General features: G+C 46.1%; 3 protein-coding genes across 5 annotated transcripts; 2 read left to right on the top strand and 1 right to left on the bottom strand.

Annotated features, from left to right (window-relative positions):
* Positions 1-2,038: 2,038 nt before the first annotated feature.
* On the bottom strand, positions 2,039-8,125 carry LOC123179904 (probable serine/threonine-protein kinase WNK2). 2 transcript variants are annotated; one of them, XM_044591812.1, is made up of 9 exons: positions 7,836-8,125; positions 7,669-7,706; positions 5,544-5,771; positions 5,000-5,235; positions 4,769-4,926; positions 3,622-3,802; positions 3,455-3,526; positions 3,235-3,375; positions 2,039-3,147 (listed from the first exon to the last, which is right to left on the bottom strand). In XM_044591812.1, the coding sequence occupies exons 1-9, from the start codon at positions 7,911-7,913 to the stop codon at positions 2,432-2,434; spliced, it is 1,848 nt and encodes a 615-aa protein (XP_044447747.1). In that variant the 5' UTR covers positions 7,914-8,125; the 3' UTR covers positions 2,039-2,431. The 2 variants fall into 2 exon arrangements, with proteins under 2 accessions (XP_044447747.1, XP_044447748.1); XM_044591813.1 differs by having other exon boundaries at positions 5,012-5,235; positions 7,836-8,124.
* A 41,828-nt stretch (positions 8,126-49,953) lies between these two features.
* LOC123179903 (uncharacterized) lies at positions 49,954-55,515 on the top strand. Its single transcript, XM_044591811.1, has 8 exons — positions 49,954-50,382; positions 50,462-50,595; positions 50,887-51,091; positions 51,941-52,207; positions 52,800-52,934; positions 53,351-53,995; positions 54,578-54,763; positions 54,866-55,515. Exons 1-8 carry the CDS (start codon positions 50,245-50,247, stop codon positions 55,037-55,039), a joined length of 1,884 nt encoding a protein of 627 aa, XP_044447746.1. The 5' UTR covers positions 49,954-50,244; the 3' UTR covers positions 55,040-55,515.
* Positions 55,516-56,973: 1,458 nt separating this feature from the next.
* On the top strand, positions 56,974-61,605 carry LOC123179902 (disease resistance protein RPM1). Of its 2 annotated transcripts, XM_044591809.1 has the most exons (3): positions 56,974-57,307; positions 57,498-57,597; positions 58,552-61,605. In XM_044591809.1, exon 3 carries the CDS (start codon positions 58,558-58,560, stop codon positions 61,309-61,311), a length of 2,754 nt encoding a protein of 917 aa, XP_044447744.1. In that variant the 5' UTR covers positions 56,974-57,307; positions 57,498-57,597; positions 58,552-58,557; the 3' UTR covers positions 61,312-61,605. The 2 variants fall into 2 exon arrangements, with proteins under 2 accessions (XP_044447744.1, XP_044447743.1); XM_044591808.1 differs by lacking the exon at positions 57,498-57,597 and having other exon boundaries at positions 56,975-57,307.
* The last annotated feature ends 10,484 nt before the right edge of the window (positions 61,606-72,089 follow it).

Genomic DNA, 72,089 nt, shown 5'->3' with positions numbered 1-72,089 from the left:
TCCCAGTACACCTCCACCTTGGCCCGGCCGAAGGTGACCGACTGGTTGCCCCGGAACTTCCACTGCAGGTGCTTGACGGCGACCGCCTCCTCGCCGTCGATGGCGATGGCCATCTCCATGTCGTCCTCGCCGCCGACGTCGATGGCCACGTCGTGGACGGCGCCCTGGTCGTGGAACCGCGCCTTGGCCGCGAACCGCCGCCGGCCGAACACGTGCTCCCTGCGCGCCACGGGGACCGCCGCGAGCGCGGGCGGGGCGCTGGGCGACGCGCGCCGGAGCGCCGCCTTGCGGAGGTCGCCGAGCACCAGCGCCACCTCGCCGCCGGCCTCCACGGCGACGTAGTACCCGCCGCGCGGGTCCGGGAGGCCCGCGCCGGCGCCGTGCCAGCGCGCGCGGCGCAGGTCCCAGAGCACGCGCACCGTGGCCCCGCCGAGCTCCACGCGCCGGGACCCCGCGCGCCGCCAGAACTGCCACGGCCGCAGGTCCACCCGGCACTCCGCCGACGCGCCGTCCGCGCCGGAGATGGCCACCGCGAAGGCGTGCGACAGCAGGTCCCGCGACCATGACACCGTCACCACCCGCGAGTGGCCCGCCACCTTGGCCCGGTACACCGACGCCGTCACCGCCTTGCCCGGCCTGTAGTGCCCGTTCCTCGCCGCCGGCATGTCGTCCGCCGCGATCTCGCACGGCAGCGCCGGCCCCGCCTGCTCGCCGCTCACCCTCTGCGTATGCATGGCCAATGGAAACCACTACGCCGTCATGCACGCCTCACCGCCGTAGCTCGGTCGCTGCTGCCGGAGCTGGGGAAGAAAAGGAAACGGAGGAGAGGAGGCGCAGGTGGAGGAAGAGAGGGATATATAGCGCGGGGGAGGGGAGGACGCCGTGGTGGTTGCGGATGATAAGGTGGGTGATGAGCTCCCCGCTGGGCGAGGTGGGACTAATGTGCGTGTCTTCCGGGGGATCAGCTCAGCTGGCTGGAGACAGACGAACGCATACATACATAATTGGCATCCATGGCTGGAGTGGACTACCAATCCCTTCCATTTTATTTCAATTCATTCATGGGCTGGACACTGGTGTGTGTATGCATACAGAGCTTAATAATACTACTACTACTAATAATAATAATAATAATTCATGGGCTGGACACTGGTGTGTGTATGCATGCACATACAGCTTATAGTAATAATATTGTCTCAAAAAAAAGAGCTCATAGTAATGATAATAAAATTGTCTTGGCTAGGATACATTCATGCATGCATCCATGGACCATTTTATGTACTTTGGGACAAATCTGATGTGTTGTCTCTCTTGTTTGTATCTTCTGGCAGCTGGTTTGGGGGTTTCTCCTGCTGCTGTGTGAAAATGGGGCATTTGACATCTTGGGGGGTTTGTTTCTTAGCCATGATGCATTGGATCCACAAAACAATCTCAAGATCTCAAGTGCTGCATTTCCTTCCTCTGACTGAAAGTGACCAACATTTGCCTCTGAGAGTGACCAGCAAAAATATCATCCTGCTGGTGTTGGTGATGATGGCTGCATGGATGCATCCCCTGAACATGGTGACAGGGTGACATTGGAGGGTGGACAGTGTCACTGCCCACTGTAACACAGATCCGAATTCTGGGTGCAGCTGACTGACTGACTAATCAACCGGCTGGGTTGGAGAGCCCTCAGGTTTCCAGCACCAGTACACAGATTCAGATGCAGGAGAGGAATTTGGGAAAGGGAAAAGAGGAGCAGGAAGGGGACACAGAGATCTGGGGCATGTGATGGAAGCTACTGGAAGCATGTGTTGCTGCTGCTGCACATAGAGATACTGCTCATCAATCATCATTGGGCACTCCAGATCTGCTGATGGGACTGAGTGGGCCAGTGGAGAGTTCCATGCTCCTTGCCACACTTGCACTTAACAAATGGATAAATGTGTATCAGTGTGTGTGTGTGTGTGCATGCTCATGGTCATGGAGATGAGTGACATGAAATGTACACACATTGTACAGCTCTAAGGCTCTGGAAGAGCATGTGAGCCAAGCATGATGGGGAGGAATAATTGAACATTACGGTTTGTGATGAATGCAGGTGAGCAACAGCTCAAACACCGTCATGTAGTAGCTAAGAAAGTTGACAATACAAAAAAGGGGAGAAATAGAAAGAAAATATGCACTTCTTATGAACAATTTCTTTGGCATGATGGTATCTGGGGATTTGACTTTGCTGAGCGCAGAAACCTTCCGTTGTTGACTTCAAAAACCTCCAGACAACTTGCACTGGTGGGAGTATCATATGTAATCCACAAGCACCTGCAGCAGCTTCTCCATTGAAAAAAGAAGAGGAAACGGCGAGGCCAATTTTGCACAACATCGATTCTAAGAAACTCCCTGCTGCCGGTACCTAAAACAAGACGCAACGAAGATGTACATAAAGGAGTCATAACTTTTTCTGATCTGCCTTCAAGCGGCACCTGGTTAAGGTCTCCTCGCGATGTTGTGCAGGCACCCCATTTAAGACCACCTCTATGTCAGCCTTGTGTTTTCTTCGCAGCGCACTGAGCTCCTCTTTCTGATTGGCTAACAAATCTGCCAACTTTTCATTAAGATCTGCTGTGAGATAACCGCCATCTGAAAGACGAGAGCTAGTGCCAGCAGAAGCTCCTCCCGAGTTCCTGTTGACCACATCCGGGTTCGACAAGTGCACTGATGATGACATTCGCTCACACATACCGTCTACATTATTGTTTTTCAATATCCCATTTGGCATATTATCATCAGTCTGTTGGTCCTCCACCGAGTGAGAGATTTCAATATCTCTTCTGGGTGAGTCTGACCAGTATTTCCGGCCAGAAGGAAGCTGCTCTTGTGTAAAACCATTGTTTGTTGCATCAACCTCGTTACGAAGCTCAGAAGTCTCACCGTTATCGGATTCTGAATTATCAGTCTCAGAATGAGCTCCTTCATCCCCTTGGTTGTCAACTGATTCATCAAACGCCCATTCAGGAATATGTGCCTGTATTTCAGAATCTATCATTTCTGCAATCGCAGTAACATCTTGGTCCGTGAGATCCAGCTGTACAACCATCTCCGTAGCAACACTAATTGAAGTGTCAGCTTCAATATCAAATGGAAAATGGATGTTTTGGGCATGACCTGCACATTGCAATTGAAAATATGTATAAAGTGCAAGCACCAGACTAGCTATATAACGATAATTATAATCGGTCCCACCATAAATACCTGTTGAATCGGCAATCCGCAGTTTCAAAAATATTGTATTTAGGTCCTTCCGCTGACTCTCAACGGTGATCATTCGACTAGTCCCAGCATGTCGATCCCTATTGCTGTGCATATCACTTGGATGTGATCCCCCCGTGCTACCTGCATCCCACCATAAAACTGAAATGTGAGGAGGAAACCTGCTTATGTTTGCACTACTGTGAGGTCATTGAGTTTCTACCCGTTCGTCCCCGGGAGCCAACAGATGATGCTGTTCTGTAATTCGCACTTGGGTTCGAACTGCCACCAGCATCTGGTATGTTTATTGTAAGGTTAGATGGGGAAGATAACAACTTTACTAAATCATGCATCAGTAGTTTGAGATATGTCTCCAGTTCAGTCATTTACCTGATGCATTCGTATTTGACTGTACTGGATAGAAGATTCTTTCATCATCAACATCTAGGAGAAAAGGATCCACTAACAGTTCTTCTGCTGAGAGCCTTTGGGAAGCTTGGGCTATGCATTTCTCTATAAAGAATTTAACTTCAGGATCCTCAATCTTAGCCAGTGAACCGGGCCTTTCACCCTGTAATATAAGAATCAAGAGATTAAGGCAGTTAGACTCTAGCGTATTTGATAAGATATTCCACAGTAACAAACAGCCAGAAAGTGCCTAGTAAGTAGCCTATGATATATGTGCGTACCATAAATAATGAAACAGACACTTATAAGTTATGGTAGAGAAGAGAAATTATCATTCCAAAACTCCTGCATCTACATCTGACCAGCATGCTTTAACACAAATTATTATGTACTCTTACTCTTAGAAGTTGGATATTTTTAGTACTAACATTTGTCAGATCTAATCTGACAGATTGTATAAAAGCTTAACTGTATAGATTACAATCCTATGCAAAAAGCGATGAATGGAAAAACAGATCATAGGCCTACGCTTGCAAACACGTTTACTGCCAAATACTTCACAGCTAAAGAACCACACGTCACAGATTAAATGATACTTGTTCTTAAGAGTTTCTACCCTTTTTATATTATGCAAGACAATTCTTGCGACTATGCCAATAATCTGGAAGACAAATGATAGCCTGCCAACGTAATATTTTAAGACGCTGTCAACCCTAAAAACATTTTAATTTTATGCTTCTGAAAAAAAAAATCAACCTGAAAAATATAAGAGCAAAACATAACTGTAACACTTAGGATATTATGATTGTTATGCCATTTGATGGTATTATACTGAAATATTCCCTCCGTCCCATAATATAAGAGCGTTTTTAGCACTAGTGCTAAAAACGCTCTTATATTATGGGACGGAGGAGCACTACACTAGTGCCAAAAACGCTCTTATATTATGGGACGGAGGGAGTAGAAAGAATGTTAGCACTGTCCAGATGATGAATTTGTAACTATCAAGATAAATGGGTCAGTGAGAGCAGCAATAATCATGCAGCAACAGTACTTTTTATGTCACTTTATTGACTAAAATTATCAGAAAAGAAAAATGAAATATAACACAAAGCATAAGCAGACTAACATCAGAAACTTTCTTGTATATCTGTGCTGCATTGGAGCATTCACAATATGGGTACTCAAATGTAACAAGCTCCAGTAAACACATCCCAAATGCATAAATGTCTACAAGCTCATTGTATTCTTCATCATAGAGTTCTGGCGCCATGAATTCCGGTGTGCCTATGAAAAGACAGAGACAACATTAGAAAGGCCCAACTACAAATTCAGAAGAACAAACATAGATATACGCAACTGAATCGGTTACCAATGATGCTATGAGCTGAGCGTGCATTGTCTAGGATGGTTGCTAATCCCAGGTCTCCAATCTTTACTTCACCCTGGTTTCCATTCACAAATATGTTATCACATTTCAAATCTCTATGGATTATTGGTGGATCATGGCCGTGGAGGTACACTAGACCACTCAAGATTTGCCTTGACCATTTCTTCAAAGCTCTAATGTCTACCTTCTTGTGCTTAATACGGTACCTAAAAAGATAAGGCGGTGTGAAAAATATTCAGTGACAGCTTAGGCATATGGAAAGACGTAAGGTATATGATATATCCGGCATATTGATTTAGTTTCTGCGAATACTGCTTCCTTATTGGCGCGACCATGCTAGAATCAAATATGTGTTTGAGAACACGCAACAAACTAATTTTTAATTTATGTCCTAAGAATGACATATATATCTAGATGATGACAGTAGTGTTAAAGAAGGTGGCATCAGCAACTAATTACACGTGTTCAACTTTATTAAAAAGCTGCAGCCAAGAGGGAGCATGAGAGCACGGACTGGCGCAATGTTCCTGATGTGAAGACTTCTGTGATGAAGTTTATGTTGTTGTTTTTCTTGTCGAGCCATGAATTGTAGAACTTGATTATGTTCTTGTGCTTGAGCGTCTTAAGCAACCGCACTTCTGATCTCAGCCTCTCCAAATCATCATTGTTCCGTAATATATCACCCACTTTGATTTGGTTCCAGGCAACTTCTAGCCCTTCCAGTTGATCAAAAGCCTTGTAGCTATCGACAGAATCTGAATTAAGGATTCCAAATCCATAGAAAGATCTGTAATAAAATTAGGAAGTAGAAGTTGCCAAAGGTACATGATTAAGATAGAACATTTTAATGGGGCTAGTATGTTCTGGTTCTGAAAATAGCGTGCAAGTTGAAACATCTAAAATACTTGTCTTGCTTTTGCATGAGGAATGCACGGTGCGAAACCAAATGAACTGCTCACATGAAAACTACTTAACCTTGACAACAACAACAGAAATATGCAGTGAAAAAATAATCTGGTTATACAAGTATGTCGACAGTTACCATTAGAAACAGGATTGAGGTATAGCTGAAAACTTGCACTAAAATGGCATTATTTACTTTTGAGCATCCCAATTTCTCAAAGAGTGGCAACAGCTACGCATATACACTCATAAACCTTCCACACAAGCAACAACGCAGCCAAGTAATGAAAGCTCGAATTCAGCCAAAATTAGGCATATATAATTGACATATCATTCCTGAAGGACAGGCAGCAAGTGTATGCCAACCAATGCGCAGCAGGAAACGGAAAACTTTGAAATGACAAATGCATCCAAAAATTGCAGCTGGGTCGTGTGCAGACTGTAGGGCGCAGAGGCTGGGACATTATTCTTCCTTACCAAAAAAGGGAATCACAGCAGGTGAATGGCAGCTAAAATCTCATTCAAATGAAAAAGAAAGGACAGGTTCTCCACAGAGGAATAGCACCACCGAGATAGCAGGAATAAATACCAAAACTACAGCAGAAATCAATGCATCACTAGGCATATGAGACCGTTGCAGATTGCAAAAGGCTGTGTGGACTGTGTAAAAATCGAATCTTAACCAACGAGGACAAGTCAAACGACCCTAGACACAACCAAATCGGAAATATGACAAAAAGGCGAATAATCACAGCAGGTTAATGCCAGCTAAACTCACACAAAGAAGAAGAAGAAAGGACAGGTTTCCACAGAGGAGACAGATAGCAGAATTCAAGGCATCACAAGGCATATGGTACCGTTTCAAATTGTGAAAGCCTGCGTGGACTGATTAAATATCAAATCATAATGGCGTAGACGATTAGGATAGAACATTTTAACATGGTTACTATGCTCTGGACACGACACACAAGTCAAAATTAACAGTTGAACCGCTAACATGAAACTTGAAAACTACATAACCTTGACAACTGTAGAAATAGGCAATGATGAAATGTGGTTATACAAGGTATGTCTTGACAGTTAGCATCGGATCCAGGATTCAAGTATAACTAAAAACGTTCACTAAAACGGCACGATTCACTTTCGAGCATCTCGATTTCTCATAAAGTCAGCAGACCACCCCCACAAGTGACACCACAGCAAAGTAATAAAAACAGTTCCGTATCTCCCCGATCGCTCGTTGAATCCAGTCAAAATTTGACATGTATGATTGCCATATGGTTCATACAGGGACGGCAGCAAGTGTATGCCAACCAATGCACAGCAGGAAATGGAAACTTTCAGATGAAAAATGCATCCAGGAACCACAGCTGGGTCGTGCGCACTGCAGAGGTCGGGCGATTATTCTTCAATTTTATAAAAAAAAATCCAGCAACCACAGCAGGTCAATGACAGCTAAACTCCCATTTAACTGAAGAAGAAATAACGGGGTTTTCCACATAGGAGACAGATACTAGTATCATTCAAACCCTGGGATATACTAGGCATAAATAACAGAAGTTAAGCAGAAAACAACGCATGGCGGGCATACGGGGTCGTTTCAAACAGCGAAAGGCTCCGTGGATCGGGTAAAAATCGAATCTTAGCCAATCGGGAGGAGTCAAACGACCCCGGAAACGAATCGAACGGGAACCGGCGCGTCAATGGCCGGAGGAACCCCGCCGGCGAAAGGATACACCGTCTTGAACGCGCCCTTGCCAAGAACCTCCGTGTACTGCATCAAAGAAAACAAACAGGGGACGCCGCCGGCCGCCGAATCAGCAGATGTTGAGACGAGCACGGGCAGAGGGAGGAGGAGGGGGAGAGGGATGAACAGGGTGAATGGCGGCGGTCGGATCGTTACCCGTCCGTAGCGGCCGGTGGGGTCGATCTCGGCGAACTCCGGCTCGGCGTCCGTCTCCGGCGGCGGCGTGGGAGGCATGTCCCCGTCGGTCCGCGGGTGGGGGCTGGCGGTTGGGGCGGGGCGGGGCGGCGTGGGGGTTAATTGGGATCACAGGAGTCTCGCGGCGGGAGCAGGCTTTGTGGCGCCCATGGCGGCTGAGTCACGGCGATCTGAATGGCCGTGGGGGAGAGAAGAGAGAGAGCTGACAGGAAAATGGTGGTGGTCGGAGTGATGGGGAACTCTGGGCGTGGGCGAGGCCGGAAGTGGAGATTTGTTTTGTTTGTCCGAGGCTGGCTGAAAAGCCTGCTCGCTTTTAGCCCAATTACCTACATGGGCCAGGACGTGTCCAAGACCGACAAAGCCATTTTCTCTGCCCTTAAAACAAGTTTTATCCTTGGAGTTACACACGTTTCTGACCGGATCTACTTTATACAAGAGGATTTTTTTTTTTACTCCATTTGATGTAAATGTTGTTTCTATTCATTTTGAGTCCTGGCGAGACAGCCCACATATCGGCGCCCGTATTTGTTTATAGATAGGCTGGATAGGCTCCCCCGACGTACTATTTGAAAGTTTGACCAAGATTATAAGGCGTATCGGTTTCCGTGCAAGCCAATCATTCGGAAGTTTAACCAAGGTTATAGAACGAAATAGAAACGTCTGCAATATCTAATAGATAAAAGATGAAGCCGCCTTTCATGATCGATCAAACGATGTAAATTTCATATTGTGGATACTGCTATATTTTTTCTAAAAACCTGGTCAAACATGCATTGGTTTGACTTTTGAAAAACCAAATACACCTTGTATAAAGGGATGGATGGAGTTGAATAGACATAAAAAAAAGCATTACCAAAGGCTCATTCAACGGAAATCAGAATCATGCACCCAAGAAAATAAAAACGGATTCCCATCAAATCAAATCAAATCAATAGAAGAAAGAATCATTTTCCTGATTTGTATCCCGTCCTCCTCCAAATAGGATATCTCTAGGTTTTCCTATAATAAGTGCAATGATTTTATCCATATGGCGTCTCGGGTCACTAACTGATATAGTGATGGCGCACGAAAAGTGTATGGGTGCTAATTTTTTTTAACGCAGTACAGATGCAAACACTTGTATGTACGCACATACACTCATCCCGCATGCGCGCACACCCTATCCTATGAGCACCTTCGAAAAATTAAGCTGGCACGTCATCTTGAGATTGACGAAGTCGTCATGGACGCATGTATACATAACCATGTACATTCTTTTTCTCCCTTTTTCATATCACGTTACGCAACCAGTGTAAATTTTGTAACTTTCCAATTAGATGAAAAAGATCGTTCCTTTCTTCCTGTGGGAGAAATGAAAGGCAATCTATATCTCACCTAGTGGACTTATGTCCTCAGGCTCCTGCATTGGGGAGACGTGAGGGACCAGGTGCTTTTGTCAGTGTCCTCTTTTGGCACGCGCCGCAATCGATGCAAAGCACGCCAGGATCCTCATTGTCTAACAAGTATTTAGGATATGTTAACACATGTAGAAAAATGAGTTCAAAGCTCGTTCATTAAAAAAACCCGGAATTTCCAAGATTTTCCAGAAACCAGTTATTTCGGACCCAACGAAAGAAATGGAATTGAGAAAACAAAAAAATCTTGCTTGCACCGCCAAACCATAGCCATACTACCCAAAATAATTCTACTGCCTCACACTAGTCCATGCACTCAAACACTACAGCAAACTAAGCAATTCAATCATGACAAATGAACTAGCATAAGCAATATTTATTAAATGATTAAATGCATGAAATAACCCATATTCAAGTTGGAAAATCATAGTTATTGAAATGACACCATGCAAATATTTATGTGGCTTGCCTTAGCACAGAGGAGGGTCGAACTCCTCCTGGTTCTCCTCTAGGCAAGCTTCTCCTTCTGAAAATAAATAAAACAGCAAAAAGAAAATATCAAGAACAATTCTGAAATTCACCAAAAATTCTAGACAGCAGAGAAAAATCTCAAATTTGGTGTGCTTATAGAATATTTCAATACAAACACAATGCAAAAAGAATCAACTCATTTGGATTTATGGTTTAGGAGTTATGGCTGGTCAAAGTTTCTGGTCAAAATGAGCTAAATTTAATTAAAAAGAAAAACCGGGGGGGTGACGTCGAAGGCGTAAACCCGAGGGGCGCCACCACTTATATCGCTTCGGGGGCGGCTGAGTGGCTAACAACGGGCCCCACCTGTCGGGTTTTGAGGGGAGGGAGAGAGAAACAGAGGACGGCGGCGCTTCGCCGGGGCTCTCTCCGGCGATGAGGGCTCGGCTGCCCGTTTGAGAGGGAGGGATGGGTAGAGGAGGCTCTGGCGCACCTGCCTGTACCTGTAGCTTGGCGAGGGGTGGCCGGAGTAGCTCGAAAACGACGTCTCCAGCGGCGGCTGCAAACGGAGTTCGTCGGAGATGAAGAAGACGACGAGGTAGGGCGGTTCCTGTTGGGGAACGTAGTAATTTCAAAAAAATTCCTACGCACACACAGGATCATGGTGATGCATAGCAATGAGAGGGGAGAGTGTTGTCCACGTACCCTCGTAGACCGAAAGCGGAAGCGTTAGCACAACGCGGTTGATGTAGTCGTACGTCTTCACGATCCGACCGATCAAGTACCGAACGCACGGCACCTCCGAGTTCTGCACACGTTCAACTCGATGACGTCCCTCGAACTCCGATCCAGTCGAGCTTTGAGGGAGAGTTCCGTCAGCACGACGGCGTGGTGACGATGATGATGTTCTACCGACGCAGGGCTTCGCCTAAGCACCGCTACGATATGACCGAGGTAGATTATGGTGGAGGGGGGCACCGCACACGGCTAAAAGACCAATGATCAATTGTTGTGTCTCCAAGGGGTGCCCCCCTCCCCGTATATAAAGGAGTGGAGGAGGGGGGGAGGGCCGGCCCTCTCTATGGCACGCCCTAGGAGGAGTCCTACTCCCACCGGGAGTAGGATTCCCCCCTTCCAAGTAGTAGGAGTAGGAGTCAAGGAAAGGGGAGAGAGAAGAGAAGGAAGGAGGGGGCGCAGCCCCTCCCCCTAGTCCAATTCGGACTAGGCCTTGGGGGGCGCCCAGCCTCTCCTCTCTCTTTCCCCTAAAGCCCAATAAGGCCCATATACTCCCCGGCGAATTCCCGTAACTCTCCGGTACTCCAAAAAATACCCGAGTCACTCGGAACCTTTCCGATGTCCGAATATAGTCGTCCAATATATCGATCTTTACGACTCGACCATTTTGAGACTCCTCGTCATGTCCCCGATCTCATCTGGGACTACGAACTACCTTCGGTACATCAAAACACATAAACTCACAATATAACCGTCATCGAACTTTAAGCGTGCAGACCCTACGGGTTCGAGAACAATGTAGACATGACCGAGACACGTCTCCGGTCAATAACCAATAGCGGAACCTGGATGCTCATATTGGCTCCCACATATTCTAAGAAAATCTTTATCGGTCAAACCGCATAAGAACATACGTTGTTCCCTTTGTCATCGGTATGTTACTTGCCCGAGATTCGATCGTCGGTATCTCAATACCTAGTTCAATCTCGTTACCGGCAAGTCTCTTTACTCGTTCCGTAATACATCATCCCGCAACTTGTTGGGAATCGTAGCATAATTTTAAAATTTTTCCTACGTTCACCAAGATGCATCTATGGAATATACTAGCAACGAGGGGAAGGGAGTGCATCTACATACCCTTGTAGATCGCGAGCGGAAGCGTTCCAATGAACGTGGATGATGGAGTCGTACTCGCCGTGATCCAAATCACCGATGACCGAGTGCCGAACGGACGGCACCTCCGCGTTCAACACACGTACGGTGCAGCGATGTCTCCTCCTTCTTGGTCCAGCAAGGGGGAAGGAGAGGTTGATGGAGATCCAGCAGCACGACGGCGTGGTGGTGGATGTAGCGGGTCTCCGCAGGGCTATGCCGAGCTTCTGCGAGAGAGAGAGGTGTTGCAGGGGAGGAGGGAGGCGCCCAAGGCTGTTATGTGCTGCCCTTCCTCCCCCCCCCCCCCTTTATATAGGCCCCCTGGGGGGGGGCGCCGGCCCTGGAGATCAGATCCAAAGGGGCGGGCGGCGGCCAAGTGGGGGGTGTTGGGGAACGTAGCAGAAATTCAAAATTTTCTACGCATCACCAAGATCAATCTATGGAGTAATCTAGCAACGAGGGGAAGGGGAGTGAATCTACATACCCTTGTAGATCGCGATGCGGAAGCGTTGCAAGAACGCGGATGAGGGAGTCGTACTCGTAGCGATTCAGATCGCGGTTGATTCCGATCTAAGCACCGAAAGTACGGTGCCTCCGCGTTCAACACACGTGCAGCCCGGTGACGTCTCCCACGCCTTGATCCAGCAAGGAGAGAGGGAGAGGTTGGGGAAGACTCCATCCAGCAGCAACACGACGGCATGGTGGTGGTGGAGGAGCGTGGCAATCCCGCAGGGCTTCGCCAAGCACCACGGGAGAGGAGGAGGAGGAAGAGGGGTAGGGCAGCACCAAAAGGAGACTTTCTCGTGTGTGTATGGCAGCCCAAACCTCAAGTATATATAGGGGGGAAGGGGGCTGCGCCCCCCTTAGGGTTTCCACCCCCAAGAGGAGGCGGCCAGCCCTAGATCCCATCAAGGGGGGGCGGCCAAGGGGAGGAGAGGGGGGGCGCCCCACTAGATGGGCCCTAAGGCCCATCTGGACCTAGGGTTTGCCCCCTCCCACTCTCCCATGCGCCTGGGTCTTGGTGGGGGGGCGCACCAGCCCACCTGGGGCTGGTCCCCTCCCACACTTGGCCCACGCAGCCTTCTGGGGCTGGTGGCCCCACTTGGTGGACCCCCGGGACCCTTCCGGTGGTCCCGGTACATTACCGATTTCACCCGAAACTTTTCCGGTGACCAAAACAGGACTTCCCATATATAAATCTTTACCTCCGGACCATTTCGGAACTCCTCATGACGTCCGGGATCTCATCCGGGACTCCGAACAACATTCGGTAACCACGTACATGCTTTCCCTATAACCCTAGCGTCATCGAACCTTAAGCGTGTAGACCCTACGGGTTCGGGAACCATGCAGACATGACCGAGACGTTCTCCGGTCAATAACCAACAGCGGGATCTGGATACCCATGTTGGCTCCCACATGTTCCACGATGATCTCATCGGATGAACCACGATGTCGGGGATTCAATCAATCCCGTATTCAATTCCCTTTGTCCATCGGTATGTTACTTGCCCGAGATTCGATCGTCGGTATCCCTATACCTTGTTCAATCTCGTTACCGGCAAGTCTCTTTACTCGTTCCGTAACTCACATCATCCCGTGATCAACTCCTTGGTCACACTGTGCACATTATGATGATGTCCTACCGAGTGGGCCCAGAGATACCTCTCCGTTTACACGGAGTGACAAATCCCAGTCTCGATTCGTGCCAACCCAACAGACACTTTCGGAGATACCCGTAGTGCACCTTTATAGCCACCCAGTTACGTTGTGACGTTTGGCACACCCAAAGCATTCCTACGGTATCCGGGAGTTGCACAATCTCATGGTCTAAGGAAGTGATACTTGACATTAGAAAAGCTCTGAGCAAACGAACTACACGATCTTGTGCTAGGCTTAGGATTGGGTCTTGTCCATCACATCATTCTCCTAATGATGTGATCCCGTTATCAACGACATCCAATGTCCATGGTCAGGAAACCGTAACCATCTATTGATCAACGAGCTAGTCAACTAGAGGCTTACCAGGGACATGGTGTTGTCTATGTATCCACACATGTATCTGAGTTTCCTATCAATACAATTCTAGCATGGATAATAAACGATTATCATGAACAAGGAAATATAATAATAACCTATTTATTATTGCCTCTAGGGCATATTTCCAACAGTCTCCCACTTGCACTAGAGTCAATAATCTAGTTCACATCACCATGTGATTAACACTGACAGGTCACATCACCATGTGACCAACACCCAAGAGTTTACTAGAGTCAACAATCTAGTTCACATCTCTATGTGATTAACACTCAATGAGTTCTGGTTTGATCATGTTATGCTTGTGAGAGAGGTTATTAGTCAACGGGTCTGAAGCTTTCAGATCCGTGTGTGCTTTACGAATATCTATGTCATCTTTGTGGATGCTACCACGCGCTACTTGGAGCCATTTCAAGTAATTGCTCTACTATACGAATCCGGTTTACTACTCAGAGTCATCCGGATTAGTGTCAAAGTTCGCATCGACGTAACCCTTTACGACGAACTCCTTTTCACCTCCATAATCGAGAAAATTCCCTAGTCCACTAGGTACTAAGGATAAGTTCGACCGCTGTCATGTGATCCATTCCCGGATCACTATTGTACCCCTTGACCAACTCATGGCAAGGCACACTTCATGTGCGGTACACAGCATAGCATACTGTAGAGCCTACGTCTAAAGCATAGGGGACGACCTTCGTCCTTTCTCTCTCTTATGCTGTGGTCAGGTCTTGAGTCTTACTCAATACTCACACCTTGTAACACAGCCAAGAACTTCTTCTTTGCTGATCTATTTTGAACTCTTTCAAAATCATGTCAAGGTGTGCGTTCTTTGAAAGTATCATCGGGCATCTTGATCTATCTCTATAGATCTTGATGCCCAATATGTAAGTAGCTTTTATCCAGGTTTTCCTTTGAAAACTCCTTTCAAACAACCCTTTATGCTTTCCAGAAATTTTACATTATTTCGGATCAACAATATGTCATTCACATATACTTATCAGAAATGTTGTAGCGCTCCCCCTCACTTTATTGTAAATACAAGTTTCTAACAAACTTTGTATAAACCCAAAAACTTTGATCACCCCATCAAAGCGTATATTCTGACTCCGAGATGCTTGCTCTAATCCATGGAAGGATCGCTGGAGCTAGCATACCTTTTAGCATCCTTAGGATCGACAAAACCTTTCTGATTGTATCACATACAACCTTTCCTTACGAAAACTGGTAAGGAAACTTGTTTTGACATCCATCTGCCAGATTTCATAAATGCAGCTAATGCCAACATGATTCCGATGGACCTAAGCATCGCTACGGATGAGCAATCTCATCGTAGTCAACTCCTTGAACTTGTGGAAATACTCTTTGCCACAAGTCGAGCTTCATAGACGGTAACATTACCCTCCACGTCCGTCTTCTTCTCAAAGTTCCATTTATCTCGGATTTCATGGCTTCTAACCATTTGTCGGAATATGGGCCCACCATCGCTTCTCCATAGCTCATAGGTTCATCGTTGTCCAACAACATGACTTCCAAGACAGGATCATGTACTACTCTGAAGTATTACGCATCCTCGTCGTTCTACGAGGTTTGGTAGTGACTTGATCCGAAGTTTCACGATCACCATCATAAGCTTCCACTTCAATTGGTGTAGGTGCCACAGGAACAACTTCCTGTGCCCTGCTACACACTAGTTGAAGTGACGGTTCAATAACCTTATCAAGTCTCCACCATCCTCCCACTCAATTCTTTCGAGAGAAACTTTTCCTCGAGAAAGGACTCGTTTCTAGAAACAATTACTTTTGCTTCCAGATCTGAAATAGGAGGTACACCCAACTGTTTTGGGTTTTCTATGAAGATGTATTTATCCGCTTTGGGTTCGAGCTTATTAGCTTGAAACTTTTCACATAAGCTGCGCAGCCCCAAACTTTTAAGAAACGACAACTTAGGTTTCTCTAAACGGTGTCGTCTCAACGGAATTGCGTGGTGCCCCCTTTTAAAGTGAATGCGGTTGTCTCTAATGCCTAACCCATAAACGATAGTGGTAATTCGATAAGAAACATCATGGTGTGCACCATATCCAATAGGGTGCAGTTGTGATGTTCGGACACACCATCACACTATGGTGTTCCAGGCGGTATTAATTGTGAAACACTTTCCACAATGTCTCAATTGTGTGCCAAACTCGTATCTCAGATACTCATCTCTATGATCACATCACAGACATTTTATCCTCTTGTTACGACGATCTTCAACTTCACTCTGAAATTACTTGAACCTTTCAATAATTCAGACTAGTGTTTCATCAAGTAAATATTCTCAACATCTACTCAAATCATCTGTGAAGTAAGAACATAACGATATCCACTGCATGCCTCAGCACTCATTGGACTGTATACATCAAAATGTATTACTTCCAATAAGTTGCTCTCTTGTTCCATCTTACTGAAAACGAGGCCTTTCAGTCATCTTGCCCATGTGGTATGATTTGCATGTCTCAAGTGATTCATAATCAAGTGAGTCTAAATGATCCATCTGCATGGAGTTTCTTCATGCATATATACCAATAGACATGGTTCGCATGTCTCAATCTTTTCAAAAATGAGTGAGTCCAAAGATCCATCCACATGGAGCTTCCTCATGCGTTCTATACCAATATGACTCAAGTGGCAGTGCCACAAGTATGTGGTACTATCATTACTATCATATATCCTTTTTGGCATGAACATGTGTATCACTACGATCGAGATTCATTTTAGGTGCAAGACCATTGAAGGTATTATTCAAATAAACAGAGTAACCATTATTCTCCTTAAATGAATAACCGTATTGCGATAAACATAATCCAATCATGCTCAACGCAAACACCAAATCTCGATCGTAGAGGGAGCATGCGATGCTTGATCACATCAACCTTGGAAACACTTCCAACACATATCGTCATCTCACCTTTAGCTAGTCTCCGTTTATTCCGCAGCTTTTATTTCGAGTTACTAACACTTAGCAACCGAACCGGTATCTAATACCCTGGTGCTGCTGGGAGTACTAGTAAAGTACACATTCATATGACGTATATCCAATATACTTCTGTCGACCTTGCCTGTCTTCTCATCTACCAAGTATCTAGGGTAGTACTGCTTCAGTGACCGTTCCTCTTATTACAGAAGCACTTAGTCTCGGGTTTGGGTTCAACCTTGGGATTCTTCACTAGAGCAGCAAACGACTTGCTGTTTCATGAAGTATCCCTTTTGCCCTTGCCCTTCTTAAACTAGTGGTTCTACTAACCATCAACAATTGATGCTCCTTCTTGATTTCTACTCTCGCGGTGTCAAACATCGCGAATAGCTCAAGGATCATCATAACTATCCTTGATATGTTATAGTTCATCACGAAGCTCTACTAGCTTGGTGGCAGTGACTATGGAGAACTATCACTATCTCATCTGGGAGAATAACTCCCACTCGATTCAAGCGATTGTGGCACTCAGACAATCTGAGCACACGCTCAACGATTGAGCTTTTCTCCCTTAGTTTGCAGGCTTAGGAAACTTGTCAGAGGTCTCATACCTCTTGACGTGGGCACTAGTCTGAAATCCCAATTTCAGTCTTCGGAACATCTCACATGTTCTGCGACGTTTCAAAAACGTCTTGGGTGCCACAATTCTAAACCGCACTGAACTATCACGTAGTTATCAAAACGTGTATGTCAGATGTTTCGTAACATCTACAGACGACGCTGAGGTTCAGCACACCGAGCGGTGCATTAAGGACATAAGCCTTCTGTGTAGTAATGAGGACAATCCTCAGTTAACGGACCCAGTCCGCATAATTGCTACTACCAACTTTCAACTAAATTTTCTCTAGGAACATATCTTAACCAGTAGAACTAAAGCGCAAGCTATGACATAATTTGCAAATACCTATTTGACTATGTTCATGATAATGAAGTTCATCTGATTATGAACTCCCACTCAGATAGACATCCCTCTAGTCATCTAAGTGATACATGATCCGAGTCAAACTAGGCCGTGTCCGATCATCACGTGAGACGGACTAGTCATCATCGGTGAACATCTCCATGTTGATCGTATCTGCTATACGACTCATGTTCGACCTTTCGGTCTCTTGTGTTCCGAGGCCATGTCTGTACATGCTAGGCTCGTCAAGTCAACCTAAGTGTATTGCGTGTGTGCCGAGGCCATGTCTGTACATGCTAGGCTCGTCAACACCCGTTGTATTCGAACGTAAGAATCTATCACACCCGATCATCACGTGGTGCTTCGAAACGACGAACCTTCGCAACGGTGCACAGTTAGGGTGAACACTTTCTTGAAATTTTAGTGAGGGATCATCTTACTTACTACCGTCGTTCTAAGCAAATAAGATGCATAACATGATAAACATCACATGCAATCAAATAGTGACATGATATGGCCAATATCATTTTGCTCCTTTGATCTCCATCTTCGGGGCACCATGATCATCTTTGTCACCGGCATGACACCATGATCTCCATCATCATGATCTCCATCATTGTGTCTTCTTGAAGTTGTCACGCCAACGGTTACTTCTACTTCTATGGCTAACGCGCTTAGCAATAAAGTAAAGTAACTTACATGGCGTTATTCAATGACACGCAGGTCATACAAAAAATAAAGACAACTCCTATGGCTCCTGCCGGTTGTCATACTCATCGACATGCAAGTCGTGATCCCTATTACAAGAATATGATCAATCTCATACATCACATATATCATTCATCATATCTTCTGGCCATATCACATCACATAGCACTTGCTGCAAAAACAAGTTAGACGTCCTCTAATTGTTGTTGCACGTTTTTACGTGGTTTGTATAGGTTTCTAGCAAGAACGTTTCTTACCTACGTAAGACCACAACGTGATATGCCAATTTCTATTTACCCTTCATAAGGACCCTTTTCATCGAATCCGTTCCGACTAAAGTGGGAGAGACAGACACCCGCTAGCCACCTTATGCAACTAGTGCATGTCAGTCGGTGGAACCTGTCTCACGTAAGCGTACGTGTAAGGTCGGTCCGGGCCGCTTCATCCCACAATGCCGCCGAAACAAGATAAGACTAGTAGCGGCAAGAAGAATTGACAACATCGACGCCCACAACTACTTTGTGTTCTACTCGTGCATAGAAACTACGCATAGACCTAGCTCTGATACCACTGTTGGGGAACGTAGCAGAAATTCAAAATTTTCTACGCATCACCAAGATCAATCTATGGAGTAATCTAGCAACGAGGGGAAGGGGAGTGAATCTACATACCCTTGTAGATCGCGATGCGGAAGCGTTGCAAGAACGCGGATGAGGGAGTCGTACTCGTAGCGATTCAGATCGCGGTTGATTCCGATCTAAGCACCGAAAGTACGGTGCCTCCGCGTTCAACACACGTGCAGCCCGGTGACGTCTCCCACGCCTTGATCCAGCAAGGAGAGAGGGAGAGGTTGGGGAAGACTCCATCCAGCAGCAACACGACGGCATGGTGGTGGTGGAGGAGCGTGGCAATCCCGCAGGGCTTCGCCAAGCACCACGGGAGAGGAGGAGGAGGAAGAGGGGTAGGGCAGCACCAAAAGGAGACTTTCTCGTGTGTGTATGGCAGCCCAAACCTCAAGTATATATAGGGGGGAAGGGGGCTGCGCCCCCCTTAGGGTTTCCACCCCCAAGAGGAGGCGGCCAGCCCTAGATCCCATCAAGGGGGGCGGCCAAGGGGAGGAGAGGGGGGGCGCCCCACTAGATGGGCCCTAAGGCCCATCTGGACCTAGGGTTTGCCCCCTCCCACTCTCCCATGCGCCTGGGTCTTGGTGGGGGGGCGCACCAGCCCACCTGGGGCTGGTCCCCTCCCACACTTGGCCCACGCAGCCTTCTGGGGCTGGTGGCCCCACTTGGTGGACCCCCGGGACCCTTCCGGTGGTCCCGGTACATTACCGATTTCACCCGAAACTTTTCCGGTGACCAAAACAGGACTTCCCATATATAAATCTTTACCTCCGGACCATTTCGGAACTCCTCATGACGTCCGGGATCTCATCCGGGACTCCGAACAACATTCGGTAACCACGTACATGCTTTCCCTATAACCCTAGCGTCATCGAACCTTAAGCGTGTAGACCCTACGGGTTCGGGAACCATGCAGACATGACCGAGACGTTCTCCGGTCAATAACCAACAGCGGGATCTGGATACCCATGTTGGCTCCCACATGTTCCACGATGATCTCATCGGATGAACCACGATGTCGGGGATTCAATCAATCCCGTATTCAATTCCCTTTGTCCATCGGTATGTTACTTGCCCGAGATTCGATCGTCGGTATCCCTATACCTTGTTCAATCTCGTTACCGGCAAGTCTCTTTACTCGTTCCGTAACTCACATCATCCCGTGATCAACTCCTTGGTCACACTGTGCACATTATGATGATGTCCTACCGAGTGGGCCCAGAGATACCTCTCCGTTTACACGGAGTGACAAATCCCAGTCTCGATTCGTGCCAACCCAACAGACACTTTCGGAGATACCCGTAGTGCACCTTTATAGCCACCCAGTTACGTTGTGACGTTTGGCACACCCAAAGCATTCCTACGGTATCCGGGAGTTGCACAATCTCATGGTCTAAGGAAGTGATACTTGACATTAGAAAAGCTCTGAGCAAACGAACTACACGATCTTGTGCTAGGCTTAGGATTGGGTCTTGTCCATCACATCATTCTCCTAATGATGTGATCCCGTTATCAACGACATCCAATGTCCATGGTCAGGAAACCGTAACCATCTATTGATCAACGAGCTAGTCAACTAGAGGCTTACCAGGGACATGGTGTTGTCTATGTATCCACACATGTATCTGAGTTTCCTATCAATACAATTCTAGCATGGATAATAAACGATTATCATGAACAAGGAAATATAATAATAACCTATTTATTATTGCCTCTAGGGCATATTTCCAACAGGGGGAAGGGGTGCCTTGCCCCCCAAGGCAAGGGGGAACTCCCCCCCCCTTAGGGTTCCCAACCCTAGGCGCATGGGGGGGAGGCCCAAGGGGGGCGCCCCAGCCCACTAAGGGCTGGTTCCCTTCCACTTTCAGCCCACGGGGCCCTCCGGGATAGGTGGCCCCACCCGGTGGACCCCCGGGACCCTTCCGGTGGTCCCGGTACAATACCGGTAACCCCCGAAACTTTCCCGGTGGCCGAAACTGGACTTCCTATATATAATTCTTCATCTCCGGACCATTCCGGAACCTATCGTGACGTCCGGGATCTCATCCGGGACTCCGAACAACTTTCGGGTTTCCGCATACATATATCTCTACAACCCTAGCGTCACCGAACCTTAAGTGTGTAGACCCTACGGGTTCGGGAGACATGCAGACATGACCGAGACGCCTCTCCGGTCAATAACCAACAGCGGGATCTGGATACCCATGTTGGCTCCCACATGTTCCACGATGATCTCATCGGATGAACCACGGTGTCGAGGATTCAATCAATCCCGTATGCAATTCCCTTTGTCAATCGGCATGTTACTTGCCCGAGATTCGATCGTCGGTATCCCAATACCTTGTTCAATCTCGTTACCGGCAAGTCTCTTTACTCGTACCGTAATGCATGATCCCGTGACTAACGCCTTAGTCACATTGAGCTCATTATGATGATGCATTACCGAGTGGGCCCAGAGATACCTCTCCGTCACACGGAGTGACAAATCCCAGTCTCGATCCGTGCCAACCCAACAGACACTTTCGGAGATACCCGTAGTGCACCTTTATAGTCACCCAGTTACGTTGTGACGTTTGGCACACCCAAAGTACTCTTACGGTATCCGGGAGTTGCACGATCTCATGGTCTAAGGAAAAGACACTTGACATTGAAAAAGCTCTAGCAAACGAAACTACACGATCTTTTATGCTATGCTTAGGATTGGGTCTTGTCCATCACATTATTCTCCTAATGATGTGATCCCGTTATCAATGACATCCAATGTCCATAGCCAGGAAACCATGACTATCTGTTGATCAACGAGCTAGTCAACTAGAGGCTTACTAGGGACACTTTGTGGTCTATGTATTCACACATGTATTACGATTTCCGGACAATACAATTATAGCATGAATAATAGACAATTATCATGAACAAAGAAATATAATAATAACCATTTATTATTGCCTCTAGGGCATATTTCCAACAGTCTTCCACTTGCACTAGAGTCAATAATCTAGTTACATTGTGATGAATCGAACACCCATTGCGTCCTGGTGTTGATCATGTTTTGCCCTAGGGAGAGGTTTAGTCAACGGATCTGCTACATTCAGGTCCGTGTGTACTTTACAAATATCTATGTCTCCATTTTGAACACTTTCACGAATGGAGTTGAAGCAATGCTTGATATGCCTGGTCTTCCTGTGAAACCTGGGCTCCTTCGCAAGGGCAATAGCTCCAGTGTTGTCACAGAAGAGTGTCATTGGGCCCGACGCATTGGGAATCACCCCTAGGTCGGTAATGAACTCCTTCATCCAGACTGCTTCCTGTGCTGCCTCCGAGGCTGCCATGTACTCCGCTTCACATGTAGATCCCGCCACGACACTTTGCTTGCAACTGCACCAGCTTACTGCTCCTCCATTCAAAATATACACGTATGATTTCCTCACCGGTTTTTTTGCAAACAAATAGTACCCCCGTCCGTTTGTTTCCATATAGATTTCAGTTCCATGGTATGGCAACCGATCGCTCCCCATCCCACTCTTTCCGTCCAAAAGCATACAAGAATCGAAACTTGCCTTTCCTTGAACGATACATCCCAGCAGATTTCACAAATCAATCTTCATCCAATCCAGCGCAGCTCCCGCTGATCTTGTTTCCCCATCCCCGCTGCCCCGCCTTCCAATATGCTGGTTAGCCCTCTTCCATTGCAATCGTCGAGCCATACCACCACGGAAGCAGTCATGCGACCATCGTGGTGCTGGTGTCCTCCAGCGCGCTCGCCGGGGCAAGGGGTTGACTAGGTTTCGGTGTTGTCTCTGGTGGAGACGAAGGGATGCGGCTGCACGCGCCGAACCTGCAGAAGGTGATGCCGGTGTGGACGTAGCGGCGGACGCACCAGGAGGCCTGTGTGGCGCTGGCACGGGCTCAACTCGCGTGGCCGGATTTTGGAAGAGGCCAGCTCGGTGACCGCGAGTGACATACGAGACGCGCTTTGCACGCGATGAGCCCGGCGACCATCATTCGTGCGTTCTGGACGCACCATGTGGTGTATTCATTGCCTCATGGGTTGGGCATGCATGGATCTGCGGCACATCCTCTGTCTCCTCATCACCGGCTGCTGAAGATCGGCATCAGATGATCACCAAGGTTTGTGACAACATCTTCATGCCCAACTCTCACTCCCCTGTCGCCCATTCAGCACACTCGCCGATGCTAGGGATGGATGGTTCTTTGATGCTGGCATAGCTAGAGACGGCAAGAAGCAGAGGGGAGGAGGCTATCGTGTTGAAGAAGACGACCGCGCCCCGACAACACATATGCGGTTTCTCGGAGCTGATGGCTTCCCGTTGTAGTAGCGTGAAGCAGAAGAGACAACACACCAGGTTCAATTTTTTTTTTAAGATCACACTAGGTTCTATGTGTTCACCGGTTTTCTACTACCACTAATTACTCGAGTATGTGAACAAACTCTGGACTGTAATTTGCCATGTTTGAGATGTCTATAAGTGTACAACTAGAAAGGCGCCAATTCAATTGATCATCAGATTCAGAATAGTACGTGTGCAGTAGCTTCTATCTCAATTGGTTTTTATGTTGTTTGTGTTTGAATTAATTGGCACTCCATGCCATCGTGTTTGTTCAGCCTGCAAGGTGATTAGCACTCAACAAACTATTGGAAAGATGCTGGTACCTTGTTTTTTTCAAACTCGACATGCACATTCAAGAATAGGTATGGCTACATGCTTTCTATATCTACCAGCTTCATAAAGCATTTTGGAGAGGTGCATCTTGTTGGAGAGGACTGGTATGCATATTTAATGAAGAAAACAAAAGTTTTTTATATAATAAAGATTGATGAAAATTTGGACTTTAGACTCTATCAGGGACAATTTTTATGATAAATTATAGGAAGTTTGTATCTTGGGGACATCTTCATGCCGACTTACGTTTAATAATAGGATATGTCCCCTCATGTGCCAATTTTGAGATATTGTTAGAAGTTCATGATCTATTCTTAGTTCCTGCATCTTTTTTCACCTTTCTGTAGTTTTGGGTATAACTTAAGGTTCTAGATGCATATAAGTTTGTGAGTTAACTAAAGCTCACTTGATGTGGTTCTAACTAAATTCTGCAAAAATATGACAATCACAGACAGATAAATGGAGGTTCAGAGGGGATGCATGCGCCAACAACTTTATAGATTGAACTACGTTTTCCTAGATGACTCAAATTTTAGAACACGAGCATTATTTTTTGGGAATGCAGTTAAAAATAGAATCAAGTCAAGCTGAAAACCAGAGTGCAAAAGCACCAGATATGAGTGAGGAGATTATTCAATATTGAATTTTATTCCTCTCTTTTACCCACTGTTCTATACTGCAAGCTTGCACCTGATCAGGTTCCTAACTCAATTCATTTTTATTAGATCTGTCGATGAAGAAAACAACACATTTCACGATATGATGATTGGTAGTTACAGTTTTGTTGTACTCTGTCATTTGCCTTTGTGGGAACGACACTGCTCTATTGCTTTCTTATTTAAGTTCATGGTAATCGTTTTTGCTAGCCTATGTGTATTCTAATTTTCTTCCCTTATTGTTGCATGTTAGAGTGCAACTTTCAGATAACTTTTCTTTCCTTGGGATAGTTGGAATACTATGACTAGATATACAATGGTAATGTTATTAGTGTTAGGCCCTTCATGATTTCTGCGTAGCATGTCTAGACTATCAGCGACAATTTGAGCCTCTTAGTAAATGGAGGGGCTCTGATATTGCAATAAAAAGAAATGACAGATATTTCACTGGGAAGCGAACTCAGCAAGACAATATAGTATAATCCTTACCCTTTCAGATTACTCCTATTTGCTTATGCATGTCCTTGTACAGATTGGTCCTGATTGTTTGACTTTTCGAAGAAATGAAGCTGCATATCCCCAACCTCAACTGTTGTGTCACCATCGAGGACGTCTAGCTGCTTGTTGTTCTTCAGTTACTGTTGCTCTTAAGATTAATGTCTTAGAGATTCTTAGGAGAGAAATTGTATGGAATTTAATGACCATTCATTTCAACAAATATACGTGATATTTCCTTGTAAAAGGTTGCCTTCCAATTTATGGTCTACTATTAAAGGGGAGTTAGTAGGTTGTTTCGTTTCCACCCTCAAACAGATGCCCATCCTCCCATGTCCGGTTTTTAGTGTTTGTTTTTGGCTCTAATGATCTCGTTTGACTGACTGCAACAAACAGATGCCCCACCGCTCCTTTGTTATGGACTCATGTGGGGCCTCGACAGATCCACTTCCTTACAGCAAAACGAAAACGATCAACCATCAATAAAATATCTCCCCATTATTTCTTTCCTTACGATGCATACACACCAGCCCCAGGCCCAGCAGACTCGTGTTTCCTTTTCTTTCCTTTCGTTGTTACACCTTTTCTGCCCTTATATCATTTCAAAAAAGATTGATCTAGACGATCGTTGTCTATTCGAGACTCATCCAGACATGACAAATATGTGTAGACTCTAGGATAAAAATATGAGTTTACTCTAGCATGTTATGTCGGCTCTAGGATACAAATATGTGGAGACTCTTACCCCTCAAGTTCAGAAAAACCAAGGGTATCATATGAATTGGGTTATGTAGAAGACAAAGAGATAAAAGGTGCATGGTTGCATTCATATAGACACTGATTTATCCTTAGGAGGGCTTAATCAGGTCATGTATGGTTCATGAATCTCTGCTATTTCTTTGCAATTTTTTTTGGAAGTTTCTACATCATAGGTCCAGCATGTTCGATTAGGTGGTTAGCATTGCTCTGAATCTATGAGCTTAAGGAGGCCCTGACGTTTTGAGTTTAGATGTGATAATTTAATGTCATAATTTGTCATAGATTTTTCCAGTAGTAGCATAGTTGTGACGCCTCTATAACAATTTATAATTGAAGGGGTATTTTATTTACTATCTACTCTAACTAAATTATTTTTGGTTTGCTTGACCAAAATTCTGATTTTTTTTTTCTTTCAAAAGTGTGTTATCTATCTTGCGCCAATTTAACCACTAACTAAGTATATTTTTCTATTTTAATCATGATATCATGACCATGTGAACTAGGTATGCAAGGTTATTTCTCTGACTATTATTCTGTCAACCCTAGCGCCGCAGGCCACCCCTCGCGCCTCCTCCTGCTGCCGCCGCCGCCGGCGTGGGCCGCGGTGGCGTTGGGCCCGGTGCCGAAGACAGCTGGGGCGGGCGGAGGCTGCGGGATCCCATCTAAGGCGGCAGGGGCGGCACCTCTCGTGGGAGCCCAAGGGCGGTGGCTAGGGCGACGACCTATGCCGCGCGGCGGTGGCTAGGGCGACGACCCTATGCCGCGCGGCGGTGGCTGCAGTTCCATGGCCGGCGGAGCGGCGGCCCTGAGATGGACGGCAGTGGTGGCAGCGTCCCATCCGGGGGGTTGGCTAATCTGTGCAGAGATGGTGACGGCGGTGGCTGCGGATCCAACGCCCCGATCGGATCCGCCGCGGGATGGCCTTGCGCCGACCGGCGGCGCGTGGAGGGACCGGTGGGGAGATGACGGATCTCCGTCGGAGTACCGACGACGGCGTACGTCTACGTGGCGAGGCTCCACTCGGTTCCAGCCAACCGAGAGAGATCGGGACGACGTGTCTTCCGATGAAAATCGCGCCTGACTGCGGTCTTGGCGGACGATGGCGGAGGGAATGAGATGTGAGTTTGACCGCTACGTCGTGCAATGAGTGAGTGGGTGAATTGCTCTCTTTAAGATAAGAAGAGAAGGAGTGGTTGTTTGCTTTTAAGGGAAAATCGGTTGTTTGCTATGAGAAAAACGTGTCATACTTTTTTATATAGTAAAAAATATCACAAACTCTAAAATTACCAACAAATGATTTACAAGTGAGCCCACATGTTATTAAAATTGGGAGGCGACTCACTCCACTAAAAAGCACGTTGTCATTCACTTCAACTAAACACGGTATATATGTTCACCAATGAATATATATTTTATATGAGTTTTGTTTAATATATGTTTATATGTTCACCTTTGTATATCAGAGATAAAAACCGAGGCATCGAATGATGCTTTGAAATGTTGATTGACGAAGTCACTAACATAACTATGATGGACTGGACTAAAAACTCATCGAGTTTTACAGAATTAGAAGAGATGCATACAAATAATTGTTCTTCTTTGTAGAGATGTTGCACATGATAATACAAAAGGTGTATTTTCATATATTTTATTTTTATAGATTATGAGAGAGGTGGAGATGGATTATGTCGATGTTTAAAAAGAAATCCAACGTACAACAAAGGTCCCAAGGCGATGCCACTGAAAGAAGCCAAAAATTCACCAAGCTTAGTACATATATGCAATAAAAAATTAAAAGGCCCGTAGCAACGCACGGGCATTCTACTAGTAGGAGTAGGATTCCTCCTTTCCTAGTCCTACTAGGAGGGGAAGGAAGGAGTGGGAGAGGGGAAGGAAAGGGGGGCGCCACCCCCCTCCTAGTCCAATTCGGACTCAAGGGGGAGGGGACGCGCGGCCTGCCCTTGCAGCCCCTCTCTCTCTCTCCACTAAGGCCCACTAGTTCCGGGGGGGGGGGGGGGGGTTCCGGTAACTCTCCGGCACTCCGGTTTTCTCCGAAATCACCCGGAACACTTCCGGTGTCCGAATATAGCCGTCCAATATATCATTCTTTATGTCTCAACCATTTCGAGACTCCTCGTCATGTCCGTGATCATATCCGGGACTCCGAACTATCTTCGGTACATCAAAACAGATAAACTCATAATACTGATCGTCACCGAACGTTAAGCGTGTGTACCCTACGGGTTCGAGAACTATGTAGACATGACCGAGACACGTCTCCGGTCAATAACCAATAGCGGAACCTAGATGTTCATATTGGCTCCCACATATTCTACGAAGATCTTTATCGGTCAAACCGCATAACAACGTACATAGTTCCCTTTGTCATCGGTATGTTACTTGCCCGAGATTCGATCGTCAGTATCTCAATACCTAGTTCAATCTCGGTACCGGCAAGTCTCTTTACTCGTTCCGTAATGCATCATCCCGCAACTAACTCATTAGTCACAATGCTTGCAAGGCTTATATTGATGTGCATTACCGAGAGGCCCCAGAGATACCTCTCCGATACTCGGAGTGACAAATCCTAATCTCGATCTATGCCAACTCAACAAACACCATCGGAGACACCTGTAGAGCATCTTTATAATCACCCAATTACGTTGTGAAGTTTGATAGCACACTAAGTGTTCCTCTGGTATTCGGGAGTTGCATAATCTCATAGTCATAGGAACATGTATAAGTTATGAAGAAAGCAATAGCAACAAACTAAACGATCATCGTGCTAAGCTAACGGATGGGTCAAGTCAATCACATCATTCTCTAATGATGTGATCCCTTTTATCAAATGACAACTCTTTGTCCATGGCCAGGAAACTTAACCATCTTTGATTAACGAGCTAGTCAAGTAGAAACATACTAGTGACACTCTGTTTGTCTATGTATTCACACATGTACTAAGTTTCCAGTTAATACAATTCTAGCATGAATAATAAACATTTATCATGATATAAGAAAATATAAATAACAACTTTATTATTGCCTCTAGGGCATATTTCCTTCAGTCTCCCACTTACACTAGAGTCAATAATCTAGATTACATTGTAATGATTCTAACACCCATGGAGTCTTGGTGTTGATCATGTTTTGCTCGTGAGAGAGGCTTAGTCAATGGGTCTACAACATTCAGATCCGTATGTATCTTGCAAATCTCTATGTCTCCCTCCTTGACTTGATCGCGGATGGAATTGAAGCCTCTCTTGTTGTGCTTGGTTCTCTTGTGAAATCTGGATTCCTTTGCCAAGGCAATTGCACCAGTATTGTCACAAAAGATTTTCATTGGACCCGATGCACTAGGTATGACACCTAGATCGGATATTAACTCCTTCATCCAGACTCCTTCATTCGCTGCTTCCGAAGCAGCTATGTACTCCGCTTCACACGTAGATCCTGCCACGACGCTCTGCTTGGAACTGCACTAACTGACAGCTCCACCATTCAACAAAAATACGTATCCGGTTTGTGACTTAGAGTCATTCAGATCAGTGTCAAAGCTTGCATCGACGTATCCATTTACGACGAGCTCTTTGTCACCTCCATAAACGAGAAACATATCCTTAGTCCTTTTCAGGTATTTTAGGATATTCTTGACCGCTGTCCAGTGATCCACTCCTGGATTACTTTGGTACCTCCCTGCCAAACTAATAGCAAGGCACACATCAGGTCTGGTACACGGCATTGCATACATGATAGAACCTATGGATGAAGCATAGGGAATGACTTTCATTTTCTCTCTATCTTCTGCAGTGGTCGGGCATCGAGTCTGACTCAACTTCACACCTTGTAACACAGGCAAGAACTCTTTCTTTGCTTGATCCATTTTGAACATCTTCAAAACTTTGTCAAGGTATGTGCTTTGTGAAAGTCCAATTAAGCGTCTTGATCTATCTCTATAGATCTTGATGCCCAATATATAAGCAACTTCACTGAGGTCTTTCATTGAAAAATTCTTATTCAAGTATCCTTTTATGCTACTCAGAATTCAGTATTATTTCCGATCAACAGTATGTCATCCACATATAATAGGGCTTATTCCATCTGTGCCCCCAATTCCTTAGTTGTGCTCAGTTTTCCCCACGCTTCAAACTTTTGCTCACTTTTCCCCACTCCCTTAGCTGAAACTCTCACAAATGTTCATAACAGACGTTTGCCGTCTTGGCCGTTAACTGACTTGTGGGGCCACGTTGGACCCTGTTGACCGTGGCTGTGGCTTCGCTGGTTGGGCCGTGTTTGTGTTCATAGGACAGGCCCGTTAGTTTGTTGGTAATAAATTAAAAAGCCTGCTATCGATGGATGCAGCCTGCTATGCATGCGAACACCGCCACACATGCATCTAGTGACCTAGACATAAACGCATGCATGCACGCCGACACGCACGCATCGATCCGTGCCGCACGGTTGCCGGTGGATTCAGTCGCTCCACAGCGTCGTTTCACGCGTCGCAGGCATATGTGCCGGTGGCAGAAGGGGCAGGCTGCAAGCACGCTCGCGTCCATATGTCGAGGCATCGGTTCACGCCGCACGGCTGCCGCTCGATTCAGTTGTGGGAGGCAGACAGCCGCCAACGCAGAGCACGCAAAGCACGCTCGCATCGATTCATGTTCACACATTGATGATCGCATCGGTTCACGCACGCACTGAGTCACGATCTACGCCGTTTGCGCGTGTACCCACTTCGTCTCCCTCGGCTATTTAAACTGCCCTTCATTGCCTCTTCTTCTACAGATCCATCTGCGCCTCCCACTTCTCTTCTTCCCCCAAAAGCCAAAGCCGTTCCTCTCAGCGAAGCGTTCAAGATGCAGTACAACGGGCCGACGTTCCAAGAGCCGCCCACCGTGCCGGAACGGTGGTACCCCGCCAACGTCGTCGTCGAGGCATCGCTCCACGTGTGGGCGTTCTCACGCTGGAGGGGTAGCACTGAGCTTGCACGGGGGTTCCTCCGTGCGGGCTTCCACCACCTCCCGGCGGGCTCGCCGCCCATGTTCAAACTCGTGGAGCAGCGTCCCCACGCCAACGCTCCAGTGGTAGGGCTCGTCGTCCACTTCACCAACAGGTTCGATGCCTACTACCTGCTCGGCAAGGTGTATTGGTGTGGGTGCGAGTTCATCGCATTCACCACCTATAACATCTTCACCGACTTCGAGAGCGTCTTCCCCGCTCGCAACCGCATGCACAACCTCCCGTACTACCTCGGCGACAACGGCCTTGAGGAGGAGCAGTACTGAAGCCGGCGGCGAAGAAGACGGTGAAGCCGGCGGTTAAGGCGAAGACGACGGTGAAGACATGGCGGTGTTGCCCTAGCTACCCTATCTACTATGTACTGTGAGTTTGGTGTGTGTGTTGCCCGACTTAGCTACCCTATCTATGCATGTAACATTAATTATTATTATCTATCGGTGTCGTGTTATATGTAAGAACTTATGTTGCCCTAGCAACCCTATCTAAGTTAAGTTATGCGTGTTATATTAATGCTTTGTTATGTTTGTATTTTGTTTGTCCCAAGTTTAGACACGGCTAATTGGCGTGGGAAAAATTAACCAAACTAACTAAAAATGACGTGTTTATATATGCCTTCTAAAAATAAGAACATATTGTACATTTGTACACGACTTTGGTTTGAGAGCTCTGTATTTTTTAGGTATTCCAAGAATACTTTGGTTTTCAAAAATATTGAAGTATCAAATACTTTGAGATGTTTGGCTTTAGTCAAACGTGTAGTTTTATATACTGTAATATGTAGAAAACTACACTATGTTTGAAGTATATAAAAAAGAGGGTTGGACCTCTTTTTCCAATCATGAAGTATTGGTTCGCTAGGCATAATAATACGGCGGTTTGCAAAAACTTTGATTCTAAAAAATGAAGGGACCATAAAGGAAAGCCAAAAAAATTCCTCAATGAGATAGAAGAGATTGGGCAATCAAATTAATGAAAAAAGCAATCAGAAACAAAAAAGAACAAAGCAATCGTTCCTAAATAAAAAAAGAAACATTGCTTGTTTCCGGGCCTCATTTATCCTTTGTGGGCCTATTGCAGCTTGATTCTCTTTGGGCCCGCGAACTAGGTTTTTTTTCTAGCAGAACTGACAAACTCGAGGACAAAAGTTTGGCAAGTGCGAGAGGGAAGAGATGAACTTGATGTATATCCCTTGTGCTGCTCAAGTACTGCTTACTGTCATCTGACGAGATAGGGTATGATCCAACACTCGAGGTTATTAGCTAACAAAATAATCCTATCACTGAACTGGTAGTTGTCTTCTGCCGAAACTGAAAGTGTCGAAACTTAACAGTAAACTGCATACATTCAGAGATCGACAGTTGCACTAAACAGAGTTGCATTTGAGATAAACAGACTTGGATTGCTAAACAGTGGCAACAACAGTAGACAAACATCTCTAACGAGAGATGGCCATCAAGTAAAAAAATTCCTAGAGCAAGTATTCCTAAAGCTATCAGATTGGGTTGCTTCTTCAACTCAATCAGCTGCTTGAAGTTCTTGTTCATCTTCTTCAATTCCGTCTTTAGTTCGACATCTACCACCGTCGGGTATTCCGGACGTGCTGCTGCTGCCGGAGCGGCACTGTCATGGGGCAGATTGAACTCGCGGATTGCATCCCCCCTCGAATCCAGCAAGCCCAACCCTTGAAGCCTCTGGATGTAATCATCCATCCACTCGAAATGGTGGCATTTCTTCACTATCTGAAAACGAAATCATGTAACCTAAATCCAAATCTGACAGATTTTTCAGAAATTAGAGATAAAGGATGCGAGGAAAACTCAGATCTAACCTGCCCCTCCGGCTTGCTCTCGCATTTGACGAACTCACGCCCAAAGTTCCCATTCTTCTCCTCCTTCGAAGTCAACCGCTTCAGTGGCGCAGTACGTGGGCAGTCGGTGCATCGAGTCATCGGCACTGGACCATACACCGGCCACGTGGAACGGGGGGCTGACGAGGAGGTCGACATATCGCCCGAGAGGAAGAAACAGAGGAATTGCTCGAGAGGGAGAAGAATGAGAAGATGGGGAAAGAAACAGAGGAATTGCTCGATCTGCTCGATGCCTTTGTCTGTCAGATGGAGAAGAGGAGAAGGGGAAGCTATATTGACGATTTGCCACATTGTATTTTGCAGTTTGAATATTTGAACCAACTCTTAACATTGACATGTGGTGGTCATGTGCGAAAAATACAATTTCATATGTAAAGTGGGGCAGATCGTAAAAACCCGAGAAGGACAGTGCAGTAGCCAATCAGGATGCATCACGCGGATCGCACATGCCTGCCCCACATCTGACGGGTGGTGTTTGGCGCTTGGTAGGATCCGACGGCGGACGTTCGACGCTAGGGTTTGGAGCATTTCTGCGGGGTTATGAGCGAGTCAACGGGGTTATTAGGGTTTGACCATATTTCAAATGGCCATAACTAAATTAGAAAAAATCGCAAAAATATAAAACAAACGTAGTTCGTCCGTTTATGAGACCTAGTTACCATAAAAAAATATAAACTCGGTATAGGGGCATTTTTTTAAATCATTTTTTGAAGTGATCTGTCGAAATCAAGTTCAAATGTTTTTAAAAAATTCAAAAAAATTAAAATGTTGTAATTCTTGCGCACATAGCCGTCATATGTGACAAGGTTATGAGAAAAAAATATAAACTTGGTGTAGGTCATTTTCATGAAAAAAGGCTTCACACAAATGAGCTATCACCTATGAACATGTTCAGAGTTCGTAGAATAGGGAGAGAGGGTTTAGGGTTTGAAAAAAAATCAAAATAATTCAAAAAAAAACAGAAAAATCTCCATAGATTGATTTTGGAGTGAATAAGAAGGATCTGAACTTACTTTTTCATTTTCATATCTAAAACGTGTTATTTGACGGTTTTGAATTAAAAGCATATTTTTCAAAAAAAATAGTAATATGAATATTAATCAATAAATAGTGAGACTTCGTTTTTACCCTATATATATATATATGGAACAAATGTTAATAAAAATATATATGCCTCATTTAGGCAAGGTAAAAAAAACTTGATTTCAAATAGGGTTGTTTACCCTAGCTTTCGAGCTCGTTTCTAGCACATTTCTCATTCAGGCTGTTCACCTACGAATATTGGACTTCAAATGCTCGATCAAATACACCGCATAGAGCAATGAACCTCCAATGTTCAACTTCAACTTTGGCTCGAATCCAAATTTTGGCCCAAATTCAAATATTGATTTAAATTCAAATTTTGATGGAAATTTGAATTCTGACTCAAATAAGAAACCAAAGTAGAAGCAACATTATTACAACTGATAAGTTTTCACAGTAGCTCAAATCTACCAAGTTTTAAGATGCCAACATCTTAATACAAATCTACCAAGTTTTAAGCGATCGACTCGCCCTCAAATTGACAACACAAACATTTCCCAACAACTTAATTCAAATTTTCGACTTGCTCCTTGTGTTTGCAGCTGGCTTCACCGTCTTCTCCTGGTTTCCCTAGTTGAGATGCTCTTTTCTTTCAGACTCTTGTTCCTTTTGATCTTGGGCTTTACTTGGGGTTTTCCCCGTGGAGGTGCTGATGGAGTAGTTCCACTCGCCGAGCACTTGACGACCATTTGACGGTCATCTATGGGTTCAGTAATCTTTAAAGGCACAATTGGAAAAATTACCCCCTCCTCTTCCTCTCTTATAGCTTCAAAACCATCAAAGGCCATGGTTTCAAAATCTTCTGCTTCTTCATCTCTTGGCCTTTTCTCCCTAAAGCTGGTAAATAAAATTATAAGCCATAGGCAAAAAAGAGAACAAATGCAAACAAAAGGGTAGCTGCATTCTACAAAGGGTGCAAATACATACCAAGATGCTTCATTTGCTGCTGCATTCTCCACTGCTTCATTTGCTGCTGCATTCTCCACTGCATCTTCAGTCTCCATTGCTGTTGCATTCTCCTCAGCATTGGTTGTTGTCCATCTTTCCTCCTCTCCAAATGATGCATCCACTGCATTGGTACAAAGCCTAGCAATATGCCCCAGAACTCCACATTTTTTGCAAGCACGCTTCTTTGGTAGACGCCCCTCCTCACCTGCTCTAATCCTCTGGTTCCTTGGTCTTCCTGGTGGTCTAGTAATGACAGGAGCGTGGAGTTTGAACCCTGGATCTACTATGTTCCATTGATCTTTCCCCAATAGTGCAGGCACATTTTCAGCATAAGCAGCCATAAATTTGGCAACAGAGAAATACTCAGAGCAATATTGATCAACTTCACCATCTGCACCCCCGATAACGGTCATCAGATGTAGGGCATGTATGCATGGCTTCCCACGGATCTGCCATTGCCTACAAGTACATTTTCTAGTACTTAGGTTCACAGGATACCTCCATACCCTATTTTTAGTGTCAGTATAGGTAACCTCTCCCTCATATGTACCAGATCGAATACATTTCATCTTCAGTCCTCTTGCCTTCAAGTGCAATGCCTTAATCAGTGATGGGAGCATTTGATGGCCAACATATTGTGTTTCTGCAATTCTTTTGCTAAGAGCCATCTTTATCATGATCATTTGCCTCATCTTGTCAAATGCTTGCCACAACAAGAGCCCTTTCACTGACTTGAACTTTGAATTGAAGCATTCTGCAAGGTTACTGGTCACATAATCTACTTTGCAGATTTCGTTGAATTTGCTTCTTGACCACACCTTACCATGATGTGCATCCATGTACTCCTTCACAAGAGGATTTTGAGCATACAACACTCTCAAATGGTGTTCATGCTTCCTTTTGCTGCATGTGTATGATGCTGGCCATAAGTTCTCATCATAAACTTTACCTTTGAACTTCTTTTTGAAATTATGCGCTAGGTGTCGCATACATTCCCTATGCTCCACTCCAGGGAATACAATTTCCACTGCACTCTCTAAACCCTTGCAAGCATCTGTGTGTATAGCTAAACCTGGGGGTGTGCCTATAATGTTGGCAACTGTTGCAGAAACGAGACCCAACTTTCCTCAGACTCTGCCTCCACCACACCAAATGCAACTGGGAATAGCCAGTTGTGTCCATCAACTGCAGAAGCTGCTACTAGCTGTCCTCTCCATCTTCCAGTCAAATGTGTAGCATCTACAGCCAAATAGGGCCTGCAACCATCTAGAAACCCCTGCCAGCAAGCCTTGAAACAAACAAAAGCCCTTCTGAAACACTCCTTCTGAAATGACTTCCCTTTTATTTTGAATGGAACTGTATGCTTGTCAATCTCTACAACACTCCTTGGACTTGCCATCTCCACTTCAACTTTGAAAGTGTAGAGCAGCTAAAAACTGTCATTCCCTTGACCATTAATTCTGTCAAGAGCCTTTTCCCTAGCATTGAAAATTCTCATGTAAGGAATTTCTATCTTGTACTTCTCAAAAAGCTTCCCATGGAGTGCTGTTGGACCAAGTCCAGGTTCTTCTCTCAGCCAATCCAATATAGCATCTGCCACCCACCTAGTTTTTGCTAGCTTGGTTTTGGCCTTCCCCCCTCCCCCTCCAGGTGGACAGGTGTGCTTGTGTGGGTTTTTCTTTATCTGAAACGAAATAAAAGGGTAAAAAACAGTTAAGAAACCTTACTCAACAATCTGAAACTAAATTACTAACTGAACTTGGGTTACCTGAATATATTTGCTCTTTCTCATACGAGATGCATGCAACTTCCACCTACACCTAGGATATGGACAAAAAACTGTGAACCTTGCTGGCTCACTCCTTTTAATCTTATAGGTGTTTTCAGATATAATGCACCATGTTGTCACTGCATTCCGACAGTCCACCATTGATTGGAAAATGGTACCTACACTAAGCTCAGGTTTTTCCCTGTTCCACTCAATTGTTGGCATGTCATCACCATCGTATTCATCCTCGATTAAGCTGTCCATGTTCTCCACCTTCTCTTCATCGTCAGTGTCATCAAACCTAGCTTGGCTGATGGGCTCCTCCATATATTCGTCATCCACTGCTTGCTGACTGGCTACATCGACCAGTTCAGGAAACATCATCTCGTCTTCATCATCATTTGTAGGCACTGCCTCGTCAGGTTCTGCATCTTCTTCTACACCCACTACAGAAGGTACACGAGAAGCAGCAGCTGAATCGGAACCAGAATTGGCAGCAGGCATGCTGTGGCTCCATGAATCACTTACTTTACTTGGTGTCGACCTACAAGGAGTGCCGGGGTGCTGGCTATTAGCACAGACAGATGATGTCTGAACTCCCTTCCCCTTCGCCCGTTCTGCGCGTGGCTGAAGCACATCGATTTGGAGTTTACCGAATCGGCAGCCAGCAATCCCAGCAAAAAGCAACGGCATATGATCGTCGCAAGTTAGTAGGAGAAATCTTTGCTCGTCACTGCTGAAGTAATTCAGTTCAACAGCATCGGCATCACTCCAGGGATAGGTGTTTCGGAGCTCAGCTCGCAAATCTTTGAAAGATATGCTGGTTTCTACCACTTTGGGATAGAAAAATGATGAAATCAAATGCGGTTTAGTACCACGCAGCACACTAGTTTCCATTCTAATCGCCAGCTGGAAAGCCAGCGCGGGATCAATCCTATTTTGTTGAAGGAAACAAAGGCTTCAGTTAGCCAGGTAAAACTGAGCACAAATTCGAACGATTCAAGCAAACAGAAGCCAAATACGGCCTACAATACGACTTAGAACGTCAATTCGAGAGGAAACAATGCTTACCCAGGTTTAATCCATGAATTATCTGCCGCGGATTCGACCCAATCCTCTCCACGGTCGACTGCATTCCGGGCGTCCTCACTCAACATCGCTATGTAATCCTAGATGGGGAGGTGGGCTATATCTGGCGGAGACGCGGCGTCGCCGACGAACGGATTAGGGGCATAGGGTGGAGGAAACAACTGCGGTGGATGTGGCACGACGCCGGCGGAGGGGGCGGGGCGGCGCGGTGCAGTGCGGCCTATCTAGATCTGTTTCAGATTCAGACAAGCCGCCCAATACGTGTCTCCTTGCGGTCCCACCCGTCAGCAAGCAACAGTCAGACGAAGACTCCGGCCCACTCGTCAGCAATTAACGGTCAATGGACAGTCAAGACGGCAAACGCCCGCTATGAGCATTTGTGAGAGTTTCAGCTAAGGAAGAGGGGAAAGTTGAGAAAACGTTTGGAGCGTGGGGAAAAGTGAGCACAACTAAGGAACCAGGGGCACTAATTTATATATCCCCATATAATATCAGAAATGCTACATAGCTCCAACTCACTTTCTTGTAAATACAGGCTTCTCCAAAAGTCTGTATAAATCCATATGCTTTGATCACACTATCAAAGCGTATATTCCAACTCCGAGAGGCTTGCACCAGTCCATAAATGGATCGCTGGAGCTTGCACACTTTGTTAGCACCTTTTGGATCGACAAAACCTTCTGGTTGCATCATATACAACTCTTCTTTAAGAAATCCATTAAGGAATGCAGTTTTGACATCCATTTGCCCAATTTCATAATCATAAAATGCGGCAATTTCTAACATGATTCGGACGGACTTAAGCATCGCTATGGGTGAGAAGGTCTCATCATAGTCAACTCCTTGAACTTGTCGAAAACCTTTCACAACAAGTCGAGCTTTGTAGACAGTAACATTACCGTCAGCGTCAGTATTCTTCTTGAAGATCCATTTATTCTCTATGGCTTGCCGATCATCGGGCAAGTCAACCAAAGTCCATACTTTTTTCTCATACATGGATCCCATCTCAGATTTCATGGCCTCAGGCCATTTTGCAGAATCTGGGCTCATCATCGCTTCCTCATAGTTTGTAGGTTCGTCATGGTCAAGTAACATGACTTCCAGAACAGGATTACCGTACCACTCTGGTGCGGATCTTACTCTGATTGACCTACGAGGTTCGGTAGTAACTTGATCAGAAGTTTCATGATCATCATCATTAGCTTCCTCACTTACTGGTGTAGGAATCACTGGAACTGATTTCTGTGATGAACTACTTTCCAATAAGGGAGCAGGTACTATTACCTCATCAAGTTCTACTTTCCTCCCACTCACTTCTTTCGAGAGAAACTCCTTCTCTAGAAAGGATCCATTCTTAGCAACGAATATCTTGCCTTCGGATCTGTGATAGAAGGTGTACCCAACAGTCTCCTTTGGGTATCCTATGAAGACACATTTCTCCGATTTGGGTTCGAGCTTATCAGGTTGAAGCTTTTTCACATAAGCATCGCAGCCCCAAACTTTAAGAAACGACAACTTGGGTTTCTTGCCAAACCACAGTTCATAAGGTGTCGTCTCAACGGATTTAGATGGTGCCCTATTTAACGTGAATGCAACCGTCTCTAAAGCATAACCCCAAAACGATAGCGGTAAATCAGTGAGAGACATCATAGATCACACCATATCTAGTAAAGTACGATTATGATGTTCGGACACACCATTACGCTGTGGTGTTCCAGGTGGCGTGAGTTGCGAAACTATTCCGCATTGTTTCAAATGAAGACCAAACTCGTAACTCAAATATTCTCCTCCACGATCAGACATAGAAACTTTATTTTCTTGTTACGATGATTTTCCACTTCACTCTGAAATTCTTTGAACTTTTCAAATGTTTCAGACTTATGTTTCATCAAGTAGATATACCCATATTTGCTCAAATCATCTGTGAAGGTAAGAAAATAATGATACCCGCCGCGAGCATCAACACTCGTTGGACCGCATACATCAGTATGTATTATTTCCAACAAGTCTGTTGCTCGCTCCATTGCTCCGGAGAACGGAGTCTTAGTCATCTTGCCCATGAGGCATGGTTCGTAAGCATCAAGTGATTCATAATCAAGTGATTCCAAAAGCCCATCAGCATGGAGTTTCTTCATGCGCTTTACACCAATATGATCTAAACGGCAGTGCCACAAATAAGTTGCACTATCATTATTAAACTTATATCTTTTGGCTTCAATACTATGAACATGTGTATCACTATTATCAAGATTTAGTAAAAATAGACCACTCATCAAGGGTGCATGACCATAAAAGATATTACTCATATAAATAGAACAACCATTATTCTCTGATTTAAATGAATAACCGTCTCGCATCAAACAAGATCCAGATATAATGTTCATGCTCAACGCTGGCACCAAATAACAATTATTTATGTCTAAAACTAATCCTGAAGGTAGATGTAGAGGTAGCGTGCCAACGGCGATCACATCGACTTTGGAGCCATTTCCCACGCGCATAGTTACCTCGTCCTTAGCCAATCTTCGCTTAATCTGTTGGGGAACGTAGTAATTTCAAAAATTTCCTACGCACACGCAAGATCATGGTGATGCATAGGAACGAGAGGGGAGAGTGTTGTCTACGTACCCTCATAGACCGTAAGCGGAAGCGTTATATCAACGCGGTTGATGTAGTCGTACGTCTTCACGATCCGACCGAACCAAGTACCGAAAGCACGCACCTCCGAGTTCTGCACACGTTCAGCTCGATGACGTCCTCGCCTTCTCGATCCAGCAAGAGGGGCGAAGTAGTAGATGAGTTCCGGCAGCACGACGGCGTGGTGACGGTGTTGGTGAAGAACAATCTTCGCAGGGCTTCGCCTAAGCACTACGAAAACTATGACGGAGGATAAACTAGAGGAGACGGGGTTGCCGGCACACGGCTTGGTGTTTCTTGATGTGTCTTGGGTGATAGCCCTACCCCTCTATTTATATGTTGAGCCTTGGGGTCAAAACTTGGAGTAAAAGCCTCCACAAAGTCGGTTTCACCCAAAAGGCAAGAGTCCTTCTCGGACTCCAGGGCCAGACGCCAGGGTTCCCGGCGTCTGGACCAAGACGCCAGGGACCCTGGCGTTTGGCCCCTGGACTCCGCAAAACTTCCTTTTGCGCTTTCCAAAAACCTCGTGGGCTTTCCCCTTTGGCCCAGATAAAGTGTTCTCGTGCCCAAACATTTCGGGAAACATCAGGAACCCCTTCCGATGGATTCCGAAACCTTTCCGGAGATCAAACACTACTATCCACATATCAATCTTTACTTCCGGACCATTCCGGAGTTCCTCGTCATATCCGTGATCTCATCCAAAACTCCGAACAAAATTCGGTCACCAACATACATAACTCATATAATACTATATCGTCAACGAACGTTAAGCGTGCAGACCCTACGGGTTCGAGAATTATGTAGACATGACCGAGACACGTCTCCGGTCAATAACCAATAGCGGAACCTGGATGCTCATATTGGCTCCCACATATTCTACGAAGATCTTTATCGGTCAAACCGCATAACAACATACGTTGTTCCCTTTGTCATCGGTATGTTACTTGCCCGAGGTTCGATCGTCGGTATCTCAATACCTAGTTCAATCTCGTTACCGGCAAGTCTCTTTACTCGTTCTGTAATACATCATCCCGCAACTAACTCATTAGTTACAATGCTTGCAAGGCTTATAGTGATGTGCATTACCGAGTGGGCCCAGAGATACCTCTCCGACAATCGGAGTGACAAATCCTAATCTCGAAATACGCCAACCCAACAAGTACCTTCGGAGACACCTGTAGAGCACCTTTATAATCACCCAGTTACGTTGTGACGTTTGGTAGCACACAAAGTGTTCCTCGGTAAACAGGAGTTGCATAATCTCATAGTCATAGGAACATGTATAAGTCATGAAGAAAGCAATAGCAACATACTAAACGATCAAGTGCTAAGCTAACGGAATGGGTCAAGTCAATCACATCATTCTCCTAATGATGTGATCCCGTTAATCAAATGACAACTCATGTCTATGGCTAGGAAACTCAACCATCTTTGATTAATGAGCTAGTCAAGTAGAGGCATACTAGTGACACTATGTTTGTCTATGTATTCACACATGTGTCAAGTTTCCGGTTAATACAATTCTAGCATGAATAACAAACTTTTATCATGATATAAGGAAATAAATAATAACTTTATTATTGCCTCTAGGGCATATTTCCTTCATTATTTAGGTCTAAAACTAATCCCGAAGGTAGATGTAGAGGTAGTGTGCCGACGACGATCTCATCGACTTTGGAGCCATTTCCCACGCGCATAGTCACCTCGTCCTTAGCCAATCTTCGCTTAATCCGTAGCCCCTGTTTCGAGTTGCAAATATTAGCAACAGAACCAGTATCAAATACCCAGGCGCTACTGCGAGCATTAGTAAGGTGCACATCAATAACATGTATATCAAATATACCTTTCACTTTGCCATCCTTCTTCTCCACCAAATACTTGGGGCAGTTCCGCTTCTAGTGACCAGTCCCTTTGCAGTAGAAGCACTCAGTCTCAGGCTTAGGTCCAGACTTGGGCTTCTTCACTTGAGCAGCAACTTGCTTGCTGTTCTTCTTGAAGTTCCCCTTCTTCCCTTTACCCTTTTTCTTGAAACTGGTGGTCTTGTTGACCATCAACACTTGATGCTCCTTCTTGATTTCTACCTCCGCAGCCTTTAGCATTGCGAAGAGCTCGGGAATTGTCTTATCCATCCCTTGCATATTATAGTTCATCACGAAGCTCTTGTAGCTTGGTGGCAGTGATTGAAGAACTTTGTCAATGACACTATCATCAGAAAGATTAACTCCCAGTTGAGTCAAGTGGTTGTGGTACCCAGACATTCTGAGTATATGTTCACTGACAAAACTATTCTCCTTCATTTTGCAGCTGTAGAACTTATTGGAGACTTCATATCTCTCAATCCGGGCATTTGCTTGAAATATTAACTTCAACTCCTGGAACATCTCATATGCTCCATGACGTTCAAAACGTTGTTGAAGTCCCGGTTCTAAGCCGTAAAGTATGGCACACTGAACTATCGAGTAGTCATCAACACGCGACTGCCAGGCATTCACAATGTCTACAGTTGCCGGCGCGGGTGGTACACCTAGCTGTGCTTCCAGGATGTAATTCTTCTGTGCAGCATTGAGGATAATCCTCAAGTTACGGACCCAGTCCGTGTAATTGCTACCATCATCTTTCAACTTAGCTTTCTCTAAGAACGCATTAAAATTCAACGGAACAACAGCACGGGCCATCTATCTACAACAACATAGATATGCAAAACACTATCAGGTACTAAGTTCATGATAAATTAAAGCTCAATTAATCATATTACTTAAGAACTCCCACTTAGATAGACATCCCTCTAATCATCTAAGTGATCACGTGATCCATATCAACTAAACCATGTCCGATCATCACGTGAGATGGAGTAGTTTTCAATGGTGAACATCACTATGTTGATCATATCTACTATATGATTCACGCTCGACCTTTCGGTCGCAGTGTTCCGAGGCCATATCTGCATATGCTAGGCTCGTCAAGTTTAACCCGAGTATTTCTGCGTGTGCAAAACTGGCTTGCACCCGTTGTAGATGAACGTTGAGCTTATCACACCCGATCATCACGTGGTGTCTCGGCACGACGAACTTTGGCAACGGTGCATACTCAGGGAGAACACTTTTATCTTGAAATTTAGTGAGAGGTCATCTTATAATGCTACCGTCAATCACAGAAAAATAAGATGCATAAAGGATAAACTTCACATGCAATCAATATAAGTGATATGATATGGCCATCATCATCTTGTGCCTTTGATCTCCATCTCCAAAGCACCGTCATGATCACCATCGTCACCGGTTTGACACCTTGAACTCCATCGAAGCATCGTTGTCGTCTCGCCAACTATTGCTTCTACGACTATCGCTACCGCTTAGTGATAAAGTAAAGCAATTACATGGCGATCGCATTTCATACAATAAAGTGACAACCATATGGCTCCTGTCAGTTGCCGATAACTCTGTTACAAAACATGATCATCTCATACAATAAAATTTAGCATCATGTCTTGACCATATCACATCACAACATGCCCTGCAAAAACAAGTTAGACGTCCTCTACTTTGTTATTGCAAGTTTTACGTGGCTGCTACGGGCTGAGCAAAAACCGTTCTTACCTACGCATCAAAAACCACAACGATTTTTCGTCAAGTGTGCTGTTTTAACCTTCAACACGGACCGGGCATAGTCCACCTGTGTGCGAAGCACGTCGGTAGAACCAGTCTCGCGTAAGCATACGCGTAATGTCGGTCTGAGCCGCTTCATCCAACAATACCGCCGAATCAAAGTATGACATGCTGCTAAGCAGTATGACTATTATCGCCCACAACTCTTTGTGTTCTACTCGTGCATATAACATCTACGCATAGACCTGACTCGGATGCCACTGTTGGGGAACGCAGTAATTTTAAAAAAATTCCTACGCACACGCAAGATCTATCATGGTGATGCATAGCAACGAGAGGGGAGAGTGTAGTCCACGTACCCTTGTAGACCGTAAGCGGAAGCGTTATGACAACGCGGTTGATGTAGTCGTACGTCTTCACGATCCGACCGATCCTAGTACCAAAAGTACGGCACCTCCACGATCTGCACACGTTCGGCTCGGTGACCTCCCACGAACTCTCGATCCAGCTGAGTGTCGAGGGAGAGCTTCGTCAGCACGGCGGCATGATGACGGTGATGATGAAGTTATCGGCGCAGGGCTTTGCCTAAGCACGACAACGATATGACCGAGGTGGATTATGGTGGAGGGGGCACCGCACACGGCTAAAACAGTTGTTTGTTGTGTGTTCTAGGGTGTCCCCCTGCCCCCGTATATAAAGGAGCAAGGGGGGAGGCCGACCGGCCTAGGGCGCGCCAAGGAGGGGAGGAATCCTCCTCCTAGTAGGAGTAGGATTCCTCCTTTCCTAGTCCTACTAGGAGGGGGAAGGAAGGAGTGGGAGAGGGGAAGGAAAGGGGGGGGCGCCACCCCCCTCCTAGTCCAATTCGGACTCAAGGGGGAGGGGGCGTGCGGGGGGGTTAACCTAGCAGCCCCTCTCTCTCTCCACTAAGGCCCACTAGTTCCCCCCGGGGGGGGGGTTCCGGTAACCCTCCGGCACTCCGGTTTTCTCCGAAATCACCTGGAACACTTCCGGTGTCCGAATATAGCCGTCCAATATATCAATCTTTATGTCTCGGCCATTTCGAGACTCCTCGTCATGTCCGTGATCATATCTGGGACTCCGAACTATCTTTGGTACATCAAAACACATAAACTCATAATACCGATCGTCACCGAACGTTAAGCGTGCGGACCCTACAGGTTCGAGAACTATGTAGACATGACCGAGACACGTCTCCGGTCAATAACCAATAGCGGAACCTGGATGTTCATATTGGCTCCCACATATTCTACGATGATCTTTATCGGTCAAACCGCATAACAACATACGTAGTTCCCTTTGTCATCGGTATGTTACTTGCCCGAGATTCGATCGTCGGTATCTCAATAGCTAGTTCAATCTCGTTACCGGAAAGTCTCTTTACTCGTTCCGTAATGCATCATCCCACAACTAGCTCATTAGTCACAATGCTTGCAAGGCTTATAGTGATGTGCATTACCGAGAGGGCCCAGGGATACCTCTCCGATACTCGGAGTGACAAATCCTAATCTCGATCTATGCCAACTCAACAAACACCATCAGAGATACCTGTAGAGCATCTTTATAATCACCCAGTTACGTTGTGATGTTTGATAGAACACTAAGTGTTCCTCCGGTATTCGGGAGTTGCATAATCTCATAGTCATAGGAACATGTATAAGTTATGAAGAAAGCAATAACAACAAACTAAACGATCATCGTGCTAAGCTAACGGATGGGTCAAGTCAATCACATCATTCTCTAATGATGTGATCCCGTTTATCAAATGAAAACTCTTTGTCCATGGCTAGGAAACTTAGCCATCTTTGATTAACGAGCTAGTCAAGTAGAGGCATACTAGTGACACTCTGTTTGTCTATGTATTCACACATGTACTAAGTTTCCAGTTAATACAATTCTAGCATGAATAATAAACATTTATCATGATATAAGGAAATATAAATAACAACTTTACTATTGCCTCTAGGGCATAATTCCTTCAATGAAGCCCTAAAAAGTTCAGCTTCATTGGATCAAGGAATAATGCACTTCCTGTAGAAACTGCATTTCCTGGCCAGAACATAAAAGATTTTCTATAGCAAAAATATTCCACATACCCATGAAATAATTTTGCACAGGGAGGTGTGTCAAGGTCTAAGGAATATTCAAGAATTTTCTCTGATTTTTGTGCGCCAGAAAAATGAGGGTTGCTTTGGAGCAAAGGTGACTGAAGTGCTATTTCAGAGAGAAAATGAATATTTTTCATTTTAAGAAAAATATTCCTATGGCCATATTTGGATATATCAGAGAGGAAATGAGGTGTTTGAGAGGGAAGTGAGTCACTTGGGTGAAAATCAAGGGAATGCCCAAGTGGTTTAGTGTTGGGGAACGTAGTAATTTCAAAAAAATTCCTACGCACACGCAAGATCATGGTGATGCATAGCAACGAGAGGGGAGAGTGTTGTCCACGTACCCTCGTAGACCGAAAGCGGAAGCGTTAGCACACGCGGTTGATGTAGTCGTACGTCTTCACGATCCGACCGATCAAGTACCGAACGTACGGCACCTACGAGTTCAGCACACGTTCACCCCAATGACGTCCCTCGAACTCCGATCCAGCCGAGTGTTGAGGGAGAGTTTCGTCAGCACAACGGCGTGGTGACGATGATGATGTTCTACCGACGCAGGGCTTCGCCTAAGCACCGCTACAGTATTATCGAGGTGGACTATGGTGGAGGGGGGCACCGCACACGGCTAAAAGATCAAACGATCAATTGTTGTCTCTGGGGTGCCCTCCTGCCCCCGTATATAAAGGAGCAAGGGGAGGAGGCGGCCGGCCAGGGAGAGGCGCGCCAAGGGGGAGTCCTACTCCCACTAGGAGTAGGACTCCTCCTATTCCTAGTAGGAGTAAGAGAGGGGGGAGGAAAGGGAGAGGAGGAGAAGGAAAGAGGGGGCCGCCCCCCTTGCCCTAAACCAATTCGGTTTGGGCCTTGGGGGCGCGCGCCCCACACTCCCCTTGCTGCCCTCTATTTCCACTAAGGCCCATGTAGACCCATTAAGCCCCGCGGGGGGGGGGGGGGGGAGGTTCCGGTAACCCCCGGTACTCCGGTAAAATCCCGATTTCACCCGGAACACTTCCGATATCCAAATATAGGCTTCCAATATATCAATCTTTATGTATCGACCATTTCGAGACTCCTCGTCATGTCCGTGATCACATCCGGGACTCCGAACAACCTTCGGTACATCAAAACATATAAACTCATAATATAACTGTCATCGAAACGTTAAGCGTGCGGACCCTACGGGTTCGAGAATTATGTAGACATGACTGAGACACGTCTCCGGTCAATAACCAATAGCGGAACCTGGATGCTCATATTGGCTCCCACATATTCTACGAAGATCTTTATCGGTCAAACCGCATAACAACATACGTTGTTCCCTTTGTCATCGGTATGTTACTTGCCCGAGATTCGATCGTCGGTATCTCAATACCTAGCTCAATCTCGTTACCGGCAAGTCTCTTTACTCGTTCCGTAATACATCATCCCGCAACTAACTCATTAGTTACAATGCTTGCAAGGCTTATAGTGATGTGCATTACCGAGTGGGCCCAGAGATACCTCTCCGACAATCGGAGTGACAAATCCTAATCTCGAAATACGCCAACCCAACAAGTACCTTCGGAGACACCTGTAGAGCACCTTTACAATCATCCAGTTATGTTGTGACGTTTGGTAGCACACACAGTGTTCCTCCGGTAAACGGGAGTTGCATAATCTCATAGTCATAGGAACATGTATAAGTCATGAAGAAAGCAATAGCAACAAACTAAACGATCAAGTGCTAAGCTAACGGAATGGGTCAAGTCAATCACATCATTCTCCTAATGATGTGATGCCGTTAATCAAATGACAACTCATGTCTATGGTTAGGAAACATAACCATCTTTAATTAACGAGCTAGTCAAGTAGAGGCATACTAGTGACACTCTGTTTGTCTATGTATTCACACATGTATTATGTTTCAGTTAATACAATTCTAGCATGAATAATAAACATTTATCATGATATAAGGAAATAAGTAATAACTTTATTATTGCCTCTAGGGCATATTTCCTTCATTTAGTCCAACTGAGTTGATTCAAAACTCCAAATTCAAATAACAAGGCAATGAAATCCAGCAAAAAGAAAAAGAGCAAAAACCAGGGTGTCACAACTGCGACAAGACCGGCAGTGGGGGAGGTTGAGGGGAGGGCGGTGCAACGAGGCAGTCGTGGGAGCGCTGCCGGTGGCGGATGGTGGTGGCCGGCGGTTCGGCCGGTGGAACGTTGGGAGGAGGAGGAAGAATGGTGGGGAAAAAGAAGGGTCGCGGGCCGTTAGATCTGCGTCCAGCGTCCAAAATGAATTGACTGGCCGGATTTGAAAATTCAGTCGACTTAACTATAGGCATTCCCTTGTGGATGAGCTCATAGCTCAGCAGCGGAAGCGCGGTGGTGTCGCCCCACTGACCTGGGTTCAACCATGTGAGGATCTAACTACCAATCCACCAAATCGCCATGAATTCGAATACAACTCTCGAAATTACAGGAGGAATCTGAAGGAAGGAGAGGGATTACAAGGAAGAAGATGAACTAGCTAGTCTGAGCCCTCGGCCGAAGCCGCCGTCCAGTCAAAGGCCAACCATCCTGTGGCCCTCCCTTATCCGCACTAATCAAATCATGACACCGCATAGACGATAAGGTTCTTCAACAATAATGCTTTCAAGAAAGAGCAAAACCGAAGCATCGTCGTCATTGGATCTAACCACCAAGGAAGGAATTTAGATTTTCATCCTGAAGAGTCAATCCGAGCATATCCGAACAATGCCTTCAATAAGGTGACGACGTAAAGCCAGACCTAGGCTTTCACCAGGAGATCGCGACCGGGGTCGGAGCGGACCCATCAGCAAAATCACACCCCTGTCGGACTGGTGGAGCGCGGGTTGTTTTCCAGGAATGGTAGGGGTGCGACCGCAAAAAGAGCCTTTTTTTAACACAGTACAGACGCAAGCGCTCATATACACGCGCATACACTCACCCCTATGAACGCACACAAGCACACCCTACCCCTATGAGCACCTCCGAAAGACTGAGCCGGCATATCATCTTGAAATTTACGAAGCCACCATAGGCACCTCGTCGTCGACGGGCACGTCTCCTCCCACTGAATGCGCATCGCCGGAAATCCTGAAATAAATCCAGAAATAAATGCGAGCACCAGGACTTAAACCCTGGTGGACTGAGGATAGCACAGTTCCTCTAACCATCCAACCACAGGTTGGTTCGTGACCCAAAAAGAGCCTTTTTTTGCATGGTAAATACATGTCTCATTTATATAGAATAAAGATCAAGTTACAAGGCACGTAAGCACCGACCATACATGACTGAAAAGATAGGAAAATCCTATGCAAAATACCAGCGCCTGTCCCTTTCTTTCAACACCACCGAAGTGGCCACCAAAGGTTAAAAAGACAGATCACCTCTTCTCCCAAGCTCGACGCGGCTCCATCGCTGATCAGCAGCTTTACGGACCTCCAAAGTAGTTTGCCAGAAACAAAACCATAGCCAAAGAATCAGACCGGGGCAACATGTCCTCGGACACGCCATCGAACTTCAAAGCTGACACCCCCGCATGACGACGACGACGTCGGAGGAGGAAACCAGAACTGCCAGCCTTCGACCACAAACCCAGCACAAGATACTCCATCTTCCAGCTGTCACTTGCGTAGACAACCGCCTGCGCATACTCCTGAACGACAAAACCTCCCTGCTCCATCATGACGTTGGAGACAACGCCACAGCAATGGGGACAGAGCAGAAGGAGAGACACACCTGATGGAGTCGTCGCCGCCGCCTCGCCAACACCATCCATGAACCCTAACGCTGTCGCCGTCGGTGTGGGATCGGCAGAGACACGATGTCATCAACTCCGAGACGCCGTCATGAAGGGCACCGTCAGTGTGGGAGTGAAGTTGAGGCAGATTTATTCGTCCGGACGCCGCTCCCATCACCCCATCGACGCACCATGACCTACAAATCCAAAACCTAACTACAGAGCGGAGCAACGGGGTCTCCCCCTCCCTCCTGCCGCCGGAGCAGTGGCGGAAGGGAGAGGGGGCCAGCGCCCCAGCCGGTGGAGATCGGAGGAAAGAGATCGTCTCCCTAGTCGCCTGATGGTGAGCCTGACCCGGCCGTAGTTTGGACCGTAGATGTAGCGTATTTTCATGTACAAGGACCGTATCGTAGCGTTTCTCGAATTGCGGTACCAATGGACGACAAAAAGCGTAATTTTCTCGATCAAACGCGAGGCGTAATTTTCTGGATACTAAAAGGGACCGGCCGATTTGCAACGTTTCCATCCAAAAGTAAAACCGGCGCGAATCTGAAATCGGGGAGTTGGTAGAATTTACGTCAGGAATGCCATCCCGCTCCATATTCCCCCATTCCCCATCTCGACCCTAAGCCGCCGCCGCCGCCGCCGCCCCGCCGTCTCTGTCTTGGCCCTCATCCAGCACCGGAGCCCAGCGCCGTCGCCCTCCTCCCCGTGCCGGCCACCCGAGCCGTCCGGACGCCTCCGGATCTGTACCGTCCTCTCCTCGCCTCCCCCGCCCCGCCGCCGCCGTGCGGGCCGATCTCCTCGCGCGCCCGCCTCGTCCCCGGGGTCTCGCGCCCGCGGCGGAGCCATGCCGGTGGCGGGGATGGGCGGGGTGATAGCGACGGTGAGCGGCTACCACGGCGACGAGCGGCACAGGCTCGTGAAGCTCATCTCGGAGACCGGCGCCAGCTACGTCGGCGCCATGAGCAGATCCATAACCCACCTGGTAATGTTTCGCTGTCAGGCTCTTGATTTCCGCTACGCGGGCCCCGCTGATTTGCATTGCCTTGTTCAAATGCGACTAGGTTTGCTGGAGGCTCGAGGGGAAGAAGTACGACATCGCCAGGAGGCTTCGGGTGCGCATCGTCAGCCACCGCTGGTTCCACGACTGCCTCAAGGAGGGGAGGCGCCTCCCCGAGGGGCCCTACACCATGGAAAGGTAGCCGATTTCTTCAGCTGTTTTATCGCACTGCAGTTATACATGTAGTCATGGTTAATTGCTTCTGTTGTGTAAATAGAATGTATCGTGGTGCAGTTAACATGGTTTAAACGTGCAACACAGCCCAGTGATCAACTCTAGTTGTGTATTTCATGTAGATACTTACAAATCTTTATGCGTCCCGTAGTTGATGCCCTGTAATAAACTAGCCAAAGTAGCATAATGCCTTTTCTCACTATCAAACTGTTCGCTATGCAATCCTCAGAAAATCTTGTTGTGCTTGATGTCCAGTGGTGAAGAAGCCGGGCCAGTCCCACAGCTGTCTGCTTTGCAAGGCAAGCGGTCCAAGAGAAATGCGTTCAGGGAGGATCCATGCCTGAAAGAGTTGCCTTCTGATTTATGCAATACCTCATATGCCAGTGATGTGGTCAAGATTGATGATTCAGATTCTGATTGGGAGCACCAGGGATGGTCGGGTTCATCCCTACTAAAAGAAGTAAGAGCCGTTAGTTTCAATTTCCAATTGATTTAGTTTATGAGTCCAATCTCTTGATTCTGCATTTAGTCTTCAGGTTTTAGATTTCACCCGTTCGATTTTTTCCATTCATTTCCGATAACAAATACAACAACTGTTTAGATCCATCTCCTCAAGTAAAAGCCATTATTCTCTGTAAGAGATTTGCTGTGTGATTACTGATTAAAGATCATGGGACAGGCATGCTCTATTTAGTAAGATAGTGTCCTTGCTTCCCATAACTGTATAAGTTAATTTAAGTGATTGGTTCTGACATTTTAGTGAATGCACCATGTATGTCCTGTAAGTAAGTTATAAGGCCTGAATGTGATGTGGATTTTTTGTGCTAGAATCTGATATTTTATCTGCATGTGTTATATTCAAATTTCAGTACCTTTTTCTTTTCTGCATCCTTTTCATTTAAGCTGTTAATTTGAGTTGCTAAAGTTGACGTTTCTTAGAACCGGCCCAAATTTTTGTTTATTTCACTCTATTATATACTTCCTCTGTTCCTAAATACAAGTCTTTCTAAAGATTCCAATAGGTGACTACATAACTACATACGGAGCAAAATGTGTTAATCTACACTCTAAAATATGTCTACATACATCCGTATGTTGTAGTCCATTTGAAATGTCTAGAAAGACCTATATTTAGGAACGGAGGGAGTATTCTGTAAGTACTGTGCTGTTGTTCATCACATTGTGGTTTCCCTCCATTGGCCCAAATGGTTGATGGTCTTAGAAAAGCACAATATTTTTTTCTGAAGTGTCATTATTCCTGACAAGTTATGCTGTAAATTTCCTGATGGAGCTTCCGTGTCGCCTTCAGAATTTAGTCGTTGCCGGGAATTCGAAGAAGATTCGTTCAGGCGATGTTAAAGGAGGAAAAAGGCATTTAAAGCGTGAGCAGAAGTCAAGTGATAAAGATATCCTACATCTGCGAGACAATGCTTCAAGTTTCAGGGAGGATCCATGCTTGAAAGAGTTACCTTCTAATTCATGCAGTACTTCATATGCCAGGGATGTGCTCAAGATTGATGATTCAGATTCTGATTTTGAGCATCAGGGCTGGTTGGAATCATCCCTATTAAAAGAAGTAAGAGCCATTGTTTCCAATTGATTTAGTTTGTGAATCCAATCCCTTAATTCTTCATTTGCTGTGTGAGATTTGCTGCAAGAGATTTGCTGTGTGATGACAAATCATGCGACAGGCATGCTCTATATAGTAAGACAGTGTTCTTGCTTTCCATAACTGCATGATTGATGAAATAAATTAATAATTAAGTGATTAGTTCTGACGTTTTAGTAAAGTACACCATGTATGTCCTGCAAGTAAATTGAGGCTTGAACCTGATGTGGATTTTTTGTATTAGAATCTGATATTTTAACTGCATGTGTAGTGCTCAAATACCTTTTTCTTTTCTGTATTGTTTTCATTGAAGCTGTTAATTTGGGTTGCTAATGTAGATGCTTCTCACAAGTGGCCTAATTTTTTTTGTGTGTATTTCAGTCTGTTATAGTATACTTTATAAGTGTTGTGCTGTTATTCATCCCATTGTGGTTTCTCTTCGTTGCCCCAAATAGTTGACGGTCTTAGAAGAATGCGATATTTTTTCAGAAGTGTCATTATTCCTGACATGTTATGCTGTAAATTATCTGATGGAGCTTGCTTGCCCTGTTGCCTTCAGAATTTAGTCGTCGCCGGGGATTCAAAGAAGATTCGTTCAGGAGATGTTAAAGGAGGAAAAAAGCGTTTAAAGCGTGAGCAGAAGTCAACTGATAAAGATGTCCTACATCTGCGAGACAATGCTTCAAGTTTGATGGTAATTTGCAAATTGTACTCCGTTGGAACCATTTGGAATAAATTCATTTGTCTAGCTTTAGCCTGACAAACTTTTGATTTTGTTTTGTGCTGTCATAAGGTCTTCATTCTGTTTAGGAAACCTACCGATATTTTTGTTACACAGTGAAGTCCTCCATCCTAAGTCCTGACTACGAAAGGACCTGCTAATGCTTGAAACTGGAAAGGGCACCTATATGAACTGTTATTGCTATGTAGATGACCTCGAATATTGTATGAGTTACAATTACATTCCCAAGATGAGAAAATTCTGATGTGGTCTTTGATGAATAGATAAGATGAGCAGTTGACTTCGTGTTTCAGTTTGTTTCGTTGTCCCTTGCGCTAACTGTTCTATTCTCAGTTGTAAACTTACACATATATCTAATGAAAATACAGATAAGAGAAGGCCTTCACACGTCAAGTTATACTTCATCTCGGAGCACATCGAAGCAAAAGGGAAACTTGTCAGGTCTCCTGTGTAATGAGGTTGTTGGTCAGATGAGCGAAAGAAATGATCCTATGGGAAAGGGATCACGAAGCAAGCATGCACGCTCTCTTTTGGAATTATCTGATGATAGTTTGTCAGATAGTTTTGAGGAACTACAAATGTTTGATACTTCAAGTACAGAAGCCCGGAGAAAAATAAGGAGCACAAATGCACCATCATTTCGGCAATCTACCTTGGAAAGCATATACGATCATTGTGAAACTAGTATGCATGATTACGAACCGGAAAAGAGTGAAGAGCAAGAAACTATTGATTTGGGTGAGAGGTCAAGAAGCTTGCAACCTGGTGATTTGTCAGGACATGAACCATCTTTCTGTACTCAAGAGAAAATAGATCAAAGTGACCTTGGCATCACAGCTGATCATGACAAGGGAGATGATGAGAAGCCCACGATGGAAGAATCATCCAACCTGAAAAGACAAGCAGAACTTTCATGTGTCATTTGCTGGACTGATTTTTCTTCCTCGAGGGGCATCTTACCATGTGGACATCGGTTCTGTTATTCATGCATTCAAGGATGGGCGGATTGTCTGGTATGTTGCGTCAACATAAATAAAATCCTTTAGTTAAATTCATTCCTTAAAATCTGCTTATACTGTGTTTTCTTTTGCACAATGTATACATCTTTTAGATATATACTGCCTCCATTCCTAAATATTTGTCTTTTTAGAGATTTCAAATGGACTACCACATACGGATGTATATAGACATATTTTAGAGTATAGATTCACTCATTTTGCTCCGTATGTAGTCACTTGTTGAAATCTCTAGAAAGACAAATATTTAGGAACAGAGGGAGTATGTTGCTCTACTGTACAACACACGAAATATGCGCTTAATGCTTGTATGGTAGCGTGGATTCAGGGCAGCGGTACAGCACTTCATCCTGATTGAAATACATGTTTCCAGTTTACATAAGATGAGAAATTGAACATATAGTCACCACTCCCAATAGCTCTCAGCAGGCAGGCCTTGAGCAAAACAAATTACTCGATGTCAGCGAAAAACCTATGCTTCTAGTTCTAGTTAGCCTCTTCTACTTGTAACTAATTTTTGGCCAGAAATTATTTGTTGTAGTAGCTGCTGCTTACACACGTGCATGCTGTGTGTTTCAGTCTTCCAGGGGAAAGGTCTCAACGTGCCCACTTTGCAAAGCCAGTTTCTCCTGGATCAGCAAGGTGGACGAGGCCGGCACTTCAGATCAGAAGATATACTCGCAGACCCCCGTTCCTTGTGGAGCTTCAACCAGCATCTTCATGTTTACTGGCGAAGGCCACAGCGACCTTCCTGGATCATCATCGGTGAGTTAAATCTGCTTCCACTATGCAAAAAACTGTCACCGCTTGACTTGATGTTACTTGTGTTTTTACGATGCTCACCTGTCTGCCGAACCGAACGTGCAGTCTGCCCAAGGCGCCTGCTACATGTGCCACAGCCGTGAGCCCGAAGAGCTTATATTGAGCTGCCATGTCTGCCGATCACAGTGGGTACACTCGTATTGCCTCGATCCTCCACTGACCCCGTGGACGTGCATACACTGCCGAGATCTGCGGAGGATGTACCAGCGCTATCGCTAGTCCGAGTTCTGGAAGTTCACTCTTGGCATCACTGGGCTGCTCGAGATATTCTTGGCAGATATAGCAATGGAAGGCATGTTGACTTAGCTGATAATTAATTTCTGCTTGATGTGGACGATAGAGACATTATGTCATGACATTTCTGAAGATTGAAGAAGAGAGGAAGAAGCACAGAGAGACAGGAAAAGTGATGGCGTCAGGCTGCAACGCGTTTTGAGATTGCATCTTTTTCTTTTTCTTTTTTGCATACATATGGGCAGTCAAGTGTCAACATCTTGTTGATCTGGACATGGTGCAAATGCATATGGTATGGGTGTGCTGCTCGGCTCCAAATTGTAACCGGTCCGGAGAGTAGCTTTAATAAGAAGATGCGTGCATGTTGCTAGAATCTTAAACTGTGTGCGCTTTCTTTTCTAAGCCAGACAATGAACAAAATAAATTTTGTACTGGTTGTTCTGCGTCCAGTTGTCTTAAAATTTTACTGGTCATTTTCATTGATAATTGAACTGTAAAAACATCTTATATCAGTGTGCAGAGCAAGTATTAGATTAAAATGCCCTTTGGATGTCTTTGCTCATAAAAAGAGAGTGTACCTAGTCTTTTCTCCATTTTAAATTTTACCTCTGTCCTGGAAAAGTTTGATATATCCATACCTAGACAAATGTTTTCCTAATAATAAAGCAAATAGTGTTTCTGGTTGTCCGTCAGAAAAATTGCCCCCGGAGTTCGCACTAATTACCCACTATGCCACCGGTAAGTGAGAAAAAACGGTTCGCTGCGGCTGCACCCGCCTTGCGTTTGGTTCATATAGAGTACAACGCTCTCGTGTATATAGAGAAAAATTCTTTGTAGGTCCTATATTTTATGCTGGTGATCATTTTAGTCCCTGTGGTTAGAAATACCCAAAATATAATCCCTAAACTTATACGTATGCGCTGATCTGGCCCAAGTCAACACTTGCCACATGTGCGCTGACTGCCAGCGTAGTTTTTTCTTTTCTTTCAGAGATGCCAGAACAAAAGAGTTGCCTCCCACCAGGTCGGACCGAGCCGCTCACCTGGTCGGATCCTGCCCCCCTCGCTCTCTCCTCTCCCCAACTCTAGTTCCCAAACTCCCTCCCCTCTGCTGCAGCCATTGCCTATAGCAACTCCGTTCGTCGGCGTAGTCCTCATGTCGGACTGAGTGGGGGGCGAACCGGTCCGACCAGGGGGTGGGGGGGGGGGAGGGCAGCTCTTTCGGGACCAAAGGGAGCACTAGTGTAGTTTTTCAGGAAACAAAGTAGAGAAACCACGTCTTGGCCGCGGCATGGAATTTGGCAGGAAAGGCTGCCACCCCGATGACCCATGCCCACGACCCAGTCCAGGTGAATGAACTAGAGGAGGGTTGGAGGTCAGAAGGTAAATTCAAAGAAAGGGAAGCGCCCTACCTGTGAGGACTAAAAAACTCTTAACCTAAACTACTAGTCGGAGCAAAGGCAGAGGGGAGGCAAATCCACTGGTTTACCCGTGAAGCTTGGTGGGCCCTCGGCCTTTGCAATGATTGGTGTTTTGAGGAGTCGGGTTGTAGATGCTCTAGCCTGCGAAGAATTGATTGTCATTAAAAAAAAGCTGAATCATTTTATGGAAGACGAGAACAAAACTGTTTGCATTTCACTCATATTAATGTCTGTGGCATATTTATAAAGTGTTCATCATGTGTTTGTAAAAAAATTCAATGCATACTTAAAAAATGTTCATCACGGATTTATGAAGCAGAGAAAAAAAAGAAAGAGAAACCGCGCCTTGGACGCGGAATGGAATTCAAAACAGATTAATTTTCGTCGGATAGCTATACGACCAGACTGCAAATACTATGGCCCACAAACTGGATCATCTATATTTTGTCTCTAATCGTAGATGTTGGACGGGAATCGATGGTACGTGTAGCAAGGTTGAATGGAATTCGGCAGGAAAGGGCGCCGCAGGTCGCCACCACGACGACCCACGCCCACGACCGGGTTCAGGTCAAGCCATTGCTCTCCAAGCACCAACCAAGCAAGATATCCCCAAATCTACAAAGCTCCGCTCCGGCCATGCCAGCAGCTCCACCCCTCCACCGCCCTCCCGCCTGCCATTCCTCTGCTTTCCCTAGCCCCCACTCTCTGCCACCCAGGCGACCAGCCCGCGGCCTGAGCTTCTTGAGGTTCCCAACCGGCGGCGGCGGCGGCGGCGGCAGCTGAGCCGAGAGGATAGTGGCAGGGGCGGCGGAGGCCGGGAAGCAGATCGCGGGGTAAGACTCCATCAACTTTATCTTCTTTCGTTCGATGTTCCGTTGTCTCTGACAGTGGAACCCGACAACCCGTTCCAATATGGATAGAATCTCCATGAACTCCTCCCGTAGATGCTCTTGTTCCAGTCTTGCATACTGATTTGGGTTCATCGACCATCAACCGGTGGTAAAAAACAACATTGGAGAACAGGTTTTCTACCCATCTATGGTACCACCGACTAACATAGATGATGTTTCGTCACTCAATTTTTCAGCGTGTTCAATAAGTGGATTTGCTGTCCTGTACAACTGTAAGTTGGTCTTATGTATTTTTTTTCATTTCTATATACCCTAGTGTGTTTGGGGCTGGTGAAGTTTTGCGCACTTCTGAATGTGTGTTAGACAGATGAAAGGCAGAGGATGTTGGCTGCATCACCATACTGGCTTTCAGTGAAATGGAAGCCAGGAGCCATGCTCCTTTTATCGAAAAAAAGATAGTACAATAGCGCTTGTCTTCCTACATGTTATTGGCAGCAGCCATTCTCAAACCCATCTATGCCTAAGCACTACTGACACACCAGTCACTAATATAGCTCATGTTTCATCACTCAATTTTTCAGTACCTTATCAAGTGGATTTTCCATGTCCTTGAGAACTGTAAGGTGGCTTCATGCTCTCCTTTTTGTGTCGCTGTGTGATGCAGAAAAAGCTTTATATGCCATAGTGTGTTTGGTGCTTGGAAAGTTTTGCGCAGTTTTGTATGTCTGTGAGGCAGACGGCGGGGATGTTGGATGTATCACCATATCGGTTTTCAGTGAAATGAATGAAATGTGGGATCCATGCTCCTTTTATGTCAAAAGAGTAATATAATCATGCAGCAGCGCTTGTCTTCGTTGTACTTGTTATGGGCAGAAGATGATTAAGCTCGGTTAAAAATTGGATAAACGTTTTAAACACCAAGCAGCAATATGGCCGTGTGTGCCATCCTTTGTAAACATAATACGCCGCATTTTGTCTAAGCTGAAGGTGATATAGTTCTTTGTAAACATAATACGCCACATTTTGTCTAAGCTGAAGCTGATATACTCCTTTATAAACATAATATGCCACATTTTGTCCAAGCTGAAGCTGATATAATCCTTTGTAAACATAATATGCCACATTTTGTCCGAGCTGAAACTGATATAGTCGTTTATAAAAATAATATGCCACATTTTGTCCAAGCTGAAACTGATATAAATTGTTCCGTGTTGGTGTTTTTTCAGAAGCGAATGGCGGAGGCTATACTACTCGCTGTTTCAAAGATTGGGGCAATCGTTTTGAATGAAGCTGTCTTGGCTGTCATCGACAAGCTGTCGAGGAAGGTTGATAACCTAAAGGAATTGCCGGCAAAGATAAAAAGAATCGATATAGAGCTGAAGACGATGAATGATGTAATTCAAGACTTGGGCACAACACATCTCAGCAACAATGTCGTCAAGGGTTGGATTGGAAATGTGAGGAGGCTGGCCTACCATGTTGAGGATGTGATTGATAAGTACTCATATGAGGCTCTCAAGCTCAAGGACGAAGGCTTCCTGAATCGGTACGCCTTCAGAAGTTCACGCCATATTAAGGTCTTCAGTAAGATTGCTGAGGAAGTTATAGAGATAGAGGGGGAGATCAGGCACATCAAAGAACTGCATATTTATTGGAGTACCATAGTACAGCCCATTAGAAATGAGCATGCAGAGATTGATAGGCAGCGATGGGGAGGCTGCTTTCCAGAAAGTGTTAGTGATGAGGACCTTGTTGGGATTGATGAAAACAGGAGCAAGTTGACCGAATGGCTGACCACCAGTGAGAAAGAAACCACAGTAGTTACAGTTTCTGGGATGGGAGGCTTGGGGAAAACAACCCTTGTGAAAAATGTGTATGATCGGGAGAAAGCCAACTTCCCTGATGCTCATGCTTGGATTGTGGTGTCATGGGTGTATGCTGTAGTTGATTTGCTGAAGGCATTGCTCACCAAGATACAATACACACAAGAGTCGCCGCCGCCGTCACCTCTTAGTCCGGGCGCCAAAGCTGATGTTTATGAGTTAACAGAGGCTATAAAGAAGATACTACAAAATAAGAAGTGCTTGATCGTGCTTGATGATGTGTGGGATAAAGAAGCATATACTCAGATGTGCAGTGCGTTCCAGGGTCTCCAAGGAAGCCGTGTTATGATCACAACACGGAAGGAAGATGTTGCGGCTCTTGCTCCAGTGAGGCGCCGCCTACTATTGCAACCATTGGGTAGCGTTGAATCTTTCAAGCTGTTCTGCTCCAGGGCTTTCCACAACAGCCTGGGCCGCAAGTGCCCTCCAGAGCTTGAGGCGGTGGCTGCTGCTATAGTTGACCGGTGTCGTGGCCTGCCATTGGCCATTGTATCGTCTGGCAGCCTATTGTCCACAAAGCAACCAACAGAGCATGCCTGGAATCAGGTGTACAACCATCTCCGGAGCGAGCTGCGGGGGAATAACCATGTCCAAGCTATACTTAATCTGAGCTACCATGACTTGCCTGGTGATCTCAGGAACTGCTTCCTGTACTGCAGCTTGTTCCGTGAAGACTATGAAATGTCACGGGAGAACCTTGTGCGGTTGTGGGTTGCTGAAGGTTTTGCAAAGAAGAAAGATAACAGCACGCCGGAGGAAGTGGCCGAGGGGAATCTCATGGAACTCATAGGCCGGAATATGTTGGAAGTTGTGGAGAGGGATGAGCTCTTTAGAGTTAGTACATGTAAGATGCATGACATTGTTCGAGACCTGGCTCTTGCTGTTGCTAAAGAGGAGAGGTTTGGCTCCGCGAGTGATCAGGGTGAAATGACGCTAATGGATAAAGAAGTTCGTCGGTTCTCAACATGTGGTTGGAGAGATAGCATGGCAGCTGCTCCAGGAGTGGATTTTCCACGACTCAGAACCGTCATCTCGCTTTCAGCAGCTTTGTCCTCTACTAACATGATTTCCTCTGTTTTATCTGGATCCAACTACCTTACCGTTCTCGAGCTTCAAGACTCTGCAATCTGCCATGTGCCAGCATCCATCGGGAATCTGTTCAATCTCCGCTACATCGGCTTGAGGCGCACCAGAGTTCAGTCATTGCCAGACACTATTGAAAAACTCTCAAACCTCGAGACGCTGGACGTCAAGCAAACAAAAATAGAAAAACTACCGCCAGGAATCGTGAAGGTCGAGAAGTTACGTCACCTTTTAGCCGACAGGTATGCTGATGAGAAGCAGACAAAGTTCCAGTACTTTGTCGGAGTCGAGGCGCCGAATATGGTTTCCAACTTCCGGGAACTGCAAACTCTTGAGACCGTGCATGCCAGCAAGGACTTGTCGCTTCAGCTGAAGAAAATGAATAAGCTTCAGACTGTTTGGGTTGATAACATCGATGCATCTAACTGTGATGACCTTTTCAAAACCCTCTCAGATATGCCTCTGCTTTCCAGCTTACTTCTCTGTGCATGTGATGAGAAGGAGACACTTACGTTCCAAGCACTCAAGCCAATTTCCAAGAGGCTCCACAGACTAATCATTAGGGGTGGCTGGGCCGATGGGACGCTCAAGTGTCCAATATTTCAGGGTCATGGGAAGAATATCAAGTATCTGGCTCTGAGTTCGTGCAATCTTGGGAATGAAGACCCGCTGCAGCTGCTGGCATCTCATCTGTCAGCTCTCACTTATCTCAGTCTTAACAGGGTGAGTAGTGCAGGTACATTGGTGCTTTCTGCAGGGTGCTTCTGTCAGTTGAAGACGCTTGTCTTGAGGCGCATGCCCAATGTAAAGCAACTGGAGATTGAGGAGGGCGCCATTCCGTGCATTGATGGGATCTACATCGTGTCACTCTCGGAGCTGAGTATGGTGCCTCGTGGCATCGAATCAGTTGGATCCCTGAAGAAGCTCTGGATGCTAGACCTGCACAAGGACTTCAAGGCTGACTGGGATCTGAACCAGATGCACAACAAGATGACGCATGTTCCAGAGCTCCGTGCCTAGCTAGCAAAGAGCGTCAGAGATGGAGAACATGATGAAGCATGTTCCAGAGCTCCGTGCATAGCAAAGAGCGGCAACTACATCCTTCGGTAATTAAAAATCATAAGAATCGCTTATGCACTGTAAGCGTACATGCTTTTAATTATTTGTAATGGTACTGTAATAGTATGATCAGCTCTTGATTTCTTTGCAACTGCGTCTTGTCATGCCTGCATTGTTGGTTATTTCTGTAATAATTCCTGAAACACGGGCATTCCTTGCCATCAAGAACTAAAACGAGTGAGTTTATTTCATTTATATAAGCGTAATTATCACTGGTTGGTTTTGCTTGATATCATAGATAGACTGATTCTATCGAAGTATGTACCTAGTATGTACTCGGCCATCTGTCTGCTTCCTATATATTGCAATGTATTACTCACTACAAGAAAACATATAATTAGCCACAAAGCATTTTGGCCGCTATACATGTATGTATTAGAACCAACTTACTAATATCTTGGTTACCAAGTATGTTCATAAATCAGTAGAGTACTGAACTGGCATACATATAGCTACCAAGCACTGAATTACTGATGACCAAACTGAAAAAATGCACACACGGATTTGATCCCCATCGCGCTATTACTCACACACACTGCTGTAGAAAGGAAAAATAGAGCCGCAAATGGGCGGTGGTGGTGTGGTAGAGCAGCAGTGCTTTCCCCGTCGGAGCAACTAACGAAGGCAGACCTGGTAATTTATAGGCTTCAGGACTGAAGGAAGAGGAGAAGCTGCAACCACACCGCTGAATCACAGAACCTTTGCATCCGCTTAGTTCAAGGTCAGTGACTGTACTACGTTCGTGTGTGAGATGGAACTCCTGATTATCTCCTGCCCGATTTCGTTGGTTTTCTATGAAATTTGGTTTGCAGGCTGGGTTGTTACGTTTTGAGGCTGAAATTAGGTTATATTTTGTGTTAATTCAACCGGTACGCAAGGTTCTGAGTACTTGGGTTCTAGTATGAATGTAGCTTGTTCTGTGTGATATTGGATTAGCATGTTGGACCGTGAGTGCTAGAGTTCCACATAAACAGATTCGGCCATTTTCATTGGCAGCTGCTGGAACAAAGTACTCTTTTATGTGTATAGAAGCATAGACTAATTACAGTGAGGATGATTAAAACTAGGCCACTTTTGTTACCAGCTAATTATACTGTTTTGCATTCAGATATGCGTGATGATACTCTGATTCATTAAGTTCTGTATGCTAGTTTATATGCTGCCCTTTTGATAGGAGTGGTAGTGCAACTCTGGAATAAATAATATACTTGATAGGCCTAGTCATTAATACTGAGTTGTGATAAATAGCTTAGGAGTACCACTTTGTTGTTTTGTTCAGTATTTTTGTTGCGAATTTTGTTAACTTTCTGAATATGCACATGCCTTTGCTTTATTTTTAGTTTTTTATGTTCTTGTTGGATTTGAGATTCTAATTAGGCTTGTTTGTCAGTGCCGGCCTTCCTGCACCTTTGGTTATTCAAAGAAAGGTGGAAGATCTGAAGCCAAATGTAGAACAGGGGAAGGTAAAAGCAGGCTCACAGAAAATGGTTGCTCAAGCATCTTGTGTCATTCTGAAGAAAGAAACAAATAGAGTTGTTGAACTGAACTGAACTAGTTACAAATGTGCATATGATTATTAATTGATAGTGCAGTTTGGGAAAAAAGACAGATAGTGCTTCTAATGAATCCTGCTTATGATAAATCAATAATGGATTCAGTTTGTACAATATCTAAAAATATATCTAAAAAAGTATATATATATATACACAATCCAACAAGCATGATCTGTTTCATTTTTTGGGTAAGCTATCTATAATACAAATATGACGTTTTTACTATCGTGCAAATTACTTATTGGCATTCATGCACATATAGTTCCCCAGTGCAGTACTTGAGCTTCGAGTCTTGCGTTATATGAATTTTTTGGGTGTTACCATGTACATTATCTTGATGCAGAGTCCTGAAACCGTATCTCGTTTAATTCTTTACTATTTTCTAGCCTAGCTTAATCTTCTTTATCGATACTATGTCTCTTCCTGGTTTGCTCCTGGTAACAAGAGATGTTAGAAACTAGATCTTTGATTCATTCCTTTATTTGATTTTATTTCCTTTCTGTGGTTATGAGCAAGGGTAAACCCGCAAGGGAGCTTCAAAGTACTGAACTGCACATAGCTATTGAGAACTGCTCCAACAAGCTAGTAAATGCATGTATATATTTTTTATTCAGAAGTTATTTGAGGCCAGGCTATAGATCTGCTGCAACCGTACTGCTTCTGATGGAGAGGGTATGATCAGTTTGCCTTTACTCCCTCCGTTCCAACATAAGTGTGAGTCGTGGTTTTAGCTTGAACTAAAGTCATGACACTTATTTTGGAACGGAGGGAGTATAGAACACAGTAAAGAATCTTTGTGATTTGGTAAATTTATTCATGAGATTGAACTTGATGGTGCAGGTAAATTTAGAAATCATAGGCTCTCTAGCCTCAGATGGAGGGTCCATGAGGTGAAGCAATTTTGAGAGGTACACTCTGCTCTGATATTACAAAAATGGTAGACCTACAGTCAGTTACAGACTTTTCCACGTACAGTGGCGGAGCCAGAAACTCAATATAGAGGGGGCAAACATGTTATATAATATCAGACAGGGCCAAATCATCTAAATCTTGCTAATTTTGTTTGACAAATGGAGGATTAAAAGCACATATAGTTGTATTTCTGAGAGCGGGGGGGGGGGGGGGGGGGGGGGGGGGGGGCAAGGCCCCTGCCAGCACCCCCTGCCTCCCACGTACAAGAACTCCCCCCCCCTTCGGGGGGTGGGGCTCACCTTGCAAACTAAAATCCAACCACAAACTTACAATTTTTTTTTTCGAAAAGGGGGGATTTCCCGGCCTCTGCATCAGAACAATGCATACGGCCATCTTATTGAACAAATAAAAAGGTTCCAACAAGGTCTTAAAGTCTCCAAAAGAAAATAAAAAGGAGCTCACACAGAGCTAAAAGGGCTAGAAGCCAAACTAGCCAAATAAAGGACGCCACAACCGGCTGGCAAAAGAGAGATAGGTAAACTAATTGCCTATCCTATTACATGACCGCCATCCAAACCGGTTGAACATATCCCGAGCTACCATCTCCCAGCGGATAGATCTAGTAACCAAACGCTCCCTGGCCTCCGTCGGAGTGAGTAGCGACCACGAGCGGATCAACGCCGTGGCTCGGAAAATAACCTGCAAAAAATGAATGCGTGTTGTCCTGTTAAAAACCAAATCATTTCTGCAATTCCAGAGTGCCCACAACAAGGCACAGACTCCTACACGAATATGTCTCGCTAATTCGGGCTCTATCCCGTTAAGCCACGTTCCAAATACCGTGTTGACAGAACTCGGTGGAGTAATATTAAAAGCAATATGAACCGTCCGCCATAAAACTTTGGCTAGCGGGCAATCAAGAAAAAGATGTTTGATCGTCTCATCCCGATCACAGAAACTACACCTAGTAGGTCCTGTCCAATTACGCTTTGTCAAGTTGTCCTTGGTTAAAATAACTTGTTTATGAAGAAACCACATAAACACTTTGATTTTCAAAGGGACTTTGACAGCCCAAACATGTTTGGAACTAGAAATCGAGCTTGAATTGATAACATCAACATACATTGATTTAACTGTAAATACTCCAGACCTAGTAAGCTTCCAGCGTAATTCATCGGATTGTTGAGAAAGCTGAACCTCCATCAGTCTACTTACTAGAAGGAGCCATTCTTCCCAACGATTCCCCACTAGCGCCCTTCTGAACTGAATATTAAGGGGGATAGATTGAAGTACCGTTGCAACAAACACCTCACGTCGTTGAACAATACGATACAAAGACGGGTATTGAATGGCTAAGGGTGTCTCTCCGAGCCAAGTATCCTCCCAGAAACGCGTACTAGCACCGTTACCAATAATAAACTTTGTCCTATTAAACAGGGACAATTTGACTTTCATAAGCCCTTTCCAAAAAGGTGAGTCAGTCGGCCTTACTGTCACCTGAGACATAGTTTTGGTTTGAAGGTACTTGCTATGGAGGATTTGCGCCCAAGTGGCATCAGTCTCACTTGATAACTTCCATAGCCACTTACTGAGAAGACATCTGTTCTTAACTTCAAGATTCTCAATACCAAGACCCCCTTGGTATTTCAGTCTACAGATGATATCTATTTGGTAAGACGATATTTCCTTTTAAGTTCATCACCCTGCCAAAAGAATCGTGATCGATAAAAGTCCAGTCTTTTCCTAACTCCAACTGGGACTTCGAAGAACGACAAAAAAAACATAGGCATACTCGTGAGAACCGAATTTATCAGAATTAATCGGCCTCCGTATGACATGAGCTTGCCCTTCCAGCAACTCAGTTTCTTTTCAAATCGGTCCTCGATGCACTTTCATTCTCTGTTTGTCAGCTTACGATGGTGGATTGGTATTCCTAAGTATGTGAAAGGTAAAGCCCCCAAATTGCACCCAAACAATTGCCTATAAGCCTCTTGTTCGTCATTGGCTCTACCAAAGCAGAACAACTCGCTTTTGTAAAAGTTAATCTTTAACCCGGTCAATTGTTCAAATAAGCATAACACCAGCTTCATATTTCTCGCTTTGGTTAAGTCATGCTCCATAAAAATGATTGTATCATCGGCGTACTGAAGGATGGACACACCTCCGTCAACGAGATGAGGTACCAGGCCACCCACTTGACCAGCCTCCTTAGACCTTCCTATCATAATTGCCAACATATCCACTACAATGTTGAACAGGATAGGAGACATCGGATCCCCTTGTCTCAGGCCCTTATGTGTCTGGAAATAATGACCTATTTCGTCATTCACTTTAATTCCAACACTCCCTTTTTGCGTATACGATTCAACCTGGCGGCGCCAGGCTTCATCAAATCCTTTCATACGCAATGTCTGTTGGAGGAATGGCCATTTGACTTTATCGTACGCTTTCTCGAAATCCACCTTAAAAACAACTCCATCTAGTTTTTTCGAGTGAATTTCATGGAGCGTTTCATGAAGGACCACCACCCCCTCTAGGATGTTTCTGTCCGGCATGAAAGCAGTTTGGGAATGCTGCACCACAGAATGTGCAATCCGTGTGAGCCGATTAGTCCCAACCTTGGTGAATATTTTGAAACTAACATTGAGAAGGCAGATCGGCCTGAACTGCTCGATTCTCACATCATCCGTTTTCTTAGGAAGCAGTGTTATTGTTCCAAAATTTAAGTGAAATAATTGAAGCTATCCAGAGAATAGATCTGGGAACATTGGTAGCATATCCCCCTTAATAATATGCCAACACTTTTTGTAGAACTCCGCCGGGAAACCATCTGGCCCGGGAGCCTTATTGTTTTTCATCTGTGCTATAGCATCAAACACCTCCTTCTTCGAGAACGGGGCAACCAAAATATCATTATCATTAGCAGTTAGTTGAGGCACATCCTCGATCCTGGACTCATCGAGGGACACACAACTATCCTCTGGAGGTCCAAATAACTGTTTATTATACTCGGTTATGTAAAGTTTTAGGTTGTCCTGTCCTAAAATAGTTCCTTCATCTTGTTCAGACTGAAAGATTCTCTTCTTTCTGTGCTTGCCATTAGCAATCAAGTGAAAAAATTGAGTGTTCGCGTCCCCCTGGACTACTTTGCGGACCTTAGCCTGCAACGCCCACTTCAATTCTTCTTCGCGGAGAAGTTCTTTCAACCTCATCTCCGCATCAAGTTTATCCTGAAGCTCTGCGGCTTGCAAGATTGTGGATTCGGCTTTTAAATCTAGAGCCTTTCCTTTTCAACCTTATAAATCCCACTAAGGTGCTTAGCCCATCCCCGTAGGAAACTTCTCAAATGCCTAATCTTATTCTGCCAACGCTCAACAGACGTCGTACCTCCTGCATCCTTAGCCCATTCCCTGGCAATCAGATCCAAGAATCCTTCTCGTTCAAACCATGCCAGCTCGAAAGAAAAGGTGTTTTTGTTTCCCACGTGGTTTGGCTCACCTGAGTCCACGAATAAAGGTGTGTGATCCGAGATTCCGCGCGAGAGAGTCTGAACCGTTACGAGAGGAAACTTCTGTTCCCACTCGACACTCGCGAGGACTCGATCAAGCTTCTCATATGTCGGGTTTGGCAAAGCATTAGCCCAAGTAAACTTTCTACCGGAAAGCTCTATCTCTCTCAGGTCCAAGCTTTCAATAATGGTATTGAACATAAACGACCATCTGCCGTCAAAATTATCATTATTCTTTTCCACTCTCCTCCTAATGATGTTGAAGTCACCCCCAACTAAAATTGGGAGCTTCCCGGATTCGCAGATTCGAACAAGGTCCGCTAAAAACTCCGGTTTAAGCTCGGGCTGCGCGGCCCCATAAACCGCCACCAGAGCCCAGTTAAACCCATCAGCTTTGGACCTGACACGAAACTTAACCGTGAAGTCACCCATCACTACACTTCGGACTTCCAGCGACTCGCATCTCACTCGAAGCAAGATCCCACCCGATCTTCCTCGCGGAGGAAGGCAATGCCAATCAAAATCGACACCGCCCGATAAAGTGTTGAGAAACTGGGGCGCAAAATTATCTCTACCAGTTTTCGAGAGAGCAATAAAATCTAATCTATGCTCAAGAGACGCCTCAACAAGAAACCTTCTTTTAGCCAAGTCTTTCTGACCTCTGCTATTCCAAAAGATTCCTTTCATATTTCATCATGAAATTTTTTGGTAGTCCGAATCCTAGCACTCCTACGAACCGCTGAAACGGGATAAATCTTCCGCTTCCACTTGCGTTTGGGTTTACTTTGATCCTCCGTCCGGTCCTCATAACCGGGCTCAGCGGGTCTAGCAACTGCATCCTCTAGAGTTACATCATCTTCCTCAGAATCAGGAGTGGATGTTACAAGATCCGCACAAAAATTATCGAGCACTCTGACCCCCAACGCATCAATCTCTGCATCATTCATGGGTTTTACCGCTGCTAGGTTTCGAATTGTTTCTAAAGAGCGTTCCGCTTCCAAATCTAGGAGATCATTAACCGAGTTGAAAATTTCACTATCATTACTCCCTAGCGAAACTCCTAATTGGTTTGCATTATTTATAATCTCCTCATTAGAAAAATGCAAGATTGAATTAGAAACGTTGACAGACATACCAGTAGTGACCTCAATGTCACGAAGCTTGGCCGCCCTCATAGCGCACCTCTGCTGCATGTCATCAACCTCCGGGTGCTCCTGGATACGAGAACTCATCCGTCGCCCCGCAGAGACCGGGTCAGGGATCCCACCAAAGGCAATGACCTCCTCCCGAGTAAAACCTCGCGCGGAATCCCACGAAGGGTCAGCCAGTGTTACCGGAGGAGGCGGCGGTGGGCTCCCAATGCCCACGGACAAGTGTCTCAAACCGAAGCCCTGTGCCACCGGTAAGCCAGGAGAGGGAAGCGCGGGGGTCGCCTGCCCGAGCACTCCTCCCGCCCCAACCCTCTGGCCAGAGGGTAACACCGGCGCCGCAGGAGACACGGCCTTCCTGGCCACCGAAGGAGAAGGGGGGATCAAGGCCACCTGCCCCAGACCACCACCCTGCGCCACTGGATGAGTGGCCACTCTAGTCGCGGCCAGAGAAGAGGGGACCGAGGCCACCTGCCCCGGAACGCCTCCCCCACGGCCGGCCGTCGTCGGCGTCGCCGGTGTCGCCGGCGCCAGGATCGGAGGAGAAGAAGTCGAGGCCACCTGCCCCGTACTCCCTCCCCCAGACACATCCTCCGAAGCAAACGTCATCTCCCGGCACGCGACCGCTGGGAGAACGGGGGAAGGAGAAGCCACCTCAGGCTCCACCTCCCCCTCCCCCATCCAAGGTCGTCGCCGAGGGCGTCCTCACCAAGCCTCCAATCATGGGACTATCAGCAGCATCAAACTCCAACACAGGGAGCGTGCACTCAAACACATCATCAGATTCCACCCGGTCGCTCCAGAGTCTGGGAGGGGCAGAAGCTGGCTCAAACGACCCAAACCGCAAGGAACTCATAGGCCCCGAGGAAGATGGTGCCGTCTCTACCCCTGCCCCGTCCCCGCGCAGCTGAGCAATAGGGCCCGATCCGTTGGACACCTCTCGTCGAGCCTCATCAGTCGGTGCCCCTTTAGCACCCACGTTGTCATCACCCTCGTGCATATCCACATCAGCCCCATTGATCGCCTCAGCAAACAGATATGCATCCTCAGACTCAACCTCGAGAGGAAAAACCTCTCCCCTGTAAGTCCAGTTGACCACATCAGGGACGAACTCAATGTCCAGAACGCTCACTAGAAGTCGGGCCATCCCATGAGCGCGGGTAAAGGCCATATCCACTTTCTCAGTTTTTCCAACCATAATGCCCATACTAGCCACAACTCGAGCATCCTTCAATGGCTCAGAGGGAGCCCCGGAAAACCACAACCAAACCTGAGTAAGGGGCCTGCCCTTTGGCTCCACCTTCTTCCACTCGTGAAATTCCAGAATGCATTTAGTGCCAGGAACTCTGCACAACCCAAAGCTCAGCAATCTCTGCAAATCATCCACAGTTGGGAAGTCAACCCTGAATACATTGGCCTCAATACTGACAAGCTCCCACTGGAAATCACCTGGAGCCAGTTCCTGAAGCCTCTGCACAATCTGAGCCTCAGAAACCTCTCCCTGGGTAGCTTTCACAATCCCAGTGGTCAAACTCTGTGTCTCCACCGGAATCTCTCTCGCAGCCGGGGACTCAAAGAACATCAACTCAGCACAATATACTCCATACATTGTAAGAGCCGGGACTTGATCACGCAAAAACGGGCAATCCCCCGTGACATGTGCTGGCTTACCACACGAATCGCACAGCTCCGCCACACACTCAGCAATGAAGTGACCCTTCTCACCACATCGATAGCATAACATCTTCTCCTTCTTACGCGCCCACTTGGACGCTCTCTCTGAATCAGTCCTGTCTCCTGCCTCAGCTGTAACCCCAGTCCCAGGAACCTCCGCATTGGCCAATGCCGTCACGACATCCATCGCCTGGCTAGGCAGATCAGTCGTCTGAATGGGATCGGCTGCCACGACAGATGCCGCATGGTCAACGACGGCCGGTGGCGGAGGCTGTTTGCGGAACCGACCACGACCACCACGGTGACCACGGTAGCCACCTCTCTGCCGATAGTCTGGGCCTGAAGCACCCTCGACAAAACCACCCGGAGGGCCGAGAAAAGGTCTCTCAGCAGAACCATCACTCTGCCAGGCATAACCACGACCACCTCCCGTGGATGACGAGCCACGGTGTTGGCCATCCCATATGCATCATAACCATCGTCCCCCCACTGTCCCCGGGGCGGATCATAGGCACCCCTGGCACCCACGTTCTGAGACGAAGATGCATGCGTCTGCACCGGTCCAGGCCGCTTTTGCGGCGGCCTCGCGATGTAGTGAGGCGGTGCCGCCCGCGGTTGAAGGCCAGGCGCCGACGACTGATTCCCCGGTGGCAGCGCCCGCGACCCTTGGGCCGAACCATCCCGGCCCGCAGCAGCCACGACAGCCGCGCCCGGCGCCTGTGGCCGAGGCCCGCCCCGACCCGCGGCCGGCTGCACCACGGTAGCCGCGCCCGGCGCCGGAGGCTGAGGTCCGCCCCGACCGGCCGCAGACTGCATAACCGGCACCTGCCCCGGCGGCCGAGCACCCATGTAGCCACCGCCGCGACCCAGAGTGCTCGGTGCCACTCCATCACCCGCCGGCGGCCTCTGGCCATGCGTCACCAGGGCACCACACCCGGCACCCGCAGCCGGCGGCGGTGCAGCCCCGCCACGACCTGCTGCAGCCGAAGCGATGGGTTTTCTGGCGGGCGGCGCCGCAGCCCCGCGGCCAGCCATGGCCCCGAGAGGTTGGATTCGCCTCGCCCGTCCAGAACCGCACGCCGGGAAGCCTGGTGTCCCGCGCCTAGGAACCCTAGCAGCAGGCGACGGCGCACGAGCAGGGGAAAGAACGATCGTTGACGTGCATGGGGTTTCGCTACAAGGAGGGATAGGGTCTGGTTCAGCCTGGGCCACATACCCAGCTGACCCTGGCCCATCCACTCGCGGCCCCGACTCCCACCGAGCCGGCCTAGCGCAGCCCAACAAGAGATTCAAACGATGCGCTCGCATCTCTGAGATCCCGATCGTCGGCACGGACGTCACGGCCGCCGCCGGCGCCGGACGAACGCCTATCCGTTTCGCATTCTTTCTTTTCTTAACAGTGATCCAAGAATCCGGCCTAATCATGTCGAAAAGCGTAAGATTTGGAAGACTCACCTTAGGGAGGGGACCCTTCCATGGTCTGATGCCGTCGCCGCCGTTCTCCGATGAACTACGCGTCGGAGCATCTCTTTCTTTTCTCCCGCGTGAAGTCCAATTCGTGCCGGATCGTCCGATGGCAAAACACAATCGATCGTCATTGCCACTTCATCTTAGTTGTAACCTGAATTAAAAAACTCACAAATGAGATCTGACGGCGTCGGTGACGGTGGAGAAGCCGCCGGGATCTCATCCCCGTCGCCGTCCGCATTGTCCTCGTCGGATTCGGCAAGGGCCCAAAACCGGCCTCCGATGCGCCGGCGATCACCGGAGGCTATGGACGGCGCCGCCGCGGTCGTGCGCACAGACGGCCGCCCGGTCGCCCGCTCGGTCGCCATCTCGGGTGCTCCACAAACTTACATGCCACTTTGTTTTCCAGACAACCTG

This window comes from Triticum aestivum, chromosome 1D, assembly GCF_018294505.1.
Source record: "Triticum aestivum cultivar Chinese Spring chromosome 1D, IWGSC CS RefSeq v2.1, whole genome shotgun sequence".
NCBI classification, from domain to species: domain Eukaryota; kingdom Viridiplantae; phylum Streptophyta; class Magnoliopsida; order Poales; family Poaceae; genus Triticum; species Triticum aestivum.
Note: the sequence above shows the minus strand (reverse complement) of the source record. Positions and strands in the feature narration are given on the sequence as shown.

Excerpts from the sequence above, each read along its gene's own strand:
- LOC123179904 (XM_044591812.1), bottom strand. The coding sequence starts at position 7,913 with ATGCCTCCCACGCCGCCGCCGGAGACGGACGCCGAGCCGGAGTTCGCC. Across the intron at positions 5,772-7,668 it reads AAGGGCGCGTTCAAGACGGT|CTACAAGGCTTTTGATCAAC; the intron begins GTATCCTTTCGC and ends TTCTGTCGATAG. Across the intron at positions 3,148-3,234 it reads GCGGATTGCCGATTCAACAG|GTCATGCCCAAAACATCCAT; the intron begins GTATTTATGGTG and ends TGCAATGTGCAG.
- LOC123179903 (XM_044591811.1), top strand. The coding sequence starts at position 50,245 with ATGCCGGTGGCGGGGATGGGCGGGGTGATAGCGACGGTGAGCGGCTAC. Across the intron at positions 50,596-50,886 it reads GGGCCCTACACCATGGAAAG|TGGTGAAGAAGCCGGGCCAG; the intron begins GTAGCCGATTTC and ends CTTGATGTCCAG. Across the intron at positions 53,996-54,577 it reads AAGGATGGGCGGATTGTCTG|TCTTCCAGGGGAAAGGTCTC; the intron begins GTATGTTGCGTC and ends TGTGTGTTTCAG.
- LOC123179902 (XM_044591809.1), top strand. The coding sequence starts at position 58,558 with ATGGCGGAGGCTATACTACTCGCTGTTTCAAAGATTGGGGCAATCGTT.